We start from the raw sequence: 72,089 nt of genomic DNA, 5'->3' as shown, positions 1-72,089 counted from the left end.
TATAATTGTCAATTTCTTTGCAAAAATTGCAAGAATTGTTTTCTAATACTTTCCACTGTGCTAATAAGTCGTTGCATGGAAGAATAAAGTTGAGTAATTTCCATTTAAACATTTTAAATTTGTTGTTTTCTAGGTAATTAAATATAAAATTAAGAGTGCTTTTAAATTTTATATTTAAATTTTCTTCAAAAATTCTTTCCCACTTCAGAATACCTACAGGTTTTTCTTGCTTATAAGGGGCAATTAGTATTGAATATATTTCTTTATTACCCATTTCTGGATAGATATTATGATTGAGTAGTATTTGCAGATTTTTTGTTTTCTTTATATTTACTTTTGTTTTAAATGAGATTGCCCCATAAAATCTGCTTTCTTATGTCTAGAAACGATTGTGGGATCTTTGTCTGTCCTCCCTTAACATTAATCCAAGTTTTAATCAATTGCTGATAGAACTGGGGAAGGGATTTAAATATTTTTTTGTCTAACATATTAACATTTTTAATATTCATTCGAAATATCAAGAGGTTTTTACCAAATTTGTTTAAGTAAGCTTGGGGTATGATTGACCAATTATCACCAGAATTTTGTTTAAGTTTTAAAATCCACCGTATTTGAAGAGCTTTGAGATATAAGTCTATGTCGATCATTTTTAACCCACCTTCTAGATAGTTTTTACAAAGAGTTGCACGTTTAACTTTATCTTTTTTCCCATTCCATATGAAATTATATACTAGAGTTTTAAACTTTTGTATTATTTCTTTTGATATGTACATATTTGATGCGATATAAGTTAAATTTGGAAGAATTAGTGATTTTACTACTATTATTTTACCTATTAATGTTAAATTTCTTTTCATCCAGTTTGATATAATTTTTTCACATTTTTTAAGCTGTTTATCAGTGTTAAGTTTTTGACAGTCTTGATTGTTATAACCAAAGTAAAAGCCAAGACTTTTAATATTATCTGTTTTCCAATTTGGTGTCTTCTGGCTATTCCTACATTTTGTATTTTACTATTCTGGCTATTCCTACATAGGGGATTAGTGGAAGAACAATACATGTTGTTATTGCGAAATATGTTGTTTTAGTCATTAGTGTCTAATTTGATCAAAGGTAAATTTACCTGTGGAAATTAAATAAAAATTATTATTTCTATGTTAATAATGAGACTTTTTTGTTTGAAAATATGCATACAGTAATAATTTAAAGTATTTAAATACCATGGAATTTCTAAAAAAAATAAAGCTAATTGAAAGAAAAGAAAGTAGAAGCATTGGTAAAATAAAAATAAAATGAAAGAAAAAGTAATAAAAGCATTTAAAATCTGGAAAGTCTAAAAAAAAAAAGGCGTATTTAAAAATTTTTATTAATTACCCACACTTTCAACTTCAGCCTCAAAAAATTTATTAGTTTCATTATCTTAACAAATTATGATTTTTAAAAATGAATATAATATCAAAAGTACTTAATTATCATAGATAAGTGTATAAATTGGCCTAATAGATTAAGCATAGCCAAATGACTTTGAACTTTGATTAGCTTTGAACACTATTAATTTGTGAAGCATGGTCTCAAACTTGTTCGTAGAGCTGCAGTACTGCCACTTTTTCCACCCAATACAATTTAAGATGTTTGGTTTCATGCACTTAAAGACATCCATGATTCAGAATACTACCACACCAACACTTAACTTTACTGACTATGTAACCAGCTACTGAGTAGTGAACAACCAAAGTCTGTGGAATCACTATGCAACAGAAGGTCCTAGAACAACAAACCATTTAGAAGGTTGGATATTAAGCTAAAGAAGTTAGGCAGCTCACCAAAACATCTCCAGTATGATTAGTATGTTGAGAGCAGAAGAAGCCTTCCATGCTCTCACATTGATCCAGTACAGAGCTGGTGGGAAACGAATCCCAAGAAAGAGGAAGTACAGGGAAAAAGATGACAGACTCCAAACACTGAAAATAAGGTTACAGAATGATGAACTTACTCCAGTCGAGTATGGAGATTCTGCTTCTCATCTCCTGCACATTGATTAAGACTTTGTATTTTTTTATATGTTCAATCATGATCAATGTATTACTATGTGAGTGCTATGAATAATGTCAATTTAGTACACTTTTGGTGCTTTGTTTAATGTAACTCAAAATTTAGTGCTTTGATTTAAAGAATGATTTAACATTGATATTAATTAATAATAAATTCATATTGTGCTTTTGAATATTATTTACATAGACTGTGCTATGAAATTATTAAATGAAATAAAAGACTGTGATATAAATTATTCTTTTTCTTTATTTTCTACAAGAATTACCTGGATTTACCTTGATTCATTAGATCTCATTAGTTTAGTGTTGTTACAACATAATCCTACATAATCCCATTGTTTGCATAAAAATTCTGGGAACTCCTACATAAAATTTTACTATTTAACCTATAAAATTCAAAATGTAGGAATAGCCAGAATGTTTTCAAATTTGTCTCTGCTATGTTTAAGTTTTCCCAACCAAAATCCCTCTGTTTTATTTCTGTTTAGTTGTAATCCTGATAAACTTCCAAAAGTTTCAATTATATTCATTGCTAAACTAACATCTTTTGGTGATTTAAGAAATAGTGTTGTATCATCTGCAAGTTGACATATTTTAAGTGAGCAATTTCTACCATCTAGTTTCACCTCTAAACCTTTGAGATTATTATCTTCTCTTAGTTTAATTGCCATAATTTCAACTCCTAATACAAAGGCTAACGAAGAAATTGGACATCCTTGTCGAATTCCACGAAAAATGTTAAAACTGCTGGACACCCAACCGTTGTTGAGTATACAACCTTTTATGTCTGTGTACATTGTTTGAATCCATCTTATAAAACTACTTTTAAAGCCAAATTTTACCAAGGTTTCTGACATAAAGTTCCATTCAAGGGAGTCAAATGCCTTAGAGAAATCAACAAAAAGTATAGCACCATCTACTTTAAAGTTCTCTGAGTAATCAATAATATCTTGTATTTGCCTTATATTGAAGCCTATGTATCTATTTTTTATATAGCCTTTTTGATCAGTATGAATTATTTTTGGTAATACTTTTTTTAATCTTTGAGCAAGTGCATAAGCCAACAATTTTACATCATAATTTAACAGAGATATTGGACGATAATTATTTAAAGAAAGTGGATCTTCTTTTTTATATATTAATGATATTGCTCCAATTTTTTGTGAAGTTGATAATTCTCCTTTTTTATAGCAAAAATTAAATACTGATACAATTAAATCTTTTATTTTTTCCCAAAATTTTCTGTAAAATTCAACATTAAGTCCATCTAGACCTGGGGCTTTATTTAGTTTCATTTTGAATATTGCATCTGTGCATTCCTGCACTGTTATTTTTCCTTCACATAAATCACTTTCACTATCACTTAATTTTGGGCATTTTTTAATATTGTTAAAGTACTTTTTAGTATCTTCCACATCAGGCTTAGTTGAGGAATATAATGTTTTATAATAGTTAACTTCAAGGTTAAGTATTTTTTCTTGATCAGTAATTATATTATTGTTTACATCATACAATCTAGTAATGGTTTTTTTGCACTGCCTGGCTTTTTCGAGACCTAAGAAGTAAGAAGTATTTTTTTCTCCTTCTTCAATCCATTTCACCCTTGATCTTATTTGGTTGCCTTTAATTTTTTCATTATATAGATTTCCTAACTCTTGTTCTACTTTCTCTATTTTTTCAATCAGGGAGGTATTTGTTTCATAATCATTAACTCTGATGTGAGTTGTATGAATTTCATTATTAAGTTGCTTAAGTTGATTTTCTAACACATTGATTGAATCTTTTTTGTTGAGGGCTTTTAATTTACAGAATTGAATTGTACAATCTCGAACCTCTATTTTAAATGTGTCCCATAAAGTAGCTAGATTTATTGAATCATTTGCTTTAATATTATAGTTGTTAATTAGATTGTATATTATTTTTAGGTAGATTTCGTCGCTTAAAACGCTACTATTTAATTTCCAGTATCCGCGTCCTTTATTATTTCTTGATATTTGTAATTTTAAAGATACACTATTATGGTCAGTGTATTGAATAACAATTGGTCTAATATCACAGGAGGAGCAATTTTTTTTAATTTCAGTACTAACAAGGAAGTAATCAATTCTAGTGGCTTCTGTTTTATTTCTTTTACACCATGTGAAGTGAGTTTTATCTCTGTTTTTTTCACGCCATATATCTGTTAATTTTAAAGATTTAATTAAAGTTTTAAGTCCGCAGACTGGTTTATCAAATTTTATTCTTTTATTTCTATTTTTAGTATCTTTTTCAGATAAAATATCGTTAAAGTCTCCTCCTATTATTAGTTGTCCAAGACTATATTTATCTATAAAAGTTTTAACTGTTTTAAAAAAAGTGTTTCTTAGCTTAGTATTATTTGGTGCATAAACGTTTGCAATTGTAAGTATGCTTTCGTCAATTTCTATGTTTACGAGAAGAAGTCTTCCATCTTTATCTTTATAAAAGTCAATAAATTTGTAGTTAAGCCTACTTTTTAACCATATAGATACCCCTCTAGCATTGCTCTGACCATTACTGAAGAATAATTCACCTTCAAACTCTTTTTTTAAAGATTCTTATAAGTTGTCAGTAAAGTGTGTTTCTTGTATTCGGAGAATATCACATTTTTGTTGTTTTGTCCATTCAATTAGTCTTTTTCTTTTTTCAGATTGCTGTAATCCCTTAGCATTAACTGTACAGATGTGAAGTTTTTGATCAGCCATAATTGTTAATGTAAAAAGGTAAGTTTATGTTTGGGGAACCCCCATCTATTTATAGTATCAATTATCGATTTTATTCTTTCTGTTACCAGTTCTCGAGTATTTACTTTATTCAACAGGTGAATAATTATCGGCAGTTTTGCTGTACTTTTAGCATTACATTCTTTATACTTTCTACAAAGTGCACATTGTTTTACTATAAGAAGTGATCCTACATAAAAACATATTAAATAGTGATCAAATTTAATCACAATAATTAGATACATAGTATCAATAATGTTTAACTTTACGGTATTATGTAAAAGAATATTACACAATGTTGTTTTCAAATTGACAATACATACAGTTTTTACACATGATGACCTCGCCTTACGGGTCATTATTTGGGTCAACAACGTGACTTTGTTTACAAACTGAGCTGTGACAATCATATACCACACACAGTTTGTGAAGACAATAATTGAGAAATAAATTTTACTCAATACAAAAATAATATAAATATTACAATAATTCTGTAGAGAAAAATATTTACATGAATATATTATACAAAAGATATATTTACATAGTTTACAGTAGATAAAGATAATGAGTTCTTTATGTAAATATGTACATTTTTTTTATCAGTACTATATGTGTTTCTTTTGTCAGGTCTTAATCGTAATGTTTTATTATTCTCATGCTTCTTTGCTTTTAATTTGCTAAATTGTTTTTTATAGCTGTTGAATGCTAAAAAAATTATTATTTTTTCCAGGAGATATATGTAATGGTTTGCATTATGAAGTGGATTATATCGCTTTACCAGTTTGGACTCAAAGCTTTGCACATAATTTAGATACGAAGTATGAGCATATATGGAGCTATAAGTGTGATTCTGTATGGGAACATCTGTTTGTCAATTTTTGTGTGCAAATGTGTGTATGTTGCATATTTGTATACAGAATTAATAAAAGATATGCGTGTTCATTTTGTGATCTAAGAAGAAGAATTTTGAGGCACATCTGGATTAATTGGAACTGTAGTGAGAAAAGTGCGAACTTTATATAAAATATGCAATTCACCAAAGATATATATTGTGAAATATGAGTGTACCTATGACTGCATGTATATCGAGTGGTACTAAATTCAACTCTACTGTGAATGAGTTTTGTTACACATGTCATCATGATTATACACAAAATAAATATCACTGAACATGTATTACAGTATAATAATAAACTAGTTTTACTTTTATTTGTTTTCATATAAATGTTCTGTAAACTGTTTGTTGGTACGTATACAGTACTGATAAATGCCATTTAGTTTCAGTGGTTGTTATTAAGTTGCCAAAGTTTTTGACCGTTTGGCTGTGGTATCACCTTCTTTGTCATGCAAAACATGGGTCGGGGTAACTGGAGACCGTTCCACGTTTCTGTTGTTTTTTTGTTTAGCCGGAGTTGATACAGACTCCTGTTGCTCCGATACAAATGAGGTAATTTGAGTTTGTGTTGTTTTTCTCTCTTTCTTTGACTTTTTTTTCTTTCTTTTTTCTGTCTCCAGAGATGTTACTGATTGGGACATATCAATGTCTTCTTCATATACACTGTTTGATTCATGTTCGCTATTTGTAGATGGATCATCTGTGTGATTTGGTTGTTGTGTTGTATCATTTTCTACAGTAGTGTCCTCAGCATCATTTGTGTTTTCATTTGTGCTTTGATGTTCATTAGGATGTTGAGTGTTATCAGGGAGGTCATTTTCTGTACATTCAATTTGTTTATGACCTTCCTTACCACATGATTTGCAAACCCAGTCATTAGGGCAATTGCTAAAATTATGCCCATCAGCTAGACATTTCGAGCACTTTTTGGGACGATTGCTTGTAGATGGTTGATCACGGTACATGACTGTGGCTCTGTATTTGCCTATAGTAATAGAGCGAGGAATGTCTTGGGATAAAGGACCCTGACATATGATGATTCTATCACCAGTGAGACAGTTTGTGATTTCATTCTCATACCTAAGACGTTCTCTAAAGTGGTTCATTATTACACAGCTCCGTTCTTCTAGAGCTCTTAATATTTGGCCGTCATCGGCAGAGAGTGGAACATCTTTCACTCTCAATCTTAGTGTCTATGTTCTCATGTATGGTTACCCGAGGGTTTCTTGAGTAAATGTTGATTTTTTTACCCCGAATTTCCACTCCCTTACAGATAAGGTGGTCTCTAGCGGACTCACAATCGAGGTATATTCGCCAGAGTCCTCTTATTCGTTGAAGTCCTATGATGGAACGTGCCTCAACTGAATAACCTAGGGTTTGGTACATTTCAACATTTGTAAGGTACAGTGTTTTTGTTGTGACTCGATCTGTTAGTGAACCAAATACATCTATTTCTTGAACGAAGACTGGTTTGACTCCAGTCATTGTTGAAGAGGTTATTGTCTTTGGATCAGTTTTGGTTACGTCAGCATACGACGCCATTTTTTCTTCACCCTAGCTCTCCTCATTAGATTTTGCCATTTTTCAATAGTTTAAGGTTCATGTGGACCCTATGGCTAAAATGGCCGTATTTTCACCTCAAAATTTACTATGAGTACAGGCAAACCTGTGCATCTGGAAACGTTTTAAGGCATAGCATGCCCTAGATAAATAAAATTCAAATGCATTGTATGATTTAGAAAATTCATAACTTAACTGGATTTTGCCGTACACTTTTTTTCGTCCCTGCAGAAGATGATAAAATTAACAAACAGTTGAGTTTACCTTGATATGGTCCACTCAGGTACACAGTTTAAATAACCAATTATTGTCATGTATCTATTGTCCATCTAATGTCCATGTCAATCAATACTGCTCACTTCAATTATTACCTGTGGGGAAGTTCTCAAACCTGTTTCCCAACTTAGTTTATTTTGGCACCTTCATGAGGAATGAAAAAAAGTGCACGGCAAAATCCTGGTAAGTTTTTATTTTTCTAAAACATAAAACATATTTGAAATTATTTTATCTAGGGCATGCCAGGCCTGAAATTTTTTACAGATGCGCAGGTTTGTCTGTACTCATAGTAAATTTTGAGGTGAAAATACGGCCATTTTAGCCATAGGGTCCACATGAACCTTAAGAATATTCTGGTATATTAAGATCGTGCAAATTATCAAAAGAAATGATTTTGGTAAACCTTACACATCAATATGTTCAGTGGCGGATCCAGGGGGGGGGGGGGGGGTTTCCGGGGGAGCGCACCCCCTTTATTTTTGCCGATCAATGCATTTGTATCGGGACATATGTTTTGCACCCCCCTCCCCCCTTTTGCCCTGGGTTAGCCTGGGTTAGCACCCCCCCTTTCGAAAATTCCTGCATCCGCCCCTGATGTTGCAGTTAATCTGTAATCTGCTTCGAATTTTACAATTTTTCTCTTGTCTGAAAACAACCCGCTACCTTAGTCAAGGGCTGTAACTCCGACTCTCTTTATGACTAAACTACCTATATGGAAGTTTAGAAGCTTTCGAGACGCGACGGCCATACTTCCATGACGGCCCTAGGATGTGTCGGCCATACCGTCATATCGTCCATGGGACATATCGGCCACACATTGTAAGACGTATCGTCCACACTTTTATTTTTTTTTTATTGAGTTTATTACATAAAATATAATACGAACAATAAGTATTTGTTCTTAATAATAACATAAATATGATTGTGTAGTAGTTTTTTTCTGCACATACGATCTTATTTATTCTTGTAAGAGTTATCTTTGCTTGATCATCATCGCTCGTGTTTACAACTTGTTACGGCCATATTATGTAAGTATATTGATTATTTCTTCATTATCAGTTGTAAACATTTTCTAAAGAATCATTTTTCTTGTAATGAGATATAAACTTTAAGGCATCATATTTTATATGAAGTTTAAACTGTAGTAATGTTGACCGTCAATGTCGATATATATAAATACAAGCACATGTTACAGATCTTTTTATTATATCTATAAAAAATATTGTTTAATATTTTGTTTTTCTTTCTTATAGTTTAGAGTCATTCTATTTGCTGAACATCTTTCCAAGACAGAGACTGCTGCAGAATTTTCCAATAACAAAACAAATTACCCGTAAAATCTGACAGGAATGTGCACCCGATTGGCTAATTACATGATAAAAGATGGCCAGTTTCATTTTTATCCTAGAGTTTTTATCATACTGAAGTTTCTTTTTGCGTTGTTCATTGTATTGAATTGTGTTGAATACTATTTGTTGACCATTTAAATGTTCCCATTTTTGTGCATTTGTTGATGGAAAATTGTATTATGGGCAATGATACCAATATACTCTAGTATAAGAAACAAAAAGATGATATTTTTTTAATATATTTTATTTATTCATTCAGTCATACAGATAAACAAATATACAACAAACATATAAACCTTACATCATACATACAACACACACCAACCATTCATGTATACATTTCGTTCATACATGTAGGACATTCATCTTATATACATTTTTTAAATTAACAATCTCATACGTTTTCTCTCATATGCTATTGTCACTCATTCATTTATTCCACTGCATACACATTTCTCCCAATATTTAAACACTTATATTCACACTCACACATATAACCTATCTCATAAAGCACTAAAATACATAAACATGCAGTTATAAAAGGCACAACATAAACATGCAGTTATAAAAGTCACAACTGAAACAAAAGCACTAAACATACCAAAATGCACTATATTACGATCTTGAACTCATTAAAGTTACTATTTTTACAAAGCACTAGTATACACATAATAAGCACAAGCAATATGTTCATCAAGTCACTACAATAAACACTTAATCTGACTCGTAGTCGGAATCTTCAGAGTCGGACTCTGGGAGGGTCTCTGGTTGAGGAACAGGTGGTGCATACAGATGGCCTACGGAACGGAGAAAGTCTGATGTTCTGATACTGTCTTCCTCGTACTGGTCCCACAGTGAAGTAAGACGGCCTTGGAGCTGCTTGTACATATCTCGTTGATAACGACTGAGTTGCTGTTCACTCACAAGCTGCTGTGTGATGGACACGGTCTTGGCTTCCTGTTGAAAGGCTGGCACAATCTTGTAGAAATGGAGGTGGTTGTGGGCAGCCTTGCCATTGAAACGCCTATGCCAACCTAAAATAAACTCCAGGACAAAGAAAAAATGTTAAATTCATTAGTATGTCACAGCATAGTATATATTACATAATACACATTTAAAGCTATCTTAAGTTTTAATTATTTTTTAACACAATTGAAATATATGTAAAATGTAAATTTTTATTACCCCAACTCGTATCTTTGTTCTTTTTGTGATCCCTGGATCACTGGCATGGATGTGGTCTGTTGAACCCCGGACGAAGTTGTGGCCTCTCTGCATTACAGTGGCTTTGCACCACACCTTCTTGTTCCTAACACTACACCTACAAAACAAAAAATAACAAGGGCATACTACATTGATACTTATATTAAAGTTTATTTTTTTTGGTGTACATATTTCTAAATAGCACAGAAATGTTAACACAATTATTTAAAAAAAATTACATTTTTTGACTTAACATTTCCTTTTAACAGATTTGTTTTAGTATAAATTGATCCCATTTTCTGTTACTCTGTACTAATTTGGAACTTATTTTATCAACACATATACATCTTTTTAGAAATTCATATAAACCCTTGCTTAACATAAATGACATGTATAAATATTTGCCTATAAACACGTGAAACATGATAAATATCAAAATAGTTTCAAAAAAATTTGAAATATTCTTTCAGACACCCAGTAATATTTTAAAAGATAAAGATCCATAAACAACTAAGTTGATATTCTTAAAATTGTCCTCTATCAAAATTGTCATTTTCAACATTGAGGTCTCTCAATTACTGAAGTAACTTCCAAAATATTACCAAAAGTCAAACATATACATAACTAGAGGCTCCAAAGAGCCTGTGTCGCTCACCTTGGTCTATGTGAATATAAAACAAAGGACACAGATGGATTTATGACAAAATTGTGTTTTGGTGATGGGGATGTGTTTGTAGATCTTACTTTTCTAAACATTCTTGCTGCTTACTATTATCTCTATCTATAATGAACTTGGCCCAATAGCTTCAGAGGAGAATGTTATTGAAAATTTACAAATTTTACGAAAATTGTTAAAAATTGACTAAAAAAGGCAATAACTCCTTAGGAACGACATCAAAAGTTCAATGAAGGATAAAAAACTTAATTCACATAGTTTTTACACTGACATTGACAATCATACCATGTCATCATATTTCTATAAACCAAAAAAAATAATACATATATAAATAATTTATGACATTTTTGAATTTATAAAATCATATATTATACATTTCTTTATATAAATTATAATTATACCTTAACTGTATACGAAAACCCGTCACTGCTGACTAGCTTCTTGGCTCTTTTCATTGTACCGTTCTCGACTACCTCGAACGTTACCGGTATGTCTTCTACAAAAGAGTCGGACAGCTCTGGATCTTCAATATCACTGAAAAATAAATTACATTAGTAACTTTACCACATTTAGTTATAAATTCGAGACATTCTCTTGATGGCTTTAACAGTCTCATCACAAACAAGCATAAAAAAGATTTAAAACATTTTTTTCACACCTTTATAAGTTGGGTCTATAAGTCACTTTAAAATCATAAAACGTAGAAGACCATACAAGATCGATTTAGTAAATGTTTATTTGAATGCATAATAAATTTTATGATCGGTCTTTTAAAGGTAATCATACATTATCATAAATAACGGTTTGAGAACTTTGGCATAACAGCACTTTATATTCGGACTAAAAGTCAACAACAAAAAATGAAACATAAATAATAAAGAACCGATAAGAAATTAAACAATTCTGTCGAACACACAACATTTAAAGAAATAATACAATAACGTATATGTACCTCAACCTCCATATCTTGTGGTATGTGGACACATTCTACACAGTGGAAAATGATGTCGACTTCTTCATTGACCATCAGGCGGTAATCAGTAATTGATATACCTGAAATAACAATAAACTAAAATATAACATATATTTCTTTATAGTCAAGTAATTTTAATACACTGATAAAAAGATTAAAGGCCTTAGTGAGGTGACCTATAGTTGTTAATTTTTGTATCATTTGGACTCTGATGGATAGTTTTCTCATTGGGAATCATACCGCAGTCATACCACACCTTCTTTTTATATCTATCAATTGATACCTATTGTCCATTTATTGGACAATGGTGTAATGCAAATAACACTTAATAAAGATTTAATTCTTATCATGTAAAGGTCGTACACCCAAATTAAAGTAAATCAAAGTGTATCAAATATGACAGAAAGTACGAAATATGTTTCAAAGGCAAAACCTAAATTAATAATAAATTTGTAAATACCTGTATTGCAAAGCCTGTGTTGCCATTTATCACAATCTTCACATTGGAGAGCATGTTGTCTTGGTCGGACTTGCTGGTCACATAGCACACAGGGGTACGACATGATGAACAGCAATTTCCAAAATGAGTGCCACCGACATTTCTGGTTACTTTTATAAAGCAAGGTCGGTACATCAAAAAGACTGCTCAAACAGCTTGTATTTTTACAAGAATTTCACTACCAAATGTATGTTTTCACTCCGCTTGAACTCAGCTTGGGAGTTGTGTTTTTATAGTGATCTTGAATTGTATTTCCTTTACAATTTCTTTACAAAAGCATAATTAATACTTGTGTTCATCAAAGAAGTAATAATAAGCAATCAACAATCTTCTTAAATTTCCAACTTAATCATTACTTGATTACAGCTGATTACCTTGTTTTATATTTCAAAACTGAACTCATTGTTTTAATTATGACAGAAATTAGTTCCCATTCGGATATAGTCATTAATATTTATTCATTTTGTTCTATTTGCTACACAAGATATCAAACAATCATCTAGAAAACAATAAGATATTTTAATATTTTATTAGATTAAACACATTCATTTACGATAAATATATAATGAGTAAACAAATGATATAACAAAAATTAAGATGAAAAATAATGTAAAAACAGTATAGTTTATTTAAAAGTTATAATAACCATGTATAAGTATCAAAATAATTCATCTATAACATCTAAAAAAAAAAAAAAAAACCATGGACGATACGATACGTCTTTTCAAAGTATGGCCGTTTTTGTACTAGGGCCGTTTCATCTTTTCGGGGTATGGCCGTTTCATCCTATGGCCGTCATGGTAGTATGGCCGTTACGTCTTGCATCGGTTTAGAACTATGTTGGTGTAAAAAATAATGAAAATAAAATTTTTGGTATCTTTTTGATTTTTTTCAAAAAGTAAGGTAAAAAAATGCTAAAATAAGGAAAATTGGGAATTGCCAGTTTTCTAACCGTTTTCAATGATCCATCATTGGAGAAAAACAGCCTTTATGACTTAACTATCTATATGGAAGTCTAGTACAATGTTGGTGTAAAAAATAATGAGAATAAAATTTTTGGTATCTTTTTGATTTTTTTCAAGAAATAAGGTAAAAAAATGCTAAAATAGGGAAAATTGAGAAAATTTGAGAAAAGCCGTTTTTTGACCGTTTTCAATTGCCCATCACCAGAGGAAAACAACACTTATGACTTATCTACTGATATGGAAGTCTAGTACTAAGTTGGTTGAAAAAAATAATGAAAGTACAATTTTTGGTATCTTTTTTACTCTTTTTCAAACAATTCAGTAAAAAAATGCAAAAAATAAAGAAAAATTGTAATATTGAGAAAATTATGATTTGGCAAACCAACATGGTATTACATGGATTAAGTTGCAAAATACCATAAACTTTTGCATCTTTATTGTATTTATTATGTTTTAGTGATAGTTTTTGATGAAAAAAATTGAAGAAAAAAAGTTGTAGTCTTGTCGCCACTTTGTTCCTTTGGATGACATAGGCATAGCAACCATAAAATGTACACTATTCATTTTCTGTAGGCCTTTTTTGTACAAATTTTCACCATGAAAGTACTTAGTTGGAAGATGCAAGACAATTCTCATTGAATTGGCAATTAGATCATAAGTCAATGCCACAGATACCTACAATACAATTTTTGCTGTACTTTGACCTTTAACCTCAAAGTAAAAAGATGACTTTTGTTTACAATTTTGTGTTGGGAGCATGATCTGTTTGCCTTTGACAAAATCTTTTGATATTAGGAACATGTGTGCAGCACCTCAAGACAATCTGTTGTGTTCCAAGGACCATCATCCCCAAATTTAAATTATCCTAACCTTCCTTTTGGGGTATTGAACCATGTGAACCTTAAAACAAAATTTCATAGAAATCCATTAATTTAAACTAAAGTTATTGTCCGGAAACCAATGTGTCTTCAGACAACAACAATGACGACATCATACCATTATACATTCCCAAAAATTGTTTGCGGTCGAAAATACTAAATGATTAGATCCTCATTTCTCAACCTTATATATTCTTAACTCCCAACTGGCATGACCATCATGACCATGGATCATGTCCATTTATATATATATATTTTTTTTGGGGGGGGGATTTTAAATCAAGGACGGACACCACATGAATACATAAGTACATGCACGTATATAATTGATAGTGACAAAATCTACAAATAAGCATGCTCTTGGTTTTTTGCAAAATCAAATATGATATGCAGAGTGGTTTAGTTCTTAATTGAAGGCTGTACCTATTACTATAAACTTTTACATTGTATGGTCTCTTAATGGAGAGTTGTCTGATTACAATTATGCAGAGGCGGATTTAGGGGGAGCAGGGGGGCTTATAAAGGGAATCACTGAAGCGTGACTGGAGCGGGCCCCCCTTAGGTCAGTCGGTGGGCCCCCTCTTATGAAAATTTCTGGATCCGCCACTGTTATACTACATATTCTGATTTTTATTGTGTTCCATAGCAGTTTCTTCAAAACCTTTGGAAATAGAAGCACCGTTTATCTTCATCACTTGGTTTGTATAAAAGTCAGAATATGAGAGAGAACAGAGAATTTTTACCATAAGTCACAATGATTATGGCCTAAAGAGAACTATGATAGGTACATGTAGCCGTGAAATTGGCAATCATATCAAATCTCCTTTGTTAATAAGACGGATAACTTGGCCTGATTAAATGTGACATATACTTAGCTACAGTGTTAACATAACAATTAGTTTATTCTGTTTATTAATTCAATCCATAAATTTTGATCAAGATTCAAATGCATGTACTGCACAAAACAAAAAATAACAAGGGCATACTACATTGATACTTATATTAAAGTTTATTTTTTTTGGTGTACATATTTCTAAATAGCACAGAAATGTTAACACAATTATTTAAAAAAAATTACATTTTTTGACTTAACATTTCCTTTTAACAGATTTGTTTTAGTATAAATTGATCCCATTTTCTGTTACTCTGTACTAATTTGGAACTTATTTTATCAACACATATACATCTTTTTAGAAATTCATATAAACCCTTGCTTAACATAAATGACATGTATAAATATTTGCCTATAAACACGTGAAACATGATAAATATCAAAATAGTTTCAAAAAAATTTGAAATATTCTTTCAGACACCCAGTAATATTTTAAAAGATAAAGATCCATAAACAACTAAGTTGATATTCTTAAAATTGTCCTCTATCAAAATTGTCATTTTCAACATTGATGTCTCTCAATTACTGAAGTAACTTCCAAAATATTACCAAAAGTCAAACATATACATAACTAGAGGCTCCAAAGAGCCTGTGTCGCTCACCTTGGTCTATGTGAATATAAAACAAAGGACACAGATGGATTTATGACAAAATTGTGTTTTGGTGATGGGGATGTGTTTGTAGATCTTACTTTTCTAAACATTCTTGCTGCTTACTATTATCTCTATCTATAATGAACTTGGCCCAATAGCTTCAGAGGAGAATGTTAGTGAAAATTTACAAATTTTACGAAAATTGTTAAAAATTGACTAAAAAAGGCAATAACTCCTTAGGAACGACATCAAAAGTTCAATGAAGGATAAAAAACTTAATTCACATAGTTTTTACACTGACCCCCACCCCCCTCTTAACTTAATTAGGGAAAAATTGATTAACCCATTATGGATATATGTAAAAATCAATGTCGGATAACCAAATATTGCTGCAGTTCAACCCCCTCCCCCCACCCCCAAACTATTTAAATTAAGGTTTTTTTATCTTACATTGATCTTTTGATGTCGTCCCTTAGGTGGTCAATTGACCATTTTGGTCATGTTGACTTATTTGTAGATCTTACTTTGCTGAACATTTTTGCTGTCTACAGTTTATCTCTATCTATAATAATATTCAAGATAATAACCCAAAACAGCAAAATTTCCTTAAAATTACCAATTCAGGGGCAGCAACCTAACAACAGGTTGTCCGATTCATCTGAAAATTTCAGGGCAGGTAGATTTTGACCTGATAAACAATTTAAGCCCTTTGTCAGATTTGCTTTAAATGCTTTGGTTTTTGAGTTATAAGCCAAAAACTGCATTTTACCCCTATGTTCTATTTTTGGCCGGGTCACCGGACAAAATTTTTAAACAAAATACTCCAATGATGATTGTGGCCAAGTTTGGTTTAATTTGTCCCAGTAGTTTCAGAGGAGAAGATTTTTCTAAAAGATTACTAAGATTTATGAAAAATGGTTAAAAATTGACTATAAAGGGCAATAACTCCTTAGGGGGTCAATTGACCATTTTGGCCCTTTGGGCCAGGTGAGCTAAAAAACTTAATAGGTATTGAAATGTTTTGTTGGTCACTTTGAGTCTCCCAAACTGGTTACAGTTTCATGTGTGTTTTTCTTTAAGCTCAGTCACCTGAAAAAAATGAAGGAATAGCATGAATAGTCAAGCTACATATGTATACATTTATACATCAGTTTTTTGCTTGAAAATGTTTTAAATTAATTATATTAAATAAGATGAGTTTTAATCATGTTAATATTGTATTATACATGTATTCAAGTACACATATTTGAAGTTGAATATAATTTTTTAGAAGATTTCACATTCAGGACTTCATATACATTTGTAGTGAGAGATTAAAACCCTTCTTGCATATCTGGAAAATAAATACTTGGTCTCATTAATTTTTATGTGTGTGTCATCTGTGTTTTAATTTGTTCTTAAATTAAGCTGACACTGGTCATCACAAAATGTTTAACAATTCATTTGTTATGCATTCTAATTCTGATTTACATTATCAGCTGATTATGTACTGACGTAATGTCTAGTATATTTACAGGATTTAAGATTTCACATACTTTATCTCATACGGTACTTTATCTAAATAGAGATAAACATGTAAAAAATGTACTTTAAGAGATACTGGTACTCACTTTTGAATTTTCATATTAATGCAGTAGGTTAACTTCAGAATCAAGTTGACCCATTTCTCTAATTATAGCTATAGGCTCCTCTATATGTAAGTTTCTCATCTGATGTATCTTTTATCTGTTTGAAGAAATAACAGATTATAAGGTGATCAATTATTCTTTGAATTGAATTTGGAAAATTGTATTTAAAATCAAATTAGTTATTTTCAGTGGAAAATATATAATGAGCTGTTAGCATCTTACTACATTAAAACATTCAAAGTTACAAGACTTTTAGTATGATTAATTCTATTTTTAAATGGACAGGTTAATGTATGAAATGATCTAAATGAACACTTTAAAGCAGAAAGGTAAATTGTGATTAACTTATTACTAAACAAGTTTACTTGATATATTTGAGTCAAATTAACCTTATATGCTATGCGCTTCAGGATCACACATGTACATGTACAAATGTATCTAAATACTAATGACAAGATCTCAAAATGAGCTATTTTTTAATTTTTTTTTCAGTTTTGAACTAAATGTTAAAAGTTTGAAATCCTTGCAATTGTATCATGTATAAATCATATGTCTAGATTTAGTTTCTAAGGACACGAAGGACAATAAACAACAAATTTATGAAACAAAGGTATTGCCGTCCCAAAAGATCCCATCTAAATAGTGGATTAAGAATCTAATTATCTTAAGATTTGATATACAAGTTTTATTTTTATAAATAAATATATATGCAAGCATGATAACCACTTTTCAATATATGTGTGTCTTTCATAAGTCATAAAATATAGGTACATGTACACTGTATATGTAGCAATCAAAATTACAGAAAATTTAAATTTGACGTTCCTGATTTTTAACTAATTAAGCTTATATTACTGTTTACATGTATATCTGACATAAACATATACAATGTATATGACTATCCTGATAACTGTAGGATTGTCTTTACTTTTATAAATTGTGACTTGGATGGAGAGTTGTATCATTTGGCACTCATACCACATCTTTTTATACATTTATCTATTCTACATGGACATGTCATGCAAATGTATTCATTTGTAGTTGCATTTTGCTTACATGTACATTCATTTTGGCACATGAACATACATTACTGACATGTACATATTAATGATAAGCATAATAAATAAGGTGACAGACATGTATGGTCTGTTGTGTATATGGAGGATAGTTGCACATGTGATTTTCTCATTGGCAATCATCATGATCATAACCAAATCTTCTTTTTTTTGTAACTTTTGAGTCTGATAATTTTATTTTTTTTTATTTTAAATTATTATCCTATTCAAATAATGTTTGAACATGATGAATAAAATTGTATAAAATTGCTTTCAGCACAGATCATACATTTGCAGAGAATAATTTCACATTGTAACTTAAAATATGGGGAGAGGGGGAATTTATTAAAATTATTGAATGGGCCACATGATTTATCCGAGAAGTAATTTTAAACTTCCATAATTTAAACTATTACCTGTTCCAACTGGTATAACTGTCGCAAAGAATTCTTTTATACGCTTTCGGGTCGATCCGGCCCCACGTCGATCCGGCCCAAGTCGATCCGTCCCACGTCGATCCGGCCCCACGTCGATCCGGCCCATATGTAAAGTCGATCCGGCCCCAATAAAAAAATTATTACTAAGGAATAAAAATAAATATATATTAATTGTAATTCAGAAATGTTTATTATTTTTATTATAATGTTAAAGGTGTACGGTAAAAAAAGTAAAAAAGGCCTTTGAAAAATATGTTCTTTAGATGAGTATAAAACAACTAGGTTGACTATGTCTTTATTACAAGTTTTCAAGATTATTGGGTATAATTATATTAAAACGTATATAAAAGAATTCAGGCATCAACATTAAACATGTCGATCCCCAAGCTGATACATATAAACTTTGGTTTTCTTTTTAAGTTCTTAAAATTTCTAAAATTGAGAAATGTTGATTAATTGGCCGAATCCTTTCTATAAAAGAGTGCTGATATTATATTTTAGAGAGTGAAAATGTGCATTAAATGTCATTGTTTTCTTGTTTTCTTGCAATAAAGAATAATGGATACTCATATGACTTTTTTTTTATCCACACACTACATGCACTATTCAAAATATTGTCAAAATAAGAAGAACCAGAAGATCAAACTATAAAGACCTTGTTGAAAAACAGATTACGTAACTTTAATTAATCAGCATTGGATTGAATTAAGTGATTACGAGTGGCATTACCTTAGTTCACAATCATCAGCCAACTGTTGAATAAACAAACCAATTATAGACTAATGATTTGATTAATCAAGTCATTATTATGCGTTAAATTTTATAGGTCCGTTGGACTGTAAATATTTATTTAGCTATTCTGTGTGTGAACTGAATAAAATAAAAATCGCCATGAAATTCAAAGTAAAAGTTATCATGGAAAATAACTTCATAATTTAAAAATGTAGAAACTGCAATACAACCAGACACAATAACACTAATTTTCGTATGGATTAAAAATAGTTCGTTAATTGGTACTCCAATACTTCACTGACCTGTTGTCACCATCATCGATCGGACACTTTTTTCAAATTCCATTTATACTGTTCAAGTTTGTGACAAATTCCTCCAAAATCTAGTTAATTCATATTTTATTATGGGGCCGGATCGACTTGGGGACGGATCGACGTGGGCCGGATCGACTTCGGCCGGATCGACTTTGGGCCGGATTGACTTGGGGCCGGATCGGTTTGGGGCCGGAACGACCGGATACCCTTTTATACCATATAACTATCATCTGCTTCAAAGGTATCCGCCTTTCCAGTTTTCAAGATGCCCAAAATTATGGCATTTAGATCTTTCTTTGCTTTTGGTGTCCATGATATACCATGTATTGTTTTAAGGTGGGAGAAAACTGTATGATTTCCAGCATTTGTCCAGCTGAATCATCAAAAACTATTCACGGATGGCTTTAAATTCCTCATATTCCACATTTCCAGCAAAAAATACAATAATTTCAGTCTTATGAATAATCTTCATTCCCGTACAGAATTTGTAACTGCCTCTGTCTGGAAGTGATCACCCGTACATGTATGCAACAATCTCCTGGTGAGGGAATAAATAAGTCTGCCTTATTTTTCAGTGTAAAATGTTTCAAACTGATGAGACTTATTTTTCAGTGTAAAATGTTTCAAACTGATTACAACCCTTTATCGGTTTTTAAATTGAAGAGCATCACTTTTGGTATGTCTAAACACCAAAAAGTCGAAAATAAACTGCTGTTTCCTGACAGTTTACTGCATTAGAACATTTACATATCAACAGATACCAGAGATGTTATTATCATTTCCTGCTGTATTCATGGTCACCTTTTAGAATATATATCAATTGTTATATTGTAGGCTGTTCTTGTTGAGAAATTAATACCCCTATTTCCCTATATATGAGGGGGAGGACAGGGGTAAGGGAGACAGGGAGAAAGGGGGTAGGAGAAAGGAGAAATGGGGTGGGAGAAAGGAGAAAGGGGGTAGGAGAAAGGAGAGGAAGGCTGGGAGAAAGGAGAAAAAGTTGGAGAAAGGAGAAAAAATAAAATATCTCTCCTTTTAAAATTTTTTCTAATATTTCAAGAAAAAATATCTCAAAAGGAGATGTTTTATTCTAATGGGAGAAAGGAGAACGGGGGTAGGAGAAAGGAGAAGAGGGGTGGGAGAAGGGAGAAGGGTAACCCCCTGTCCTCCCCCTCATATATAAGCAGTCAAATTTACTGAAAAATCAAATTAATTTTTTTATACATAATAACCCAATATGACTTTTAAAATGTCATTTCCCAACAAAACAAGGTGGATACAATACAAAAACACATTTATCTCAAAAAGGTTGTTGAACAAAATTTTTAACTTCTGCCTAGTTTTCTCTGGCATTGCCTCTTAAATTTTGCAACTAGTCATAAATAGACTGAAGAGTAATTCAGATTACGCCAGTTAAACTACAAAACTCCGTATATTACGCTAACTTTTTACCTTTTGCTATTTTTAGAATTCAGTAGTAAAGGTAGGTAGACACTATAATATTATATAGTTGCAAAATTTAAAAGGATATAAACGTAAAAGTACAAAGTTACTTAAAATTCGTTATGAAGGGTAAGTTTAATATGTTTTTATTTATTTTAAAAATCAATTAATCAATATATCTATACATCTTTAAATGAATCTTTAATGCGTTTATTCAATTTTATTATTTTGAATAATTATTTACTTATAAATTAGTGCAATTCTGTCAGGCAGACAAAAGATAATTTTCTGAAGAAGATGTGGTATGATTGTCGATAATTGACTGTTTGCGGGAAAAACTAGTGTATAACACAACTTACGAAAAGCTTGTGATACAGTAGTTAGAAAAGTTGGTCATTTGGATAACGAGGTCTTGTTCCGAGACCAAATGACACAGGTACAAACATTTTTAAGTCCGGTTTCGGCCATCAAAAATGTGCAAACCAACACCGCATATACAGCTTAAACAGGTCCCAAAATTAAAAATTTAAATAAGAAATATAATGCCTTATTTACGTATCAACCACAATCAAAAATAAATATAATATACAGCAACAAACGACAATGACTGAATTTCTGAATTATCGATAAGATTACCCAGATTGTTACCATTTTTTTCTAAAGCTACGGGCTCGATCGGCTACAAATATTCGTTAAAATTAGGATATCCTATCACAGTCACATATATATAAAAATAAGAAGGTGCTAAAGAAACACCGCTGTACGAATTAAATTTACAAAGTGTTATGGTCATATTGACGTTAAATCTGACATAATGTATTTCGTTACTTGATCACAATGATAATAGCAATGCTGAAACCTCATTGACCGACCGGTACCTTTCCGACACAAATATTTAAAAATATGAGATATGACTTTCCAAGACTCAGATAACTATATATTTATCGGAGACCAAAATGACGTTCTTGAGAGCAATTATGTCATCGTTCAGCCTTAGGGACCGGTCAAAATTTATCGTCACATAGGACCGGTGCAAAAAATAAAAACATTTAATAAAAGTTACAACCCTATGTCTTTCTGACTGAAAAAAAATGATGTCCTATGCCAACTTAGTAATAAAAAAGTTTGTGTCCTATCCTACTTTTCCAATGTATTGTAAATAAAAGTATACTTAATAGAGGCATTTAACATATATTGTCTTTATAATATGATCAAAAGCAACAGCTTCATGTTTTATTTTGTTGATTCACATACAATTACAGGCATGGCATTATCATAAATTATACTTTAAATAAAGCATTGAAAAAAACAAAGACATTGCATAATGCAATCAAACCACAAATAGGTGTTTGTTAAACTGAAAAATTAATGAAGCTGCATGTATCTTATTATAGAATTTTATCAATACCGTTAAATATTAATTATAAAAACAAGCTCCAGGAGAAACATGAAACTGAATAGCATTTGGTTTAACTCTCTATATATATTTTAACCTGAAGACCCATAGGTTGCCTTTTTTTATAAGAAATGGTAATAATTGCTTCAACATTTTCCCATTTACAGAAAATGTACCTGATGTGACCCCCAAATGATTTTTGCTACCTTGGTTGTTGATGTAATGTACATGATGTACATGATGTATGTTTGTTGCACTTTAAGTGAAATTAAATTTTACAGCAAAACAACATACTAAATGGCATTGGATTCATTAAGCTTGATATACATGTATATCTAAGATAGCGGCATAGTTTGATGAAAATCCAAGTTAAATTTAAAAAGTTATAAAAAAAATTAAAGTGTACTATCTCTATTTTGTTCGAACTGCAAATTCTAGCTATTTTGACCTAGATTAATTTAATTCTTAAATTTGACAGTAATACAACAAAAAAACAAAATGACCTGGGTTTTAGTAAGCTTAAAATATATATAAGATAGCTGCATAGTTTGATGAAAATCTAAGTTGATTTGAAAAAGTTATTAAAAAAATTAAAGTGTACTATCTCTATTTTGTCCGAATTGCAAATCCTAGCTATTTTTACCAAGACTACTTTAATTCTTAAATTTTACCACAATACAACAAAAAACTAAATGAAACAAGATTCAGTAAGTTTGATATATATCTAAGATAGCTGCATAGTTTGATGAAAATCCAAGTTGATTTGAAAAAGTTATTTGAAAAATTAAAGTGTATTATCTCTATTTTGTCCTAATTGCAAATCCTAGCTTTTTTTACCAAGATTACTTTAATTTTTAAATTTTACAGAAAAACAACAAAAAACTAAATGAAATGAGATTCAGTAAGCTTGATATATTTCTAGGATAGCTGCATAGTTTGATGAAAATCCAAGTTGATTTGAAAAAGTTATAAAAAAAATTAAAGTGTACTATCTTTATTTTATCCGAAATTGCAAATCCTAGCTATTTTTACCAAGATTACTTTAATTCTTAAATTTTTACAGCAAAACAGCAAAAACTAAATGAAATGAGATTTAGTAAGCTTGATATATATCTAAGATAGCTGCATAGTTTGATAACAATCCAAGTTGATTTGAAAAAGTTATAAAAAAAATTAAAGTGTACTATCTCTATTTTGTCCGAATTGCAAATCCTAGCATTGTTTACCAAGATTACCTTAATTCTTAAATTTTTACAGAAAAACAACAAAAAAATAAATGAAATGGGATTCAGTAAGCTTGATATATATCTAAGATAGCTGCATAGTTTGATGAAAATCCAAGTTGATTTGAAAAAGTTATTTGAAAAATTAAAGTGTACTATCTCTATTTTGTCCGAATTGCAAATCCTAGCTTTTTTTTACCAAGATTACTTTAATTCATAAATTTTACAGTAATACAACAAAAAACTACATGAAATTGGATCCAGTAAGCTTGATATATATCTAAGATAGCTGCATAGTTTGATGAAAATCCAAGTTGATTTGAAAAAATTATAAAAAAAATTAGAGATGCCTTTCTGAATTTTTATATAATGATTTTTATTTTTACATATTGTATATTATACACGGTTATTTCAAGTTTTGTTATAAATGTTAATAAAAAAAAATTCAAAGTCATCGTTTGAAAAAAAACTTGTGTCCTATGGATATTATCTGTGAAAAAAGTGATGTCCCAACAAAAGCGATTCCGGAAAAAAGTATCTGTCCTACTGCACTTTGCACCGGTCCTATGTGACGATAAATTTTGACCAGTCCCTTAAGAAATCCCATTCCGTATACTATGTAAAATTATAAACTGTAAATTGCCCTTCAAATTAGTTTGCTTTCGTATCAGCATGTGCCATGTATTGAAATATCGAGTTCTTTTAGTTGGAGACATGTACTGTATTTATCTTTATTGTACGTTAACATGTGTGTCGTCGGTCAATCAACACATCCACAAAAAAGGAAGACTTTAGAACCTTAAACAAGATGCTTTTTTTCGTCTGGATTCGAAAGCCTCTACAATGGTTTTCTGTCTTTAAAGGGTTTAATTGTGGCAAATCATAGAATGCTATGTTAAATAAAATGAACTCCACTATGTACAAATTGTCTGGAATTCGTATAATTCATAGTATGTTATGGTCAACACTTGTCTTTTGTGTGGTATTGCCGCAATATGCTCCTCTCTAATGAAATTATTTTTTAATAAAAAAATACATTAAATTTTGCTGGATTAACGTTTTCTATACTTGTCTGATCGTTTTGTTCTACAAAAATATGTCTAATTGCAATGGTTCAGTCACACGTATACGCAAATCCTATTTTCTTTCTTAAATTCTGTGCACAACAAAGTTGGAGTGTCTGTTTTCTGATCTGTTATACAAAACGCAGTAAAACAATAGATTTCATGAACATTTGAAAATATTTATTTTAGGAAAACTTATTCCAAATATAACGTTCATTTTTCAACATTATTTGTAATCAATCACAAAAAAGTTTCATTTTATTGTGCAGCAGTTCAAACGGTGTCTTCTGGATATCCTACTCAAGTAGTTCCTAGTGGAGCAAGATATATAGACCTTGACTTAAATGGTGGCACAGAAATATACGTCTTCCGTTCAACTGAACCGTATGATCCTCGAAACTGTCGGATATCACTTCCTCCAATTACAGAGGAAAAATTTGGGATAGAGGAATCGGCTAGTTATTATAACAATATAGCTAGTTCCGATATTAGAGGCACGCAGTTATCAGACAGGTAATTTAAACAAAATAATATACAACAGATTTTAGTTTATCTAAACTTGTGTTTGAACTGCGCACATTTTTCAAAGTTAGTTTCTGACTTGTATGACTTTAGGTTGCAGCATACTTGACAAACAATATTCATTTTCAGATACCTATGTTTGAACGAGAACCAGTGTTACAGTAATGATACCAGATGAGTACATGTTTAACTCTTTTAAAATCGTAAAAGAACTGACAAGAAATTTACGGAAAATAGATAACAATTATTTATTTCATTTAAAAAGCACATTTCTCATATGTGATTGTAAAGAAAACATTTTCGCTTCTCCTATTGGCTAGACCGGTTTAAAGTGCCACGATAAGTCGTGTAAATGTCATTCGGAGAAATGCGATAACTTATAATTGATACCAAACATACAATGTACTATCGAAGCAAATAAATTTATTATTTGATTATCTCCCGTTTACTAGAATAGTAAGATTTCTTTCGTTTAAGTGACTTAATTTAGTTCATTTCGATGTTCGTCAAAACTGAACATTTATAAAACATCTTGATTTTTGGTGATATAAATATTCTGTATATTGTTAAGGTTTACCATTTTCATGATTATCCAGAAAACAATACGGTAATTTAAACAGTCATATTGCTTATTAAATGCACATATCCGCGAAACTACTATTCCAATGATTTCACAATCGGGAGAGGGCTATGATGGAGGCTACAACCATTCAAACACCTCTGTTATCACCTGTGAACAAAATACGCAATATAGTCAAACAACTCATGATATGGCGTCAGTTACACTTTGAAAGGGTGAATCATACATAATTATTTGAAATTTAGGTTAATGGAATCCTTGTAAGAAGCAACCTAGCTTGTATCAAGAAGATCATTATAGGGAAATATGCTCTGGATTATCATATAAACTAGGAGGTGTATACCTCATATGCAGGTACTGCTGGGATGTTGCTACATAGAAAAGAAATGTTCTCAATCAGGAAGCTGAAATAATCGTTTCTGTCGTGAAAATTATTCTCAACCGCCTCGTATTGTCAATTTTTATCTATAAGTCAAGATATGGACAGACGTAACTGTATTTGTCGTATCCTTATTTAACGTTTCATGCAGCAAAATTCTTCAATAAAGTCACCAATTCCAACTTGGCATTATTTTTTGAAAAAAAAAACATCATTTACATAGAGGTACATGAAGAAAAAGGATAATGCTTGCCTTCTTTCATTCTTCTTGAGAAGCACCTGACGAGTGTATGAAATCTTCTTTATTCGAATAAAAGATCTAATGGACAAGAAGATGATTAGAGAGGTTGGTTCAGACTGATTGTTGAAAAACAAAATATTCAATCATCTTGATCATGTTTATTTAAGAGAATTTGTTGTTCGATTCTTATAGTGATTTTGTGTATACTTAGCATGATTTATCCTTTCCATTAGAATTTGAATTTATCCAGAGACACGCTGACATAAATAGCCAATCTAGGATATTTGTTAATCACTAAGATCTTCTTTTATCATTTTATTTTTTAAATGAACTAATTCTTATATATTAATAAATTTCTTATGTTTAGTATGCAAGTGGAGGCGATTGATCCCGAAGCGGAAGAAGAGAACAGAAACAGTAATATGCATAAGTAGCTGTGAAAAGGTGTGGAATAGATCAAAACTGACAATCTTGCTTCGTAACCCTATACTCAAAGAAAATTCTAATTATAACAATCAGGGTTATCTCTCTTTATTCACGAACTGGACTTTTGTGGTTTATGCATGCAGGTGTATATGATCTTATCAATTGTACAACATTATGAAAGTGAGCGGAGTTAAAAAGATTGGAATGGAAGTATGCATTATTGTCTTCAATTTTGTAATGTCCGAGAGGGCCATGTGATTAAGAAATTAAAAAAAATGAAAACATATATATATATATATATAGTGATTTTTATGTATATTTCTTAAATTTAAACGTTGTTAAAATCATGTAAAGAATTTATTGACAATCCGATGTTCGTAGACTTGTCTTTAAAAAAGGGGATTGCTCATGCGACAACTTGATCAAAAAAGATAAAAGAGAGTATCACTGTATCGCCTTCTGAGCTGAACACTGAGTTCAATACGTATATAACGAACAGGCCCCGTAATGACTAAATGCAACAATTAAAAAGAACAAACTAAAAGCCTAATTTCACTCAAAACAATGAGCGTAAAACAGCTATGGAGGACTGAAAATCTAGACAAATTGATAAGGAGTGTCGGTTGACAACAAAACTTTACCACAAAAGAGATAATTTCTTACTATTAAGTATTATTCCAGAGTTATTTTTGGAGTGTATATCTCCCAAGGGATACGATATTGCCGGGCTTCGTTTTTCTATCATGATTTCCTTGATAGAGGATTGCTGCTCACACAGGAAGCTATTAAATCAAGAGTTCCAAATAGAGAAGTTAAGATTATCCCTTTTGTTAAATTTACGAACACCATCACAAGTTGGTTGACTGTATGGAATAACCGTTTCACGGATAATATCGAATATTGAAAAAAATGTGTCTGTTATAACATACAAGAACAATTTTGAAATTATTGGCTTACCGTATGTGAGTAAGATAAGTTAAAAACCGACGATCTTCCTTTGTATCGTATAAGATATAAGAGGATATAGGAAAATTGTTTGTTAGATCAATACAATATCGGAATACTGCCGTAGAATCGTACAGATAGGAACTCGCCAAACGAAATTTGGGATACGTTTTATTGATATTTTGTTTTAAATTTCAAATTTGTGTGCTAAACGTCATGCCTGTGGCTGGGACTCTAGCTTGATGTTCGTATGATAAATACATGGTCTTTCGATCGGTCTAATTTGGGTATCGGGCTGGCGTGTACTTTTTCATGTGTGTGTCATTGTCATTTTCCTTGGTTTCCTTTGTTACATCTACTTGCATCGGACTCCTATGGACTGAGTTTGTCTTTGTGGTTTTTTTACATTGACTGTAGGTATTTGAGAAAGGGAGGGGTTTCAAATCGCATGTTTACTCTCGGGTTATGTTTAGCGCCTGTTGCGGTTCAGGACCCTCTGTCCTTCGTTAGTTTTTGTATAATTTTTCATCTGTATATTTAAGGAAGCACAATACAAAGATTTTATAACTCCAACTCTCAAGTTTTAAAATGCTGCAACTTTCTTAACAATTCTTGAAAATTTATAAAAGTGGTAGTTTTGGATAGCTAACAGATTACTCTTTCAAGTTAATGCAATGTTAGTATTATGCAACAATTATGTAACCAATTATAATGTTAACTGTGTCTAAAATATTTTTCACCAAATTTCCACTTTCAAATGAAATTAGCTTCTGCATAGGTATCCCTAGAGGGTTGATTTTATTGTATGTTGTTCCTATGGCCATTATCTTCAAAAAGGTGTCTCAGATTTCAGATAGAATGTATAGAAAAAAATTTACACCTAATTAAACATTATCTTCTTTTATGTGGTTAGGATGTTTACGCTAATTAGAGATTTATGAGAGAATGGAATACCATAGAGACAATCTGGAGACACCCTTTTGAAGCCCGTGATGTGTTGATTAAGATTTCGTTAAAATTTTCCGTATAGTTAGAGATGATAGAGCCAAATTCATTCAAGTGAACTTACCCAGATTATGCCACTAATTACATAATAATTGATTACAATATGATTGCATTCATTTACAAGATTAATCTTTTATCTATCTATATATACCTCTTTTATTATTTTCTATGCATTCATAAGAAAGTTACAGCATTTCAAAGGTTAGTGATTGGAAGTAAACAAATCTTTGTATTGTGCTACCGTAAGAGTTTAATGTTGCGTCTATAATCACTGAATTAGTACTCATTGTTTGTGTTATATATATATATATATACAACTCGTCTAAACATCAACCCAACAATGTTAGATCTGTAAATTTGCTTTCGCAAATATTTTGTTCTTCCCTCGCCGGGATTCGAACCCATGCTACTGTGATATCGTGACACCAAATCGCCTGCACTGCAGCCGTCCCGCTAGACCACACGACCACCTGGGCTCTACAAAAATAAAGCTTTCAGTGGCCGTGTGTTACCTTTCCTCGTCAGTTTTAATCTAGCGGCGTACTACAGTACATGATATATAAGGCATGGAGATGTTATTGTTACAGATCAGCTCAATTATCTATAGTAAAGGATCCTACAAATTAATGGAAGATACAGTCACAGAAAATAATTATATTCATAAGTACGTCTGAGTCAGTGACAACTCTACAACAGATGTATCCATCGGATCGCCATCGATGATGGTGATACATGGCTGTGTACATTATGTATATACAACTCGTCTAAACATCAACCCAACAATGTTAGATCTGTAAATTTGCTTTCGCAAATTTTTTGTTCTTCCCTCGCCGGGATTCGAACCCATGCTGCTGTGATATCGTGACACCAAATCGCCTGCACTGCAGCCGTCCCGCTAGACAACACGACCACCTGGGCTCTACAAAAATAAAGCTTTCAGTGGCCGTGTGTTACCTTTCCTCGTCAGTTTTTATCTAGCGGCGTACTACAGTACATGATATATAAGGCATGGAGATGTTATTGTTACAGGTCAGCTCAATTATCTATAGTAAAGGATCCTACAAATTAATGCAAGATACAGTCACAGAAAATAATTTTATTCATAAGTACGTCTGAGTCAGTGACAACTCTACAACAGATGTATCCATCGGATCGCCATCAATGATGGTGATACATGGCTGTGTACATTATGTATATACAACTCGTCTAAACATCAACCCAACAATGTTAGATCTGTAAATTTGCTTTCGCAAATTTTTTGTTCTTCCCTCGCCGGGATTCGAACCCATGCTACTGTGATATCGTGACACCAAATCGCCTGCACTGCAGCCGTCCCGCTAGACCACATATATATATGTAAATCTTAAGCATGCCTCAAGTTGCGGGATTCACTAGCTGTGTTAAAGACCAATTGGTTGACTTCTGCCGTTTTCAAATGTTTTGTCGGGTTGTTGTCTCTTTGACACATTCCCATTTCCATTCTCTATTTTATAAACAACAGAACGTAGGAATCGACTTTTTGTTGATAATATCCTGGGTCAAGGATCACCCATGGTTGGTTCTATAAGTTGTTTTAACCACGTTCCATTTAATCAGAGATGAACATAATGCGACTGTGCCTTAGAAACAGACAACCAACCTTTGTATCTATGATGAGTTTATTTTCAACCACTGGGTCGATGCCACTGCTGGTGGTGATTTATTTTCCCGAGGGTATCACAAGCCCAGTAGTCAACACTTCTGTGTTGACTTGAGTTATCATTGATATGTTCATAATTATAAGTTAACTGTTAACAAAACTTTGAATTTAAAAAAAAAATAAGGCTTTTCTACCTCAGGAATAGATTACCTTAGCTCTAATTGGCAAAACTTTTAGGAATTTTTGGTCCTCATTGCTCTCCAACTTCGTACTTTATTTGGCCATTTAAAACATTTTTGATTCGAGCGTCACTGATGAGTCTTGTGTAGACGAAACGCGCGTCTGGCGTAAATATTAAATTTTATTCCTGGTATATATGATGAGTTTATTTGTACTGCACAGAATTTAAGAAAAATAGAAATTACATATGACTGAAACATTAAACTAGAGGCTCTTAAGAGCCTGTGTCTCTCACCTTGATCTATGTGCATATAAAACAAAGGACACAGATTGATTCATGACAAAATTGTGTTTTCGTGATGGTGATGTGTTTGTAGATCTTACTTTACTGAACATTCTTGCTTCTTACAATTAACTCAGTTTATAATGAACTTGGCCCATTAGTTACATAGGAAAATATTTTCTTAAAATTAACAAAAATTTACGAATTTACAAAATTATTAAAAATTGACTATAAAGGGCAATTACACTTTAAGGGGTCAACTGACCTTTTTTGTCATGTTGACTTATTTGTCGATATTACTTTGCTTAACATTATTGCCGTTTTCAGTTTATCTCTATCTATAATAATATTCAAGATAATAACAGCAAAATTTCCTTAAAAATTTCTAATTCAGGGGCAGCAATTCAACAACCAGTTTTCGGATTCATCTGGAAATTTCAGGGCAGATAGATCTTGACTTGCAAAACAATTTAGCCCGATGTTTGAATTGCTCTTAATGCTTTGGTTTCAGAGTTATAAGCCAAAATCTACATTTTACCCCTACGTTCTTTTTTTAGCCATGGCAGTCATCTTGGTTGGTGAGCAGGATCACCGCACATATTTTGTAAACTAGATACCTCACTGGTGATTATGGCTAAGTATGGTTAAATTTGGACCAGTAGTTTTTGAGGAGAAGATTTTTGTAAAAGGTTAGAAAAAATTCCGAAAAATTGGTAAAAAATGACTATAAAGGGCAAAAGCTCTTAAAGGGGTCAACTGCCCATTTTAGTCATGTTTAACTTATTTGTAGATCCTACTTTGATGAACAATATTGCAGTTTATCTCTATCTATGATAATATTCAATATAATAGTCAAAAAACGGTATAATTTCCTTAAAATTGTCAAATCAGGGGCAGCAACCCAACAACTGGTTGTCCAATTCGTCTGATAATTAGAGGGCAGATAGATCTTTACCTGATAAACAATGTTACCCCATGTCAGATTTGCTCTAAATGCTTTGGTTTCAGAGTTATAGGCAAAAATCTATATTTTACCCCTATGTTCTATTTTTAGCCATAGCCACCATCTTGGTTAATTGGCCGGGTCACGCCACACAGTTTTTAAACTAGATACCCCAATGATGAGTGTGACCAAGTTTGCTTTAATTTGGCCCAGTAGTTTCAGAGGAGAAGAGTTTTGTAAAAGCTGACGACGGACGCAAAGTTATGAGAAAAGCTCACTTGGCCCTTTGGGCCAGGTGAGCGAAAAAGAAATATTGTGTAACTCAACGATCTGGCAATTGCCAAATAAATCCGGTAAAGTTTTATGAACTACTTGTTTTGAACTACACATGTGGTGAAAATGAGATGTGTGTTAAACGCCAATAAGACAACAACGCAACAATACATTAAAAAATTGAAGACTTGTATTTATAAATGAACATATACATGTAGCAGAAATGACACACAAAAGACAGGTGTTTATTATAAATCATGCTATAAATTGCCAAAATTCTAGACAAATTGTATGAAGGCCGTACATTGACCTATAATGGATTACTTTTTTTAATTTGTTATTTGGATTGAGAGTTGTCTTATTGGTACTCACACCACATCTTCCTATATTTATAATCTGTCACAACAAAATTTTTCAAGGCAAAAAAAGAAAAAGTACCTTTTTAAGCTTCTTATGTATATTTTTTTTGTATCGATCTGTTAATTGACATAAATCACATAGAAAAACTCAGAACAAAAATACTTACTGAAACGTCGCCATCATTCGATAGTTTTGTGTGATGTCTCTTGTGTTCTATTATTGGTCTCTTTGGCTTTTTTTTTTATTCATGACGTTGTACGTATATTTTCGATCTATGAGTTTGTCTGTTTGTCTGGTATTTTTCACTTTCAGATTACTACACTTTATCATATGCATGATATACGTTATAGGGTTCGTTGAACTTAGCACGGTGACCGAATGGTGCTTTCGGCCACGTCATTTAGTTCATGTTTTTACATACTCGTGTCGAAAAGTTGCTGTCTCTCACTATTGTATCAACATTGCTATCATCAATTTGGTCAAGTAACGAAATATGTTGTGATAGATTAAACATTAATATTCTAATGTATATTGGCTAAAAATATATGTAAAAAAATGTTAAAAAGTAAATATATGAATTTAAATCAGAGAATTAAAAAAAATATACAGCTTACCTTCCATAATGAGATTTCCTATTGATTTATATAGTTTAATATCACAATAATTATTTAAATTCATTGTTTAATATCGCAACAATTATTTAAACTATCATTGTTTAATATCACAATAATCTTTTAAACTATCATTTTTATCTCTTGATTAAGTTTTAGTTATTTTTAGAATATAGTTTTATAAACAGTTATGAACCATACGATGATGAAGTATATTTTGTGAATAAATTTATTCTGTTTTATCAATTGAAGTCAAATTGGGGCTTGAAGATTTTCGTAATCTTCTAACGGAGCGTGCTTATTGTATCTTTTGGATATATTACATGACTGTGTAATCGATTGATTTTTTTCCTGGTTATCCCCATTTAAGCACTCTATATAGAAATATTTTTATTTATTCCATATTGGAATTATTTTAGTAGGTTTCTCTATATGAATTGGTTTTTGAATAAAAAAGTATATTCACCTGAGAAAGTGTTATTCACCGCGCTAAACGTCACGCGCTTTTACATGCAACGTTATGGTAAAATGTTTCGTGTAAAATTTGTTTTGGTATATGTTTGTCATTAAATACATTTTCTTTTCTCGGAATATGGAATAAAACAATTACTGTCTTTTGTTTCGGTAAATATGGGGTTTTATTGACTTTTGAAAAACTGATATTCACTTCGGCCGTCGGCCTCAGTGAATATCATTTTTTCAAAAGTCAATAAAACCGCATATTTACCTCATCAAAAGACAGTAATTGTATAATATTGTGGCAGTGAATTTTTAATTGAGAGGAAAGCTGGACATTTAGAAGGAAAACTTCGAATCCTTGTTAATTCAGATTGCACTCGATCACACCTGTTTCGAGCGGTGCCTGAAATCAAAATCTCAGTATTAATATCCTAGACCGAGTGACAACGGTAGATGAAGAACTACCTAAACCATTTGGTCACCAAGGTCCCTTCGTTCGTTTGGAAAATATTGTCAGCATCATTGACCATACTTATATTTTCAACAGTTTATTCATTATAGAGAAGTCTGTCATAACTGTCGATAATTTAGATTAATGTTTCATTAATTTTCTGACTTTTTTAATGCAAGAATAATTATAACAGTAACGCTTGATTCCTGGTTGCTTAATGTCCAGTGTAACAATATAGAAAATGTATCTATAGTGATGAGGGCCAAGTTACATGTAATACCGATAAAAATTCCAATACATTGAAGATATAAAATGACCAAAAATACTCAGATGCAAGAAATCGTTAGCCTTAATTAGATTGCATATGTCAAGGAAGTATTGCAATAGTCTAAATTCAGACCAAATTTATCAAATGCCAATTATTTTTCTTTCATTTTTATCTTCCATTAGCTTATTTGAAAGTAAATCAGATGCGACAAAACAGTGTATTATAGAATATAAACATCAACAGAGTGAATTGTATGATTTACAGATTAGAATTCTATACTTAAAAAATCATGGATGCATGCGCTTTGACAGAATTTTCAGAAGAGGTTAATAATAAGATTATTAATAGAAGCAAATGGGACCAAAGCGATACTTAATTAAATTAATAAGTATGTACCGAGAATGCCATAGCTAAAAAACTAAAAAAGACAAATTGATTAAGAGTATACCAGACAAAACAAATTGATTTGAAAAAATTAAAGAAAACTAAAATATGAGCAACACGAACCAAAAAACCGGGGACGATCTCAGGTACTCTCTTAAGTAAGTGCAGAAAGCCTGATTTACATGGCGTCTTTTGTAACTAAGCGGTAGTAAATAATAAAAGGGATAATGTGATTTTTACTAGTCGTTTACTAAAAGTACAACCGAAGAGGGCGAAAGATACCAGAGGGATAATCAAACTCATAGATCGGAAATAAACTGACAACGCCGGCCATGGCTAACAAAGAAAAAGACAAACACACAAATAGTAGTATTCAAGATACAACATATAAAACTAAAGACTAATCAACAAGAACCCCCCAAAAAACTGGGGGGTTGATCCCAGGTACTTTGACAGAGTAAGCAGATCCTGCTCCACATGTGGTACACGTCGTTATGCTCATGTTATTACAAACCCGGTAAATATTCGCTTAGTCATATTCGTGAAAAGGGAAGAAAATTGAAATTACGACATCAGGAACATATTCGATATCATCCGTGAAACGGTAATTCCATACAGTCAACCAACTTGTGATGGTGTTCGTAAATTTAACAAAAGGGATAATATTAACTTCTCTATTTGAAACTCTTGATTTAATAGCTTCCTGTGTGAGCAGCAATCCTCTATCAAGGAAATTATGATAGGAAAACAAGCCCGGCAATATCGTATCACTTGGGAGATATACACTCCAAAATAACTCTGAAATAATACATAATAGTAAGAAATTATCTCTTTTGTCGTAAAGTTTTGTTGTCAACCGACCCTCCTTATCAATTTGTCTCGATTTTCAGTCGTCCTTAATTGTTTTACGCTCATTGTTTTGAGTGAAATTAGGCTTTTAGTTTGTTCTTTTTAATTGTTGCATTTTAGTCATTACGGGGCCTGTTCGTTATATACGTATTGAACTCAGTGTTCAGCTCAGAGGGCGATACGGTGATACTCCCTATTATCTTTTTTTGATCTAGTTGTCGCATGAGCAATCCCATTTTTTTAAAGACCAGTCTACGAACATCGGATTGTCAATACATTCTTTACATGATTTTAACAACGTTTTTAATTTAAGAAATGTACATAAAAATCACTATATATATGTTTTCATTTTTTTTAATTTCTTAATCACATGGCCCTCTCGGACACTACAAAATTGAAGACAATAATGCATACTTCCATTCCGATCTTTTTAACTCCGCTCACTTTCATTATGTTGATCATATACACCTGCATGCATAAACCACAAAAGTCCAGTTCGTGAATAAAGAGAGATAACCCTGATTGTTATAATTAGCATTTTCTTTGAGTATAGAGACAATCGGTCGGAACCAACCTCTCTAATCCTCTTCTTGCCGACTAGATCTTTTATTCGAATAAAGAAGATTTTATACAGATGCTTCTCAAGAAGAATGAAAGAAGGCACGCATTATCCATTTACTTCATGTACCTCTATGTAAATGATTGCTACATGGAACGTTAAATAAGGATACGACAAATACAGTTAAGTGTGCCTCATATCTTGACTTATAGATAAAAAATGACAATATGAGGCGGTTGAGAATAAATTTAACGACAGAAACGGTTATTTTAACTTCCTGGTAGTGATTTTTTCTTTTCTATTTACAACATCCAAGCAGTACCTGCATATGAGGTATACACCTCCTAGTTTATATGATAATCCATAGCTTATTTCCCTATAATGATCTTCTTGATACAAGGTTGCTTCTTACAAGGATTCCATTAACCTAAATTTCAAATAATTATGTATGATTCACCCTTTCAAAGTGTAACTGACGCCATATCATGAGTTGTTTGACTGTATTGCGTATTTTGTTCACAGGTGATAACAGATGTGTTTGAATGGTTGTAGCCTCCATCACAGCCCTCTCCCGATTGTGAAATCATTGGATTAGTAGTTTCGCGGATATGTGCATTTAATAAGCAATATGACTGTTTAAATTACCGTATTGTTTTCTGGATAATGGAAAATGGTAAAACTTAACAATATTCAGAATATTTATATCACCAAAAATCAAGATGTTTTATAAATGTTCAGTTTTGACGAACATCGAAATGAACTAAATTAAGTCACTTAAACGAAAGAAATAGTACTATTCTAGTAAACGGGAGATAATCAAATTAAATAAATTTATTTGCTGCGATAGTACATTGTACGTTTGGTATCAATTATAAGTTATCGCTTTTCTCTGAATGACTCTTACACGGCTTATTGTGGCACTTTAAACCGGTCTTGTCAATAGGAGAAGCGAAAATGTTGCTTTTACAATCACACATGAGAAATGTGGTTTTTAAATAAAATAAATAATTGTTATCTTTTTTCCGTAAATTTCTTGTCAGTTCCTTTACGATTTTAAAAGTGTTAAACATGCACTGCTCTGGTATCATTACTGTAACAATGGTTCGCATACAAACATAGGTATCTGAAAATTCATATTTTTTGTCTATAAAACAAAAGTTTATCGTCAATTCTAGTAATGTCAACATATTTGACCTTTGTTGGACAAATTGTCAAGTATGCTGAAACCTAATTTTAGATTAACGATAGACGTAGAAAAGGAAGTAGAGAACTTTTGATTAGATAAACCTCTTATTTAAATATTCGACTTTTTAAATTCGGTAATTCAGATATTCTGATTGCATAAATCCGCTCTATGGTATCTTCTTATCGAATGTCATTTCTTCTGAAAATCAAATGAATATATGGTTCCCTCGTTTTTTTTACCTTTTTTATTATTGCTGTCTTATTAATAAATAATAATTTTTAAAAGTAAAATCATATAGTGTCAATCGAAATTCAAAGATAGATAACTGGATTAACTACGGTTAAAAAAAGTTTGGAATCGTAAGTATTACATGTACGTAAAACATAAACACATTAATTCTTGGATTATTATACATTTCCCGCTCTTTCGTCGGGTTGTTGCCTCTTTGACACATTCCTCATTCGAATTCTCAATATTATTAGACATTTATTTTCAGCACATTTATATCTATCTTCTTTTTTTATCTCAACTATCTCTAAAATGTTCTGGACTTTTTTATTATCCCAATGTTCAGTAATAGCAGGTATTATGTTACAAATATGTAACTATTAGTATTAGTACTTTAGATAACCTCTTTTTCTAACATCATCAGATGTGTTTCCTTTCTCGTGCATCTTTCAGACAACAATCCTTTAACATAATCATGGTATAAATATGAAGATGTGGTATGATTGCCAATGAGACAGTTCTCCACAAGAGACCACATGACACAATAATTAACAACTATAGGTCACAGTAAGGCCTTCCACAGTGAGCAAAGCCAATACCGCATAGTTCTTTTTAATATTTAACTCATAGAATAAATTTCATAGTAATGAATATTTCAACTGCTTCCTTCTCTTTTTCCTAGCTTTTTTCTACACCATGATATTTATACATATTCTAGATAATTGGGTTATACAATGCCGATGATTTAGTTTTTATTTGTCAAAACATTATATCTTAAATCACAAAATTCTCTTTAATCTATGCAATGTAAAGATTTCACCACTAGAGCACGGATTTAAAGATGTTGTAGAAATTGGTAAACTATCTATTAAACCTTGCGTTGAGTCTATTGCTTCATTTTAACATGTAGCATTTGCAGCCACAATTTGAATTTAGGATGGACACCAGTGTTGCACATCCCTTGGTACAATATGATGAAAGAACATTCTTCCAGCCAATGAAACATAACACCTTATCTCTTAGTTTCGAATTATGTTAAGCCAAAATCATATCATCTGAATTTGGAGCTTGCAAAAAGGGTTGTCTCTAAAAGAGAATAAAATGGTTGGTAAATAATTTATAGGCAGTTAGGATATCTAGGTTCGAGGAATCACACTATTTGTTCTTGCTTTAGTATTCGCTCTGAAAAGAAGAAGTGCAAAAAAACGTGTCGGGTTTATTTCATCAGAAAAAGGACTTACGAAAGAAAATGATTAACAAGGTCAACGTAAGAGGATCCATTTAACTTTCTATCTACATAAACAAAAGACGCGAAAGATATGTTGTACAATTGTTATTGAGACAAATGAACCGAAGTGGCTATTTATACAAATCAATAAGCTAATAAAACATATGATTGCAATCAACAAAACAACAACAAACATTGTATGAAATACAGCCTCCTTACTTTTGATACGCACATATAAGAGACGGTAGTGAGGTAATAGATGCCTAGGACAATCACATAACTACTACATAAGGCATGATAGGTACTTTTCTAGATTTTCATGCTTTTTTTTGTCACACTGGATACTCTATTATAACACGAAAGGACGCAAAAAGAGACGATTGTTTATTTACTGTTGTTAACTCCTTTCTGTAGAAGGTAGTGTTTTTTCCTTTCGTAGGGTATACATATTTCCAAACTCTTTCGATATGTCCGTTAATGCAGTGACGTTTTAAATATCAATCAACGTAATCTTTGTATGGCTGATAAATCAGTTAGTGGGATATTTTGTTACAACAAATGACTTTAACAAATTATTTAATAGAAAACAAATATTTTATTATATCATATATATGTGTAGAAATTTAATCACAAATTGTACACCACATTCTAATTTTAACAGATATGTTCTTTAAAGAGCTAGTTAGTTTTTGTCTCTCTTTATGGTTTTTGATGCCTCTCGTCATTGTGATAAGTTCAGCCTTTTCCAACTGATTTTTTATAACTTATGTTGTGCTTTTCGTCACTGTTCCAGGTGACTAAGGTGAGAGTGTCTGGAGCTATAACGTTACATGTTATTTTGTCATCGTCTTATTTCCAAATTTATATAAGTCGTTGTATGAAATAAGAGCATCTTTCTATCGAATTAGTAATAAGTTGCGACTATATATAAATCTATAACAAATCCTTCATAATTTAATTCATTATTATTCAAATTTGATTTATAGCGATTATATTGTTAAGCATGTTAGGAAAAATAAATATGAATCAAAATCATCAACAGCAGGCAAATTACATATTAATTAAATGGATTACTTATAATATTCGCTGTTGATTTCTGATACGGATTTTTGCTCACCTGATAAAGAAAAGAAAATCTGAGACTCAGACATTTAATAAAATCTTAAATAAAGCGATCCTGATTTGGTTAGGGACGTACCTTTTTGAAATTTTCTCTGAGTTCAGTAGTTTTGTGAATTTACATGTTCCTGTTGCGTTGTTCTCCGTTAACTACGACAAAGGTTCTAATAGATATAGGAAGATGTGGTGTGAGTGCCAATGAGACACTGTTTCCGTTCAGATATACAACCATACAGATATTTGCAAGCTAGATAAGATAAGAAATTTCTTTGGGATTTCATTAAAATCACACTTTACGTTAACTTGAATTCTAATATTCTAAATACTTAGAATACAACAAGATAAACAATTTCAAGATTAGTGCAAGTCATTAGTAGTTCAAATACAAGCTTAAATATATAAATGTTTTTTTTTTATATTGAAAACGACACCTGGAATTGGCATGAGTGTTTAGGTATAAAAACATGTTTGAAAAATTTATACATAAATTTCTTATTATCGTCACATGAAAACCACGAGAAGTATAATCACCGAAAAAATTGTCCTATCAAAACTACACAATCAAATAATATTCAAGAGCTGTTCATATCGAAATGATAGTCTCAGACAAAAATTCATTTACCAGTGAAAAATCAGTACTCTTGAAGCTATACTAAACGATTATTTTAATGAAATACATGTTTTATCAAAATTATTTTTGAGATTTATCTTTAGATTTGCCAAAATATGTTTTCCATGGATAATTTTAACAAAACGATCCAATTTTGCGCAACTGGTTGCTTAAAAGATAGCAATGTGACCCATATTTTTTCTTAAACTTTCGAAAATCATGACCAAATGTACATTTTGTATAAGAAAATTTAATATGGAAAAAAATTTATTGATGATCTACCTGAAAACATGTTTCTATGTTAACATTAAGGTAGTATGGGTGTTTTTCGCCATCTTGGATTGTAAAAAAACAGAGAACTTAAGGTGGAGATTTTCTGAAGGCATCCACATGGAATTTTCCTATTTTGTGTTTTTGCCGGAAAAAACGTACGGTGACCCTATCTTTTCATTTGATATTCTCAAAGCATTGTCTGAAAGCTATGTTTCCTAATTTATTTTACAATTCTATCATTTTCTTTAGTGTCTGATCACCAATGGTGTTTTTTCCTGTATAATCCATACAAAATGTGTTATAATCTGTCACAACCTGTAGCTTGAGAAAATGCATGGTGACCTATCATTTTTATTATATTTTTGACCATATATCAAAAGATTTTACGTTTTGGTAAAGTCAAATTCTATCAGTTTTTCTAGACTCCTATACCACCTTAAAAAGTATATGCTCAATGGACCCTCTATTTAATTTAATTTGTATAGTTATAACATGTATTATAAGTTATATGGTTCGCTACTGACCCCATACGGATCCATAGAGGGTTAGTAAAATCATAGGGGGTGAGGCCGGAGGCCTAAGCTAGTCCCCTATGAATTTTATTCACCCTCTATGGATCCGTAGGGGGTCAGTAGTTAACCGTATAACGAATTTATCGGACGCTGGACTTTTTCTGCGGCGTTTTGTTGAAAAATAAACAATGAAATACAACAACATAAATAGATGACGTCGCCATTAACGCGTCGTGAACCCCATATGAAACTTACTAACCCCATACGGTCTCATAGGGGGTCACCACGTGACGGCGTTTAACCAATCACAACGTGATAATTCATCTGTGGTCCGATAAAATAAGATATCAGCATCACATGTCAACAGTTAATCCTATTACAGAACAATCTATTTATTGTGATACGATTAAAAAGTCTAAAGGAAATAGGAACACTAAATTTAAATATATATGATATAACACAAAGGAAGTCGTTTATATGCCATTTGATATCATTGTTTTTCTTGGAACTTTTTCGCACTTTGGAAGTTGTTTTCTTTATTTCATAAATAAAACTAATAATCATTTTCACCAAATGATTCAAATGAATGAATCAAATTACAAAAATGCGTCAGCAGTTATCTAATATGTTATATTCGTCTTTGTACTTTTTATAGAAAAAAATATTCTGGTCGAATATGATAGTTTTAGTCAAATTTTATTCACTCGTTTATGTATAGGCTCGGTATGGATTAGAACTGCATATGTTGTAAAGACAGATTTGTTCAGTAGCTGTATATAAATATCATAAGATGTGGTGTGAGTGCAAATGAGACAACTCTCTATGAACATGATAAAAGTCACAATTTAAAAAGTAAACCATCAGAGGTGAATGTACGGTCTTTAACATGGCGCCTGGCTCACAACGAACAGCGTTGTCAATATCATAGAATTATATGGGATTGGCATGCAAGTGGATGGTTAAGCTTGCTATAAAACAAGGTTAAATCCACCATTTTAAGCTCACCTGGCCCGAAGGGCAAAGTGAACTTTTCACATCACTTTGCGTCCGGCGTCCGGCGTCTATCGTCGTTAACTTTTACAAATATCTTCTCCTCTGAAACTACTTGGCCAAATTAAACCAAACTTGGCCACAATCATCATTGGGGTATCTAGTTTTCTAGATGGCCGACATGGCTAAAAATAGAGCATAGGGGTAAAATGCAGTTTTTGGCTTATAACTGAAAAACCAAAGCATTTAGAGAAAATCTGACGGAATTAAAATTGTTTATCAGGTTAACATCTAACTGCCCTGAAATTTTCAGATGAATCGGACAACCCGTTGTTGTGTTGCTGCCCCTGAATTGGTAATTTTCAGTTGACCTCTTTAGGAGTTATTGTCCTTCATAGTAAATTTTAACCATTTTTGGTAAATTTTAGTAATCTTTTATAAAAATCTTCTCCTCTGAAACTACTGGGCCAAATAATTCAAAACTTGGCCACAATTATCTTTTGAGTATTTAGTTTGAAAAATGTGTGCGGTGACCCGGCCATCCAACTAAGATGGCTGCCACGGCTAAAAATAGAACCTAGGGGTAAAATGCCGTTTTTGGCTTATAACTCAAAACCCAAAGCATTTAGAGCAATCTAACATGTGATAAGATCTATTTGCACTGAAATTTTCAGATGAATTGGACAATCCGTTGTTGGGTTGCTGCCCCTGAATTGGTAATTTTAAGGAAATTTGGCTTTTTTTGGTTCTTATCTTGAATATTATTATAGATAGAGATAAACTGTAAACAGCATTAATGATCAGCAAAGTAAGATCTACAAATAAGTCAACCTGACCGAAATGGTCAGTTGACCCCCTAAGGAGTTATTGTCCTTTATATTCAATTTTTAACAATTTTCATAAAATTTGTAAATTTTAACTATCATTTTCCACTTAAACTACTGGGCCAAGTTCATTATAGATAGAGATAACTGTAAGCAGCAAGAATGTTCAGTAAAGTAAGATGAACAAACACATCACCATCACCAAAACACATTTTTTGTCATGAATCGATCAGCTTCCTGTATTTAATGTTCACATTGACCCAGGTGAGTGACAAAGGCTCTTTAGAGCCTCTAGTTTACATATTAAGAAAATGCTTGTAATGTACTAAGTCAGAAATATGACAGCAATTATCCTTTCGTTTGATGCGTTTAAAATTTCGATTTTGTCATTTGCTTACGGAGTTTGTTTGGCCATTTTTGGTATTTTACTTTTCATATTTATCTAATCTAGATGAAAATGAATATTTGTTTTGAAAGAAAGCACTATCATTTAGTTGGGCCGAATACTGTACAAATTTGTGATGATTTTTATTTCCCGTTGTAATGCCTAGAATTGTGGATGTGTGAACTGTAGAAATGACGAATGTTTTTGCATATGCTTACCTGACACCGAAAAGATCATTTGTGAGTTCGGAATTAAAGGGAGAATATGTATAAAATCTTGCTTCTTTGCATTATTATCAAATATTCAAGAATGGTTCCTTTCAAATATATAATCACAAAGGCTGTGTCAATGCTTAATCAGACAATTTTTAATTTTTGCGTTTCACAGAAAACGCACTAAACATATACTTGAACTTTGTTATACTAAATTTTCTCTAATATACTGCATCGAGATTGTTTTCTCATATGAGCCGGTACGGCGAAAGTAAGAACAACAATTGAGTTGAGATGACCAATGATAATCTGTTTATCGCTATTTCACCTATGACGACATTGTCAATTTCATGTCAATTTCATTGACAACGCCACGTGCCCCCTTAGTTTCTAGCGATAATTGTCCACATCACTTGACTCGGATGAGAAAGGAAATTATCAGTCAGCAATAGCTGTAAGAAAAATTATTGCTAAGACGGCGCACTTTTCTCACTTTCGACGTACCGGAACTATATGAACTACATGAATGATAATGATTATGATTATGAACTAATCATTATGAATGTACCTTAAATTCTTCATTTTTAAGCTCCATTTGTGTTTATTTTAAGCACTATTTGTTGTGTCAATCAAGCCCTTCGAATTTTTTCTCAACAAAAACAAAACTTAAACGCCTGGTGAGCGATATAGGCTGCATGTAACCTCTATTTGATTTTACTTGACTGTATATTAATTACAATATATCAAACCAATATGCCAACATTAATTCTAATCTGATTGCATAACAATTATTGTATTACGATATGATTGAAAGCTATAAGGAAACAAATCGAAATCAATAGTGTTTGATATAATATGATATAAAAGAAGTTGGTGAAACGTCATTTGGTATCATTGTTTACTTGGAACTTTGTCACACTTTGTAAGTTGTTTTTCTTCATTCTATTAAAAAAGAAAAATACATTTTTTTCACCATTATATGATTTAAATTTTTAGTTAATGTAATAAAAATTGTCAGTGATTATCTATTGTTTAAATGTATATTCTTTGTTCTATTAAGCGAATTGAATGAATTTACCGATCTTTCTTTTTTTAACATATTCACACGATTATAGATTGCTTATACTAGTTTCATATTTTGACTAGACAACCCTAGGTTTGAGCTATATGCTTGGGTCGCGTCAGTGTCGTTCAATTAGCACAGCATACATCGTAAATTCATGTTTCGGTTGCAAAGAAAATCGCAGAATCAAGACAAGGGTGCAAATCCGGCGCCAGCAACGTTACTATTTGTATGATTCAAAGCTGTCAAAACTGTCAGTAGGTAAAAGGGCTGAATAAATATCTTGTATATAAACCCCAATTATTTTGGGGTCAATTGTGCTTGAACTATTTCATGGTACAGCGACTGCTTAAAACTGTATATTTGTTTTGTAATTGGAATTATAATGAGTACGAGGATAAATAAATATATACATGTAGAATATATGTAGTCAATGAAAAATGCAATGACTACATGCTCGGCTGTTGTTTGCTCTTTGGTCGGATTGTTGTCTCCTTGACACATTCCCTTTTTCTATTCTCAATTTTATGGGATCTTTGCAGAGGTCTACACGACCCTCGAACAGGGTTAATCTTTTCCAGAAATGTGATAATCATAATTTTTAATCCTAATCGATTGTAATTTATAACATTTTTTTTTAAATAGACAGTAATCTGTAATCATGGTAATGATTGACAACATAATTTTATTATAATCGTAGATTACAGTACACATAGAGTAAAGGGCGGAAATTAAGCCCCCTGTAGCGGATACTTTCATTTTTGAAAATCTACCCTTTTTTTTGTTAAATGTTTTATAACTAAATTACAAGTAAAAGATACCAAAGAAATATTCAAACTCAAATTAGAAAACGAACTGGCAATGCAACGGAAAAAAACCGACCAAAAGACAGACATAGAGTCTACAAAACACAACACAGAAAGGAAATGCAAAACGAACCCTACCAAATAAAAAAAAACCGGGGAAGATCTTAGGTCTTTTGCAACGTTAGGTAAATTCCGCTCCACAATGTTATCAGTAGTTTCTAAATATTATACCCTTTATTTACAGAAGCTTAAAAACGTAAAAATGATAAAAGTCGTGCTTCTTATTCTAATAGGTAAGTAAGTATGTTTGTTTCGTATGATTTTTTTTATATGAAGAAAAAGTTTATAAATCGACTGAGAAAAAACAAATACGGGTTACAAACTAAAACTGAGGGAAACGCATCAAATATAAGAGAAGTACTACGACACAACAGAAACACAACATTAAAATTTAACACACAGAAACAAGCTATAATATAAAAATGGTCATTTTCCTGACTTGGACAAATGGTAGGTTGAACCTGGTTTTATGGCATGCCAAACCTCCCGCTTTTATGGCAATGCAAAATATAACAAGAACCATGATAACATTATAACATTACATGACAGGACTACAATACAAATAAATGGGTGAACATATAGGACAGAGAAACACACAAATAGTAGCTTACAAAAGCTACCAGGTTAAAAATTTAATACGCCAGACGCGCATTTCGTCCACACAAGACTCACCAGTTACGCTTAGATGAAAAAAGTTCGAAAACCAAAACAAGTTCAAAGTTGAAGTGCACTGAGGACCAAAGTTCCAAAAAGTTGTGCCGAATACGGCTAGGGTTTTCTGCCTGGGATAAGAACATCCTTATTATTTAGAATCATCAGTAAATTTTATAAAATGACTATATAATAGATATACATGACAAAACCGAAAAACATAAAACAACCTAAACCAGCACATACAAATACACAGCCGAATTAGCCAAAGCCATCAACGCACAAAGTGACGTCACAATTGAATCTCTAAAAACAATCCCCAAAATAAGTTAGAATGAGGAAAGAATTCAAGATTAGATTTGTAATACTGATAAAAAATGAACTGGGTAATCTTTACCATAACACACGAATGCATCAGTAAAAATAAGATTTACAACTACAAACGTTAAGACATTTGACAAAATCCGATGAGAAAAACAAATATAACAACAAAACTGAATTTAGGATAGAAAAGCACCGTGACACGTCTTATAGCAAGGCGAATTCACACTCAGCACTCAGCAAAACAGTCAAAATCGGGAATAAGTCACGTTCGGTAATTAAAAGATCAGACGACGCAATGACAAACCTTAATCTAGCATGTGGTAAAAATGTCTTAAGTTAGTTTGGACACCGTGTGGGTCAACCAATTCTTGATTGTGTCCGTAAAATTTACGGAGTGTCATTTTTAATCTGTCCTCCTCATAACTTTGTTGGAGCAGTTTCTGCGTTAGGAGCACACTCCTGTATATGAAGTCCGTATAGTGTGAACATGCACGAGAATAACGTACCGATTAATATATGTTAACACCATACGAAGGGGCAGAGGGTATGTTACTGCTGAGAAATGGAAAATTGATAATTGGGAAGTTGAAATCGTCTCGTTTATCATAGATATTCGTGTGAAGTCGTCCGTCTGTGTCATTATTGAGGAAAAGATCAAGGTATGGAAGAGTCCTTCTAGTATCAGTAGTATCCTTAATTTCGAGTTCACTGGGATAAATGAGATGTAAATATTGGCTGAAATATGGGTTATTCAATGATAGGACATCATCAATATATCGGAAAGTAAAATTAAAGAATTTTGCTAGGTGTTTTTTCCTTTTGTCTTTTAGAAGGTTCTGAATGAATTCTGCTTTGTACGAGTACAAAAACAAATCAGCCAGTATGGATGCACAATAAGTACACATTGGAATACCGACTGTCTATTAAAATATAACTCCTCCAAACTCAACAACTATTCGATCAAAAGTTCAAGGATTTTGATAATATCATCTTCAGTATATTTTCTGGTAGATTCAGTGTGGTTCTTCCCAAAATATGAATTATTGTAACCCAAAACAAGAAATTTGTATCTACCTTTCCCATTTTTATAGAAAAATGTTTAATGAGATGGTTGATCTTTCAACTGAGCATAGGGTATAGTAGTGTAAAGCGTAGAAAAATCAAAAGTCTTTATGTTGCTGCAAAATTGCAAAGATTGTGATCGAAGATTAAGCAGTAGATCTTTCGAATTTTTGAAAATCCACATCTAGTTAACACCACTGGTAAAATATATCTCATCACAATATTTTTGAAGTCCATCTTTAACTGTAGAAAGAATAGTAGTTAGTACTTTAGAAAAATGTTTAGTCGAACATTTTGATGACCCAGCTATGTATCGTTTTTGATGACCCAGCTATGTATCGTTTGTGTAGTTTTGGTATCCAGTATAATGATGGTAAATTTTCTTCGTTTTCTTTGATGTTCATACCAAAAGAAAGAAGGACAGATTAGTGATTTTGTAAAATTTTATCCTTGGTAAATGGTGTTAAAGAATATATTACCAGTAGTTCTGTTTATTCCAAACTCTGTTGTGAGACATTGCAAATAAAAAAATATGAAGACAATATTATTGGAGGCTTTATCTGCTGGAACAACGACATATTTGTCATGCAAAGAGGATAAATCATTCACAACATCCGGATTCTTGAAAGGGTTAGTAACTCTTGTGCTCATAGTACATCGTAGTTTTTGAAGGCGTTTCTAAATGCATGATAAAAGAGGGACGAAATATACCAAAGGGACAGTCGAACTCATAAATCTAAAACAAACCGACAACGCCATGAGATAGCTTTGATCCATTCAGACAAAGTGTCAAGTTTTGGTTCGTCTTGTTCGCGCTTCCATCAGTTACTTGAAGTTCTGTTTCCAGTTGATGGGCTTGGGAATTCTGTATTTTGGTCTCTTGGCTTACAACTCTCTTAGTTGTTCATTGATAACCATGCCAAGGTCACCAGTAATAACATGACCAGCTGGACTATAATTGAATTGTGACGATGCACATGAGCAATCAGGAGGCTTGGATCATGATAATATATGAATGAAATTATTTAGACAACACAAATAAAAAGCTGAGAAAACATTTGACGCGCTTTTCTACATTTGTCTTCATCAGAAACTCTTCTATTCCAAACACAAGGTACAGGCGTACACAATGTTTGAAAAATGTGTATGCTGCGCATTATGAAAATGGTGTAACTCGAAAACCGATAAAATAGAAAATCATTGAAATAAAGGTATCGGGACGCCACTATCCAAAACATTGAAAGCCAAATATGTATTTTTTCCTTACAAAAGGCATAATTTACAAAATTTAACATAGAAGGATCCAAACTAACTTATGTTCTCTAATAAATGGCTTATTAGAGTAGCAAAAATGTGATTTATAGAATTCGAAATATATTTAATTGCATTTATATTTACTTTATAATAAATGTGTACTTAATCTTTCATCAAAAAACGATATCAGTTGTGCCGAATACTGTAGCAGAGTGTGATGATTGTGATGCCCTTTGTAAGAAAAATAACTGTGAAGGCGGCAAATGTGAAAATGGCGGTTGTACTTGCACGTGTTGTGGTAGTTGTGATAATCCAGATGGAGACGGAGATGTAACTACTAAATCTAGTCGTACTTTTCCACGTTTTCTTTTTAATAACCAATAATAGTCAATGTAAGTAAAAACTATTGATACATTGTATGTTTAAAGATGGACAAGATTGGTATGCCGTAGCAAAATGTCCTTCGCGCTGTATAAATTAAGAATAGATTGTTTGTCAAATGACGTCATTTTTTTGTTATTTTTTACAATTTCAAATATGACGTCACTTGGCGTTGAGGTTTAAACTTATTCGGATGTGTCTACTTTTTGTGTTGCAAATGTCTGGTTATGTAATGTATTTCAGTTGTTTCCTGCAATTAGTTAATACGTCAGTTTTATCATGTACATCTTTTGTATAGTCATTTTATAAAATTTACTGTTTACAAAAGTATCAATTATTCTAAATAATAGGGATGTTCTGGTAACTAACAGAAAACCCTGGCCGTTTTTGGCACAACTATTTTGATCTTTTGGTCCTCGATGCTGTTCAACTTTGTACTTGATTCGGCTTTCAAACTTTTGTATCTGGGCGTCACTAGTAGGTCTTGTGTGGACAAAAAGCACTTCTGGCGTATTAAAATTTTGAACTTGTTGCCTTTTGTTGGCTGTTGTTCGTGTGTTTCTTTGTCAATTGTGTTCTCCAATTTTTTTATATTGTAGTCCTGTGGTGTTGTGGTGTCTTTTTGATGTTATTTTTCACATGGCCTTAAAAGAGGGAGGTTTGGCATGCCACAAAACCAGGTTCAACCCACCATGTTTTCCTTTAAAAATGTCCTGTACCAAGTCAGGAATATGACCATTGCTATATTATAGTTCGTTTCTGTGTGTGTTACATTTTAACGTTGCGTAATTTGTTTTCTCTTATTTTTGAGTGTAAATTCACATTGCGATAAGACGTGTCACGGTACTTTTCTATCCCAAATTCATGTATTTGGTTTTGATGTTATATTTGTTATTCTGATGGGATTTTGTCTGATGCTTGGTCCGTTTCTGTTTGTGTTACATTTTAGTGTTGTGTCGTTGTTCTCCTCTTATATTTAATGCGTTTCCCTCGGTTTTAGTTTGTTACCCCGATTTTGTTTTTTGTCCATGGATTTATGAGTTTTGAACAGCGGTAAACTACTGTTGCCTTTATTTGTCACAAAGTGACATTGTGTTAAAAAAGCCAAAATCAAACAACTACTTTAAATTGACACATAATATAATCAAATGTGGGTATGATAATGTCAAAATTATAATAACAAAAATTCCCATTTCGGAGGAAAATTTTAAACGGAAAAACCCGAATCAAACCTCAAACACACCAATGAATGGATAATAACAACTGTCATATTTCTGATGTAGAATATGGTTTGTTCAACTTCACATGATCATGATGGCAAACAATTCAACTTCGAATAAAAGCTTTCTGTACACACGGACATTTAAGTCACATGAATTTCACGTGAATTTCACATTCGTGATAATCACATGTGAATTCACGTGAGTTTTAAAATTAAGATTTTTCAAAATTAATTAAATTCATGAACAATTTTATTTTGTAATGCTCCCATCAATCTTCATTCACGTGAAGTTATTCTGAAATTTTTCATGTGAGTTTCAAGTATAAGCTCGTTTTAGATGGATCTGGCATGTGAATTTCACTGGTCAAAAAGTTTGCAAGTGTAGTCTAAGAGGAATAGCCTTCAAAAGGTGTTGTTATTATATTCAACGAAATGTTCAAAGTCCGATTATTACATTTGACATCTAACATTTGAACGGAATATATTAACAAGATGTCTCTGTAATACGTCAAGGAAATAGAAGATATTATGGCAAAATGAGTGTTTCGGACAGACGGACACCATCATGATATACCCCTCGGCGCGACGAACTGGAAACAGTTGCCTGGCAGAATTTGAATAGTCCCATGATACTTATGTACATTATAAGACCCTTTAAAATAAGGTATATGATTGTGTTATAAAATAATTTTTAGTTGTTTTACTGCAAATAAGCATAGTGTGCAAAAAGTTGTCACTGTTATAATGTGTGATCTAAAACTTGTTTATATCAGGACCTTTGGACGGGTAAACATATCCTGCTCTACATATGGTACTCGTCATCTTGCTCACACAAGAACAAACCTGGTCATAAGTGTAATATGGTATGTTTAATCCAAGGAAAAAGGAAGTTTTTGAAAAATTTCTTCCTATGTGACGTATAAATTTTCTGACGTCTGACACGCGAAGCAATGAATGTGTTTTTAATTTGATAGATGCTTTTGTGCTTTTTTGTAAAATCGTTCCTTTTAAAATTATAACACAGTGTTGACTGCTGTACCCATATTTTGACTATTTTAATTATGTCTGCTTTGTTCACGAATCGTTGTAAATATAACGGAACTTGATGAGACTGTCGTACAAGTGAGAGGTTTAGCGCTACAAAACCAGGTTCAATCCACCATTTTCTACATTTGAAAATGCCTGTACCAAGTCAGGAATATGAAAGTTGTTGTCCATTCGTTTTCGATGTGTTTTGTCATTTGATTTTGTCATGTGATTAGGGACTTTCCGATTGAATTTTCCTCAGAGCTCAGAATTTTTGTGATTTTACTTTTTTTCCATAACGGTCAACCCACTCGTGATGCCGTATGTCTGAAGTGTTGGCTTTTGAATGACATTGGCCTTCGACAATTCATACATTTGTTCCAGGCTTCCTCTAAAAAGATTGTAAAAAGGACGCAAACAAAAGGTGCACTCGAATGAAATAGATAAGGAGCAGTACAGTAATAAGGGTCGTAAAAGTTTTAAATTCAACATTCAGACTTTGTAAGACTTCACTGTAATGAAAACAAAAACAGAACACATCACATAACCAACAGATGAGTCAAGATATGTCTCAAATTCGATGGATTGCACACACTTGATACGTATTCAACTCTGCGTGACCAAATTAGAACTGATCATGATCATGTGCTTGTTATCTCATGCCATGGTCATATAATTCACAGTTTAAGAATATAAAGAAGTAGATTTATTACTTTGTAATACAACATATAAAATTTATTACTTTGTTATACAACATATAGATTGTATTGCTTTGTAATACAACATTTAACATTTCTTACTTTATAATACAAAATATAAAATTCAACTCATTTGGTTGATTATTCATTTGATTAGGGACTTTTCGTTTAGAATTTTCCTCGGTGTTCAGTACTTTTGTGATTTTACTTTTTACTGACATTCAACCAATAAAAAAGTTTTTGCCATTAACAAGACCTAAATCACAAAAAGAAAGTGTGATGTATTTGTAATTGAAATTGGCAGACTGAGTTTGTTATTACCGCAAATAAAATAAATTTAATATAGTTATAGAAATTGTGAATTTTAGAGGGATTACTCAAATGACAAAAGAATAGAATCTAGAAGAACAAGTTCTTCCTTTTAATTCTAACCATCAGAATAAAATGAGGAATGCATTCTATACTTTTTCTCGGCCTTTTGTAACATGAAAACAGTTTCATTTGAGGTCACATTTCTTATAAAGTAATTACCTATCCTGAATAGAAAACGCTGATGAGCAAGTTATCTCCTCTTGAAAACCCTGGTTCGTTTTGTTCAGTCTTTAGTTTCTATGTTGTGTTATGTGTAATATTGATTGTCTGTTTGACATTTTCTTTTTTTAGCAATGGCGATGTCAGTTTATTTTCGACTTACGAGTTTGAATGCCCTTCTGGTATCTTTCGCCTCTCTTAATTTGTCTGTCTGAAGGAGATGGCAATATAAATTCGATTTGTTCTAAGAATACAGAAACGATTTGTCTCTAACCTTAATTCTCTGATTTTCAATGAAAAAATCTTTATTTTCACGTCTGGTTTTTAAAAATACAATTATTTGTTTCCTGTCTGAATAAAATGCACTTCTATATAACTGTTTCCTCAGACTATTGTTTGTAAAACGCCAGTTTTGTTTTACCAATATAGCATGTATAGTTTTGATAGGAATTTTTCGACTGCCTTATGAATTGTTTATACATGGTCTCTTAACGAGAGTTATCTCAGTATCAATCATATCACATCTTACATTAACTCTTTTTCTTTTATTTCAGACGGACGCAAATGAAATTTTCGATAAGCCAAGAAGAAAAGTTAACCAAATGCTTATACACATCTTAAATGTCCCTATTGGTGCTTGATAATTGATGCTAGTATATTAAAGAAACCATTTATAAAAACTCATTGTATTAAACCTTTTGTAATATTTCAGTAATAATGCTACACAAGTTCTTTCAAAACATGATGCATTATATAGAAAAAGGCGTAGTCGTCTTTTGAATGATTTATCAATGTAGCTAAAAGTATCATGGCGGGTGAACCCAGTGGAACACGATCTACAGATTATGTCGGAGTATCATAGTTCATCAGCAATATTATATTGGATTCGTGTTGGTTAAGATTTTTTTTTAACTTGTTTTACTGTCGTCATTAGCAATTGATTATATTAGTAAAGACTTCATTTGCGAGAATACTGCTCTAATAGCGTGTCTTTAGTTTGTGCTAGAACTAAAACAGAAAAATAAATAGTACATATTTAATAGCAAAAAAGCCATCACTATAAGGGATACAAACTGTCACCCTACCATTCGTGCATTGATTTTTTTTATAAATGCTAAATGCCAATTGATAAATATTTCGTGCAAATTTAAGGCAATTATTTTATATTAAAGTGCAATCGGTAAGTTCTGCAATGAACATTTTTTTTTTTAAAACGCGAATTGTACTCGTTGAGTGTCCCAATATCTACCAGACATGGCTCCACACGGCTCAACATATGCCCCATTGTAGCAACAGGCAGACTAGAGAGAAAAAAAGCTAAATATATTTCTATACCAGAGTCAACACTTGTGATCCAATCACAGTAGGAAACTATCTGTGATTTAACTGGTATCATGAACAAGCATACTAGTAAGACATAAGACATCAGGCATAAAGCTTTATTTAGAGTCGGTATACGCAAGCAATTACAAAACATAAGCTCTGAAGAGCTCTTAAAAGTGATCTGGTTTGGAAGATAGTAATTCTATTATCTGAAATTTTTATGATAAAAAGAGCTGTTGGATTGAAGTCCGTAGGTTCGTACAACTACAACCCAAAATCCACTTCCTCCCCCCCCCCCCCCCCCAAAAAAAAAATACTCACCAAATTAACAAAACACAACAAAAACACAAAACAGCGCGCCATCTTAACAATAACAAATTTTCTTCAAAATAGGTAAATGTCTATACAATATGTCTAATGTCAATAATCAATCGTATTCAAGGGAGCCAGCTGTGCTTTTCTTTTTGACACTTTGTCCCTTTATTCATATAAGGCTAGCCCTATTCAGGAGTTTTCTAGAAAGAAGGTAATTTAAAAGAAGATAACATTATCCTTTAACTCAACTTACGCTATATACTAGTTAATGATGTTCTTTCACTAAATTTTCTTCAAAATAGGTAAATGTCTATACAATATGTCTAATGTCAATAATCAATCGTATTCAAGGGAACCAGCTGTGCTTTTCTTTTTGACACTTTGTCCCTTTATTCATATAAGGCTAGCCCTATTCAGGAGTTTTCTAGAAAGAAGGTAATTTAAAAGAAGATAACATTATCCTTTAACTCAACTTACGCTATATACTAGTTAATGATGTTCTTTCACTAAAAACTTCAAAGTTTTGTGACTATGTTGAACGCACCCATCCAATCGAACTTGAAATGAGGGGATCCAACAGATACAGTTAATTCTTCCACTTATTCTAACTAACATATGGTAATTGACAATGAGTGTCTTTCGAGAAGAACAGTTTCCGACAAAATAAATGGTTTTAGCTTCACAATTTTGAACGTTCAATTGTAACCGATTCTACCATGCGCAGCGCCTGCATAGGAATTCATACCTCCCAGTTGATACGAAATTCCAGACCTTTCTTTTTTATCATTATTTCTCTGACAGAGGGTTGCTACTAACAAGGCAGCATTTAAACCATGAATTCCAAGTGGTGGAGTTGAAGTTAGCACTTTGACATTTTTTTACGCTAATTACCAGTTGGTTGTTCGTATATCATATGGAATATGTTATGTTCCAATGGTCGTAAACATAATCCAACTATGTTTCCCCTGAATGTGATCTTATGAATTATACTTATCAGGGATTGTACTAACATGAGCAGCACGATGGGTGGCACATTCTGAACAGGACCTGCTTACCCTTTCGGAGCGCTGTGATCGTTCCCGGTTTTTTGTCGGATGTGTGCTGATCAGTCTTTAGTTTTGATGTCGTGTTGTACATAGTGTTGCTCTTCTTTTGATCGTGTTGTACATAGTATTGCTCTTCTTTTGATCGTGTTGTACATAGTGTTGTTCTTCTTTTGGTCGTGTTGTACATAGTGTTGCTCTTCTTTTGATCGTGTTGTACATAGTGTTGCTTTTCTTTTGATCGTGAATCGTATTTTGCCCTGGTGTTATCATTTTATTTTTACCTTATTCGGTTGAATGTCTTTTTTTCATCTTTTTCTTTTTCCGACATCATCCTGAGTCTATTTATATTGTAAACTTGAACATGTAGATCCAGAAATTCCTGAAATAGTCATGCTATGAAAAGAAACACATCTAGTGACGAATTGAATTGTAATTTTTGATGGTTAGGCAATGCTGCATATTGTTCATCAAAGGTAGATATCTAGGGTATAGCGGCTTTACTAGGTGCAACGATATTGAAAACAACCAAGGAGTCAACATAGACTTCCATAAATCATACCAAAAAATATCAACCACATAATTAAGGAAAAAGTCATTTCACCAACGTTAACAGGTTTTAGGGTTAAAGTAACTGTAGTATCTTTATATATCAATCCTTAAGCTGGGGTCACACATTTACGATTTTTACTGCCGTCCTTGACAGGACCATTCCCGATTATAATTTATTAAAAGTCTGATCAAGATCCTATGAATCGTGGATGGAAATTCAAACTTTGTCTGGTCTCAGTCGTATTGTATTCTGTAATGATCGGGACTCTGACGTGGGTATCATTGGCGAATTTAGAATTAATAACGGGACTGTTTCGGAACGGTATCGGCAAAAACGGTTCGCAATCGACAGGTCTGGATGCAATCTGGACTCAATCGGCAATAAAACAGCAATGAAAAATTTATCCAGATCATTCCCGTTCCACAGGACACCGTCCCGAATACACAGAACATTGTTAGGAATTCGATCCGATACAGCAGAATCTGTCACGACATAGGCACGATTGTAATCCGACTAGACAAAATAGGCTGAGTTTCCCCGAATATTACGGGACGCAACTTACTGTCGGGATGCTTTGCCGAACTATTCGGACCCTTCCCGACCGGTAGAAATCTGTTACGAACTAAAACGACTGCGTTCAGACAATAATAGGACATTCCAGATAATTGAGGATACTAATCCGACTTTTTCACTTTTCGTGTCGTGTCGCTGTCTGATCTCAAACGGGAGCATTAAATGACAATGTGTGAACCCCGCATTACCGCTGTTTATCTTCCTAAATTAAGATAGGAAATGAACAAAAAAGTACGTACGACGAAAATCAGTTTATAAACAACACTTGGTAAAAAAAAACACAAAAAAATGAAAACTGTTTTCAAAGAATGGTCGCACTTACTCAAACAAAACTACATCTTCTCAATTAGTTGGATATAATTCAAGCTTAGGTTTTTAATTATGTTATTTGGTATTTTTTTTTTATAAATATCACATACATATCAATATAGAATTGTGTTAGTAAGTGTATGACTGTTTCTAATTTTTCTGAAATTAAAAAAAAATGATAATCTATTCAGTAAAATTAACCTTTAGAGATTGTGTACCGTCTTTTAAAACTTCACAGAAAAGTTCACAAACCTTTTGAGTTGTGCACTTCACATTAATAAGTTGTTTAAATATTGTTTATTTTTATATTTGGAACCCCGGTCCCCTCCCCCTCACCCCTTGGATCCATCACTGATCTATAATCTTCGATCGATTTTGTAATTTTTTATTTACTTTCATCTACAAAATTTTGCGTGTTAACTAAATTTAGATGTATTGATTCAATACAGGTTTTTGTTTAATTCCAGGAATAACATGCAACGTATAATTCGGAAAACTTTAAATCAATATTCGACAGCTGTATCATATGTTATAGAAATCATAGACAACTTAACATGTAAGTATATTATAGAGAATCATACCAAATCTTCTTTTTTATAAGTTGTAATTTTAAAGAAAAAAGAAATGTTATTGTAAAGAATCGAATTTATGTTTTTTTTTGTTGTTGCTAAATTAATAAATGTTCAACAAATATAAATATAACAGCGTTTTTGTTTTAAAATAGCACACACAATTGAACATGAATATCATAAATTACTTTTAAGTAACATGTATTTGAAACATGATACAATTTTTCAAAATATTTTACCGTCTGCAGTCTATGTTAAAGAGTGCAAATAATACAATCGAAATCATAATGTGTAAAAGTATAGTTACCATTATAGTTCAAAACACGGAGCCTTGCTCCACAACGAATAGTTTAGCTATTAAGGGCCCCAAAAAATTACTATTGTAGAATTGTAGAACCATTCAAGCGAGGGAAACCAAACGGTTTAATATATATAGAAAAACGAGAAACGAAAAACATTCAGTATGAATATGCATTCAATTTGATTTTTAAATGATTTTTTCTTGATAGAAACACCGAAATGTCGAAATTCCTTGTTTTTCTCCTACTGGTTGGTGTTTTGGGTAAGTTTCGTCATACTAAATTATAAATATGTCATAAAACTGTACGTCAATTATTTTCGCGACTTTCGCGAGAAGAAAAATAACGCAAACATTCCTCTTCATGAACATGCAAAACTTTGATCTTTTCTTATTTAACAACATGTAGTAAATTTGAAAATCGTGAAATTAAGTTGCCGCCGAATGGGCTAGAAAGATTTCGCGCGAAATAAAGTATCCGCGAAAATAAGTTGGTTTACAGTATAGTGGATTCGACCTCATAGAAATCGCATGAAAGATATTCATAGTTGTTACCTGTATGCTGTATGCTGTATTTGTCTTTTATCTATTTTCTGTCGCCTGTCTTTTCGTTTTTTATACATGTATAAATAAAATGTATTCCTCTTGTTTCTTATCTTTTAAAGTCTTTCCTTTGTTAGCAGATACAAATGGAATAGCAAGTGGTGTGTCCTCATTTTGATTTTTTTAGTCTGAAAGTCACAATAAAAAGTTTCTGATATCGACATAATATTTAACTATATTGAGAACGGAAATGGTGAATTTGTCAAAGAGAAAACAATCCGATTAAAGAGCAGAAAATAGTCCAAGGCGACTACAGAACGGGTCTTCAACACAGTGAGAAAATCCCGCAACCGGAGGCGGACTTCAACTAGCCCTTAAACACAAATAGTGTCCTAGTTCAGTGAAAATGGACGTTACAGAAAACTCAGACACATATAAATGTACTTAAATTAAAAAAAGGAAAACTACAAAACTAACAAAGACCAGAGGCTCCTGACGTTGGGCAGGCGCAAAAATGCGGCGGGCTTAAACATGTTTTGTGATATTTCAACCCTCCCCATTTACATCTAGCCAATGTAGAATAAACAAACACACCGTTATACGCACAGTAAAACTCAGTTTAAAAGATGTCACAGTCCGATGTCAGAGTAGGTAACAAATGAAAATAAGTAAAATGACAATGATACATAAATTAAAAAAAAACTACTAGCAGTTACTGACACGCCAGCTCCTGACTGTAATTAAACTGATTGAAAGATTATAACCGGTATTATGCCAACAACTTGTCAATATATAACATGTATAAGGGTAACCACGATTTTTATTATAAAAAATGTTAACACACCAACTTTTATAAAATTACCTTATAAAGCAATATCTGATATATAATGTGTAATTTTTGTTTGATTAATTTGTAAAAGTTTGATGTGCTGATGAAGAAAAACTTAACATGCTTAATACTGAATCATTTTGGAGTTGTCCTCCTTTCCCCGAAAATATTGAACTACATACATGTATGTTTGAAACGCACTATTTATAACAGATTAACACACAGGTACAGACAGCATTATGTTGATCAATGAGGTCACAATTAAGATTTTGTAAAATTTTACATACGACCTTGGCTCTTGAAACATAATAACTGAAAATAAAATCCCTTTGTCTCTTTTACTTTTTGAAATATAAGTAAATGCATTGTTTCATTGATTATTTGAATAGTTTTATAGAATTCAATTGTTAATTATTGCACTTTTTATATTTAAACAAGCCACAATATGTTTAAGCAGTTATACATTTTCACAGTCCACATGTGTGGTAGAAATCTTATAACGGGAACACTTTTCATACAGTGTCCATCCATTACACAACATGAGTACATGTACGTTCACAAAAATAAACCACCCACAAAAAAGTAACGGAACAGCGCTTTTATTGCTGTTCTCCATCTCAAAACTAGGCTGTGTACTAAATAGTTAATCAACTGTTATTATAAACGACACAAACATTGCAGGACAAAAACATCCCTAGCAATTTTCCTTTTTTCATGAGCCGGAACATAGATAAACTATTTGAATCAAAATATCTTCTCATAATGTAGTAACTTTACACTAACTATATATTTAAAGAATTGGCTTACGTGTAAGTTGCAGCAGGATCTGCTAACCTTTCCGGGGCAGCGGAGATGAACTATTTTTTTTCTGTTGCTCAGTCAATAGTTTTTATGTTGTGTGTTGTTTACTGTTGTTTGTCCTCTGGTCTTTTTTTATTTGTGTCGTCAGTTTGTCTTCGACTAATGAGTTTAAATGTTCCTTTATATTTCTCGCTTTCATTGTTTATTTAACTTAATTTTTGAAAACAACTGTTTTACAGCGATACATAATGCAGAGGGTTGGTTGTCATGTTCAAGGCGTTCGTGTGCAAAACGATGTAAGGGAAAGGGTTGCTCAAAAAGTAACTGTAGATTCTGGAACATATGTAACTGTAGGAACTGCAAAGTAGGAAGGTCAGCAGAGGGTAAGCAATTACAAACTAGAGGGTCCAAGGACCCTGTGTCGCTCACCTGATATTTTTATTTACAATTGTTGCATGATAAATGCAACTGTTGTACTGTCGTTTAGTTTCAGAGATATAATACTAAAAAGTGCATTTGAAACCTATGTTTTATTTCAGCCATGTGAGCAGGCAGGGTCATCATACACAGTGGTCCCTGGATATCCTAGTGGTGATTTAAACCAAGTTTGTTTAAATTCAACAGTTGTTTCAGGGGAGAATTTTTGTAAAATTTATCTAACAAGAAATGCAAAGTAATGAGAAAGTTGTGAAGTAGTTTTGTTGTTGTGCAACCCCCCCCCCACTTTGCCAAAAAAAACCAAAAAGGTAATAAAAAATTATCATATAAGGGCAATCTATCCTATTAATGATTTCTGCAAAATTCAGTTGATTGTGCAAGGGTTGTATAGCCAGCTGAGGTCGTTAAAAACTCTCTTTCTTTTGTTGTTGCAGATAGATCTTGACCTGATAAGCAATTTTACCACATGTCAGATTTGCTCTAAATGCTTTGGTTTTTGAGTGATAAGCCAAAAACTGCATTTTACCCCTATGTTCTATTTTTAGCCATGGCGGCCATCTTGATTGGTTGGCCGGGTCACCGGACACAATTTTTAAACTAGATACCCCAATGATGATTGTGGCCAAGTTTGGTTTAATTTGGTACAGTAGTTTCAGAGGAGAAGATTTTTGTAAAAGATAACTAAGATTTACGAAAAATGGTTAAAAATTGACTATAAAGGGCAATAACTCCTAAAGAGGTCAACAGACCATTTTGGTCATGTTGACTTATTTGTAGATCTTACTTAGCTGAACATTTTTGCTGTTTACAGTTTATCTCTATCTATAATAATATTCAAGATAATAACCAAAAACAGCCAAATTTCCTTAAAATTAACAATTCAGGGGCAGCAACCTATCAACGAGTTGTCCGATTCATCTCAAAATTTCAGGGCAGATAGATCTTGACCTGATAAACAATTTTACTACATGTCAGATTTGCTCTAAATGCTTCAGTTTTTGAGTGATAAGCCAAAAACTGCATTTTACCCCTATGTTCTATTTTTAGCCATGGCGGCCATCTTGGTTGGTTGGGCGGATCACCGGACACAATTTTTAAACTAGATACCCCAATGATGATTGTGGCCAAGTTTGGTTTAATTTGGTCCAGTAGTTTCAGAGGAGAAGATTTTTCTAAAAGATAATTAAGATTTACGAAAAATGGTTAAAAATTGACTATAAAGGGCAATAACTTCTAAAGGGGTCAACAGACCATTTTGGTCATGTTGACTTATTTGTAGATCTTACTTTGTTGAACATTTTTGCTGTTCACAGTTTATCTCTATCTATAATAATATTCAAGATAATAACCAAAAACAGCAAAATTTTCTCAAAATTACCAATTCAGGGGCAGCAACCTATCAACGGGTTGTCCGATTCATCTGAAAATTTCAGGGCAGATAGATCTTGACCTGATAAACAATTTTACCCCATGTCAGATTTGCTCTAAATGCTTTGGTTTTTGAGTTATAAGCCAAAAACTGCATTTTACCCCTATGTTCTATTTTTAGCCATGGCGGCCATCTTGGTTGGTTGGGCGGGTCACCGGACACAATTTTTAAACTAGATACCCCAATGATGATTATGGCTAAGTTTGGTTTAATTTGGTCCAGTAGTTTCAGAGGAGAAGATTTTTGTAAAAGTTAACGACGGACGACGACGACGGACGACGACGACGGACGACGGACGCCAAGTGATGAGAAAAGCTCACTTGGCCCTTCGGGCCAGGTGAGCTAAAAATACATGTCACTGTTACTTTAATTATTCATCCCTTATTTTATTGATTTTGTATTTACATTGTTTGATTATAGATCAAATGTGTTCGTTCAGTGTGTGTTCACTTCTGTTAATGCTTTTTTTTTATTGAGTTTAGCCATTTCAATTGATATTTTATAGTGTTCTTTCTATGTTGTGATTTTACCCCCAGTTTTTGGTGGGGTTCGTGTTGCTTAGTCTAATTAAGTTTCCTATGTTATGTCTTGTGTACTAAAATTTGTCTGTTTGTCTTTTTATTTTTGTCGAGACTTCGACTTTTGTCGAAAAAGCAAGACATAACGATCCTGCATTCCGTCGTCATCGTCGGTGTCGTCGTCGGCGGCGGCGTCCACAAATATTCACTCTGAAACTCTGAAGTTTTTGAAATTTTGATAACTTTCTTAAACTATCCTGGATTTGTACCAAACTTAGAAAGAAGCTTGCTTATGATCATAAGATAGTATCTAGAAGTTAATCTTGTTAAAAATTAAATCCATTTTTTCCGTATTTTACTTATAAATGGACTTAGTTTTTCTGCCAGTTAACATTACATTCACTCTCTGGTTAAAGTTTTTAAAACTTTAATAACTTTCTTAATCTATCCTGGATTTGTACGAAACTTGGACAGAAGCTTGATTATAATCAAAAGCTAGTTTCCAGAAGGAAATTTTATTAAAATTATGTTTATGTTTTTCCGTATTTTACTTATAAATGGACTTAGTTTTTCTTTCAGTTAACATTACAAACAATCTGCAGTTAAAGTTTTTAAAGCATCCATTAGATTCATTAACTATCCTGGATTTTAATACAACTTGGACAAAAGCTTCTTACAATCAAAAGATAGTATTAAGAGGATTTCTTTATTATTATTTTCCTCATTTTTGTTGAGCCTGCGATTAACAGCTTACGTAGGCGAGACACGGGGTTCCGCGGAACCCTTACGAACCTTCCAATTTTTTTTATCCATGGTGTTGTGAGTTTATTTTCAATCTATGAGTTTGACTGTTCCTCTGGTATCTTTCTCTCCTCGTTTACACTATTGTTTGAGATAAATATAAAATTCATTCGTCTGAATCGCTCTTTCGAAACGAAATTACTATCACAAAGTAAGAACGTTGAATAATTGAGACAAGGTGTATATACAAGAACCGAAACAGTTGAATAGCTATTGACAAAATAGGACCTAAACTTAGCAAAATTCGTTGAAGGTAAACTTTGCCTGATGAGGGAGTACTTATCTGATGATACCCTCAGGACGGATATTCCACTAAGAGAGTCGGGTATCGACACCGTCCAGTAAAAAATGAAGAAAAAAAAAAAGACGTTCTAAATGTCAATTGTTAACTGATAACTAATCACTGGTATTAAAGAGATAATAGTAACTGCAATTACGATTATCCCAATATGGCGACGGTAGATTTAGGTAAAATCTTTACACTCATTTTTCTTAAATGTAGCATGCTTTTGTCAATAGTTACTCAGCTGCAAGGTTTATCTATACCATTACATCATATTTGAATCGTAACGGTGCACTGGAATCGTCTAAGCGCTTTGAAAATTGCCGTTGAAAAATTCGGTATGATAATCGTAACTCTATGGTATTTTTCTTCTTTGATAATCGTAATTTTCTTTATCGGATAATAGTAACTGAAACATAATAAATGTGTCTTTCAGCATTTCAATGGTATTTTGTGTGTTAAAAATGCAAATGTCAAGTTTAACGATGACATAAACGCATATAAAAATAAATGAAGAAACTTACAGGTTAATATCTAGGACAAATTTACCTATATATATATATATATATATATATATATATATATATATACAGTCATGGGACTAAAGTGAGTTCCCAGTAAAAAAAAGTCCTATCATTTCAACTTGTATATCTATTTATAACTGACAACAATATGCATAACCTTTTAGTTTAAACATATTTTACTCTCCCAATATAAATATAAACACAAAGTACATTAGATAATGGCGAAAAAAACACAACATAGTAGTAATGCATGTAATACATACTTCAAAAAAAAATTAGAAATAAAAAGAAAAAATAAAAAAAAATACAATATAATAAGGAATAATAATGAAACAACTAGACTGAAGTGAAAGGTTGTAAAGTAGAAATTTAGAATGTTAATTGACTGCTTTAAATCTTTGTGTTATTCTGATATAAGATTGTACGGACTCAAAATGTCTTTGTTTTGCTGAAAAGAAAGGTCACCGTCACCAGCTAAAAGAAGCTCAATGGATATAGCATAACTTTCTAATTTTGAAAACAGTATTTCTCTGGCTTCGTTGTGAAGAGCGCACTGTAAAAAATAGTGTATACTATCCTCAACAGGGTGGCCACAGCTGCATGCGGGACTGGGTTTAATATTAACACGAGGTAAATCTGAATTTAAAGAACTGCACATATTTCTCAAACGTGTATGAATGATATTAATTTTCTATCCCCACAACTAAAATAGGAAGGTGGATGTATCAATTTGGACTTCATCTTTCGTTTAAAAATATTTATGTTCTGGACGTACGTATGTCGGGGGGAAGGCTATTCCATTCAAAAGTAGTGGATAGGAAAAAGGATTTTCTAGTTATGTCTAGTCTATAACCGGGTACTACATAATTATTACTGTTTCGCAAATCGTAGTTAGATACTTGACCAACAAGCGGGGGCATTAAATCACAGAGATAATCAGGGGCAGTCTCATTATGTATAGAATAGAACATATTGAGCATTCTGGATTTTCTTCTGTTCACAAGCAATTGCCAGCCAGTTTCAAAATATATAGCTTCCCGACTAGCAAACACGGGCAACCCAGTTACTAACCTCCCTGCTTCTAACTGAACATGTTCTAAATTGTCGGCTTCTTGTTGAGTACAACCATCCCATAACTCACATGCATATTCCATAACGGGTCTTATAAAAGTTAAATATATACGAGCAAGATATTTCTATTCAATACATATTTCAATTTTTTAAGAACATTTAATCTCGTGCTTGCACACTTTAAAATATTTTCTATATGTGTATGGAATTTATCATTGGAATCAAAAGTAATCCCTAAGTGTTTATGACAGGAGACAAATTCTACTAATTGGTTTTGAAATTCTATTTCAATATCATCTGGGGAAGTATGGCAGGAGAATATCATAGCCTTTGTCTTTTTAGGGTTAAAGTTAATAAGCCAATCTTTAGACCATACTGAAATTTGTTCTAAATCGCTGTTTAAGACATCCTCTATAGTAAGGGTTATTGCTGGAATAAGAAAGAGATGTATCATCAGCAAACAATCGAGTTAGACTTGTCAAATTATCAGTTATGTCATTTACATAAATAAGAAATAGTAGGGGACCTAATACAGAGCCTTGCGGAACTCCTGCATTAGTATTATCAAAAGGCGAATAGGCATTTGAAACGAAAACGCTTTGTTTTCTATTTGAAATATAACTTTCAAACCATTTATACAGATTTCCATCAATACCATACGCTTTTTATTAAGAGGCCACTATGCTATACCCTATCAAAAGCTTTCGAGGTATCACATAATATAAGAGATGTTATACAGCGATCATCAAGTGACATGCATATCCTATAATAAATTTCTATTAGCTGGTGAACCTTTTGATATATACATGTACCTGTTAAAGATACGGAAAATGAAGCAGCTGTCGAGACAGCTATTGTGGTAAGTAGATATTTTGATTTTTTTCAAAGTTTCAATGTTGTGTGCGCGTTTAAGTCCGTTTTTGTTTGCAAAATACGAAGCACTTGACGGACTGAAAAAAACACACACAAATATGTATATTGATAAATTACATCAGAAGGCATAACATGTACATCATCACAGTCGGAACTTGTTTAATTACAAAGATTTTTATAGATTTTACAACAAATATTTTGTGCTTCAGAAAAATACATGACAATTAGGTTAGGCTAATTTTTGTTTTCATTTAATAGAAAATAACTTATTGTATGGCAAGTATGCAAATACAAAAATGTTCCTTGTTTAGTACCTTCAATATTTGTCTCTACAATATCTTCCATGCATATGTATGCATCATACTTTTCATATACCGAGTATTTATGAATTTTTGAATTAGTTTGTTTCTAATATTGCGGAATATGCGTTATTTTATTCACACGTTAGAATATCAATTGGTAGACTTAACTCAATCAAAAAACATAAATTAATACACATATGTAGCTGTTTTCCTAAGAACTGTTAATAATATATGCATAAAAAAAATGTCATAAGATGTTGGAACGTTTCGTAAATAATTCATCGACATAACTTCATTATATGCTATTAGATATATGTTTTAAGTGTCAATATCAATAAAACACTTTCCAGTTACGATTATCTTTCCATTTTTAAATACCACAATTACGATTATCTTTTTTTCCGAGTTACGATTATCATCCCGAATTTTTCGACGGCAATTTTCAAAGCGCTTAGACTAATCCAGTGCACCTTTACGATTCGAATATGATGTACTGGTATAGATAAACCTTGCAGCTGAGTAACTATTGACAAAAGCATGCTACATTTAAGAAAAATGAGTGTAAAGATTTTACCTATATCTACCGTCGCCATATTGGGATAATCGTAATTGCAGTTACTATTATCTCTTTTTATCCTGCAATTGGGTGTCCTACTATACAGATACAGCCCTACAGATATCGCTATACTGTATCTGTATACTATACAGATATCGCTTTAAAGCTCCGCCCACTGCCGGACTGAGTATTGTTTGAACCTGTGTGACCTCAGAATGTGTATTCCAGTTGCATTCCAATGACGATGACAATTGTCGATTTCAAAACTTGAATGTGTATGATTGTGTTACAAAATCAACCATGTCAATTTCAGCATGCATGTTTAGTGAATGTCAAGTCTGAAGCGTAGGACAACTCGTATACTTCTGTTTCAAATTTGACAATGTTTTGTTATTTGTTTTTACTGTTGAAATTAGTTGTTATGTTAAAATAGATAATTATTCACCTTGAGCGATGTATTATTGTTGACCATTTGAGATTCTTTTTTGCGAACCCGTCTTCAGCGTAATGTGTGATTTTGATATTACTACGCGGGCCTCAAGGGATTACAAATCTAAAATAAATGCTTAATATGTTAGTTTTTGTGTCTTTCAAAACACAAACAATATACAGAATTAATTGCAGGATAAAGACAATAACTGTTTAGTGTCTTCAAATATCAGCTGTATTTGTACTCGGCTCGAAACAGGTGTAGTAGCTCGCTAAAAGCTCGCATACACCTTGTTTCCTAGCCTCGTACAAATACAGCTGATATTTAAAGACACTAAACAGTTATTGTCTATAATACCAGTGACTAATGTTACGGCTATTTAAAAAGACGGAACCCTGTACAAACTTGAAAACGGTTTAAATTATGACTGCCGTTTTTGCATTTGAAAAAGGATAAGTTAAATCAAACATGCACAAATATGTCCCTTGTATAGTCATTATGTTTTATTTAATGTGTTCCTTCTTAAAAAAAAAACCACAATATTATATCTCGTTGAGTGAGAAGTCTTTTTATCGAGTGAATACATAAAATATAATTCAAAACACAGTTATTTTGGTACATTGATATTTATCTATTTTCAAAAATAAAGTTCAATTAAAACACCAAAACATAAGCATACTTTATTTGATTCCAGGATTTGTATATTGACACTATACAAATCCTTGATTGATTGCATGATTTGTTTTAACTTTACCGCGTTCAGTGGAAAATATTTCATGCATTTTCAGAAGGAGAATTTATCAATACTTACAAAAGGTAGATCCTTTAATGGAGGTCAACTTTGATGAAAGGCGAGAATTTCGGACTGCCACCGAAAAAAGTGGTTATATTGGATAGAGGCAAAAGCTAAGTCGTACAACAAACTACCCTCTGACTAGATAAGGAGTTGTGACAGTGGTTATCAAAGTAAAGAGAGCGTGACTACCCTTTCAACACACACACTCTCTCAGTCTGGCTTTACACGAGGCATCTGATTATCGTCTTCATTTCTGACCGAACGTGACTGAACATTTATAGATCCCGTATAATAAAATTGACACTCATTTTGTCAAGGGTTTTACTACAGGTCTAAGCAATACCCTCCGTGGCTATATTGACGTTAAGCACGATATTGCGTCTCAAATGGTAACGTCAATTTCTTACGTTTTACGGCGATTAATGATTATTTGGGATAAGTTTTTTACTTCACTTGTAATTTTGGATACTTCTTAATGATTAGTTGTACTGAATATGCATGAAATATTTCCCACTGAAAGTAACGTAAGCATCAAACAACAAAATATATCGTATTTGGGTAATGCATAAATCCATATGAAATGAGAAGATATACGGTATGATGAGTGCCAATGAGACAACTCTCTACCAAAGACCAATAGACATAAAACGTAATAAAGTGCAATGTTTCCCCATTTTGATCCGAAAAGGAGGAAGATATATATTTTGTTTTACTATAAAAAGTTTGTCGGGAATTACAAGTTAAACGGGTCTTGCTTGTAAAATTCAATTTAATAATAGCGGTACAATTAGATTAAGAAATGAAACGATTGTCAGAAATAAAAGCGAAATTATAATTCATATCATATATTTACAAGCTTTGTTCGATGTGAGAGGTATATAGCCAATGGCACGCTTAAGGCCCAATTTTATTTTCACTTTCAAGTTCTATACATATGAATCTTATTGCAGAGAAATAAAAAAGAAACGAATTTTTTCGCTTCTCAAATTTGAAAATTTGAAAAGAGGATTTTTTATCCTCTCATGATACTAACTTTTTCACAACTTAAGAACCCCATCTAAACGAACAACCCCAGTCATCGATTTTTTTTATGCTTTGTGGTCTTATTGATACATTGTAGTATCTTACCATCAAGAAAATTCTATCTGAGGAAATATACAAATGATCCACCATTAATAGCGTACCCCAAATAGACAACGTTGAAAACGTATGAAAATCGTCCAGTGGACAAACTTGCAAGACATTTCATTTCTTTGAAAACGAAGTCGTTTTGACTACGCAAATTATTAAAAACTGTGTAGCTGTTTTGCTAAGTTAAAGCACAATTACGAAAAAGCACTGTGTAGCATCTAATCTAGTTTTTCAATAAATAGCGTCGCAAATGCCAATTTATTTGAAAAAAGCGGCAAAATCCGACATTGGACATCATGCAAGACATTTGCCAGAAGCCGTTGCATTTTATATGAAAAAAAATTGATTCTGATATGGTCTATGTATGTTCTTTTGTGAGCATAATTTACACAAACGAAATATCATATAGTCTTATATTTTAAAACCTATAAATGTTGATAACTTATCATTTTCCAAAATCTGACCATAATGACCACTATTTGTTTTTACCAAAAAATAGCGTTGATCGTTACAGGAACGCATATTCAGTAATATTGTAATACTTTATATATAAAGCATATCATTCATTCGAATTTTCGTGGATATAACACTGTTTTGAAGAACACAAACACCCCTGCTAAAGTTATTATGCGTATAGTCTGTTACGTCTGACACGCATATTCTTGACGCTTTGTCAATATGTTGTCCTTGTTTTAGACTATAGTAAAATATGATAAAACAATTTGCACTTTTTTTCGAAATAGTATTTACCTGTCTAGTCTATGGATATAAGTTTTATATATCTTAACTGTTATGATTTTATAGAAAAGCTGTTCATTAGTGTGGACTTGTTGAATACACAGTTTTGACGCAATAACGTGCGTAACGTCATTGCGATCCCCTAGTTACACCTGGGAGAACATTCAATTTGTGTAAGCTCCATTACATACTTTCTTCACCATAATAGAAAAAAGCACTATATTCACTATCTAATTACTTCTTATATTTGAGAAATCCAAATTTAAATTTCTGAAACAGATTTCTAGTTTTCTCTGTGCAACATCGAGCACATATGATATATTTTTACACTTTAATGGTGTTTATGGATTTGGTGTTGGTTTGGGAGGGGGTGTTGTATTTTTCAGTCTTTATTTTGCTTTGTAATTTTTTTGTTGTTTGTCCTTTAGACATTCTAAAACATCCCACGGTATATAAGAAGTAGAAAGATGTGGTCATTTTAATTTTAAATATTTGTTTAGGGGTCAGCTGTAGGATGCCTTCGGGTGCGGGAGTTTATCGCTGCATTGAAGATCCATTGGTGGCCCTCGGCTGTTGTCTGCTCTATGGTCGGGTTGTTGTCTCTTTAACTCATTACCCATTTCCATTTTCAATTTTATAATTGCCAATGTGACAAGTTTTTAACACTTACCCAGAGACCAAATATCATAGAAATTAACAACTATACATATACATTGTACGTTGCCGTACGGTCTTAAACAATGAGCAAAACCCATACCGCATGTTTTTTCGTTTTATTTGACTTATGATATTCGATTGTCTCTTCTATTCGACGTTTGAACGACATTTTCTGGCTATACAGCCCTTGAACCGGTCGGCAGCTCCTTATATAACTAGTGAAGATTGTTCTCAGGGAGCATCATTTAACGTCAGGGAGGTTGAGGAGGGGTTTCTGGGTTTATTTCTGAGTCAGAAACAAATTTATTTAACTTTATGGACGCTTTCATTTAAATTATTTGTTCAGAATATCATTTTAAGGAAAAAAACATACCCCATTCCTTTTGAAGATAAATGGTTGTTCCATTATTGGACGCAATATGTTATTTATTCAAATTGTCAGAAATATCAGTTTAATGCTTTAGGTATCATTGATGAAAAACATTTTGTCGAAATTGGTAAAGTGAACTAGTTTCGAATCCTATATCGTGTAATTTTGTGATTGTAAAAATTGTTAATTGCGCAAAAACGTTGACGTTTTAGGTAAACAATATCCTGAACATTTGGTCTTTAGCGCATGAGACGTTTTGTGCTCTGTGATTGGTACATGTACCTTACGTTTAAATAAATGTACATGTATGACTGTTGGTATATTGTACCTAATGGCGTCTTGGTAAGCTTTTAATCGTTTTACTCTTTTTGATTTTCAGATAATCTGCAGGAACTTGACGAAGACAACTCATACAGATAAAAATACAACAATAAATTATATAAAATTGTCGTCGATCTTTTTAATTTGTATAGAATTGTGTGATTTCAGTTTGTAAATTTTACATTTCTTAATCGCTTATCATCATGAATGCTTAAAGCAACAACACAATGAAATGAATGAGGAATGAGGAATATGTCAAAGACAACAACCCGACCGAAGAGCAGACAACAGACACCAATGGGTCTTCAATGCAGCGGGAAAATCCCGCAACCGGAAGTGGTTCTCAGCTGACCATGTAGCTGACCAAAATATGTATTAGTTCAGTGAAAATGATCGTCACACTATAAATTCCAAAACATATCGTGTATAAATGAACTACGGTGACCTATAGTTGTGAATGTCTGTGTCATTTTGGTCTTTTGTGGACAGTTGTCTTATTGGCAATCATACCACATCTTCTTTTTTATATAAAAACATACAAGACTAACAAAGGCCAGAGGCTCCTAACTTTGCATGGACAGGCGCAAAAAATCGGCGGGGGTGAGACATGTTTTGTGAGATATCAACTCTCCCCCTACACCTCTAGCCAATGTAGAATAAAGAAACATACAGCAATACGCACAGTATAAAAGAAGTCCGAGTCCGATGCCACAATAGCTAACAAAATAAAAATAAGCAAAATAGACATAAATTTACAAAGGACTACTATAGCAGTTACTGACATGCATGCTCCAGACCACAATTAAACTGATTGAAAGATGATGCTATTAACGATTTTTTAATTAACATT

At 32.3% G+C, this 72,089-nt stretch overlaps 2 protein-coding genes and 3 long non-coding RNA genes across 5 annotated transcripts in view; 3 read left to right on the top strand and 2 right to left on the bottom strand.

Moving 5' to 3' along the window:
- Positions 1–5,655, top strand: part of LOC139500613 (uncharacterized) — a 6,269-nt gene extending 614 nt beyond the window's left edge. The window contains exons 2-3 of the long non-coding RNA XR_011658319.1: positions 4,720–4,792; positions 5,523–5,655. This is a non-coding gene — a long non-coding RNA (uncharacterized lncRNA). The remainder of the gene's footprint in view (positions 1–4,719; positions 4,793–5,522) is intronic.
- A 4,137-nt stretch (positions 5,656–9,792) lies between these two features.
- Positions 9,793–12,928, bottom strand: LOC139500692 (pygopus homolog 1-like). Its single transcript, XM_071289493.1, has 3 exons — positions 12,185–12,928; positions 11,704–11,804; positions 9,793–9,906 (listed from the first exon to the last, which is right to left on the bottom strand). Exons 1-3 carry the CDS (start codon positions 12,285–12,287, stop codon positions 9,793–9,795), a joined length of 318 nt encoding a protein of 105 aa, XP_071145594.1. The 5' UTR covers positions 12,288–12,928.
- LOC139501819 (uncharacterized) lies at positions 10,016–11,290 on the bottom strand (the record flags this gene model as incomplete). The annotated part of the gene is made up of 3 exons (XM_071291034.1): positions 10,016–10,193; positions 10,678–10,736; positions 11,153–11,290. Coding segments are annotated over 3 exons (375 nt in total), but the record flags the coding sequence as incomplete, so codon positions are not given.
- A 31,701-nt stretch (positions 12,929–44,629) lies between the features above and the next one.
- On the top strand, positions 44,630–49,373 carry LOC139501178 (uncharacterized). Its single transcript, XR_011658481.1, has 3 exons — positions 44,630–44,689; positions 45,881–45,929; positions 49,178–49,373. It is a non-coding gene; the product is annotated as an uncharacterized lncRNA (long non-coding RNA).
- Positions 49,374–57,961: 8,588 nt separating this feature from the next.
- Positions 57,962–71,367, top strand: LOC139501297 (uncharacterized). The gene is made up of 3 exons (XR_011658511.1): positions 57,962–58,092; positions 60,241–60,384; positions 71,298–71,367. It is a non-coding gene; the product is annotated as an uncharacterized lncRNA (long non-coding RNA).
- Positions 71,368–72,089: the final 722 nt, after the last annotated feature.

The sequence above is a fragment of the Mytilus edulis genome, chromosome 13, assembly GCF_963676685.1.
Source record: "Mytilus edulis chromosome 13, xbMytEdul2.2, whole genome shotgun sequence".
NCBI classification, from domain to species: Eukaryota; Metazoa; Mollusca; class Bivalvia; order Mytilida; family Mytilidae; genus Mytilus; species Mytilus edulis.
The sequence above is the reverse complement of the archived record's forward strand: the minus strand, read 5'-3'. Positions and strand labels throughout refer to the sequence as shown.

Bases quoted from the DNA above. Each gene is read 5' to 3' on its own strand.
- LOC139500692 (XM_071289493.1), bottom strand. From the start codon at position 12,287: ATGTCGTACCCCTGTGTGCTATGTGACCAGCAAGTCCGACCAAGACAA. The intron at 11,805-12,184 runs GTATTTACAAAT...TTGTTATTTCAG, and splicing joins ACACAGGCTTTGCAATACAG to GTATATCAATTACTGATTAC. The intron at 9,907-11,703 runs GTACATATACGT...AGTTTATTTTAG, and splicing joins CACAAGATATGGAGGTTGAG to GTTGGCATAGGCGTTTCAAT.